This window comes from Trachemys scripta, chromosome 4, assembly GCF_013100865.1.
Source record: "Trachemys scripta elegans isolate TJP31775 chromosome 4, CAS_Tse_1.0, whole genome shotgun sequence".
Lineage (NCBI taxonomy): Eukaryota > Metazoa > Chordata > Testudines > Emydidae > Trachemys > Trachemys scripta.
Window position 1 is genome coordinate 119,877,661 of NC_048301.1, and position 69,563 is coordinate 119,947,223.

Here is a 69,563-nt window from a genome sequence, read left to right on the forward strand (position 1 = left end):
GTATGTCAAAGCACCACATACTATATGTTTCAAAAACACTTGGAAATGTCCCATCTTTACTTGTAAAACTAAAAATTGATAGGTAAAAGCAGTATTTGAAACAGCAAATCCTGCTGTTGCAAACACAGACAGAACCAACCACAGCTTCTTTAAAAAGTCCCTCTGACCTGTGCCTACTATTAGAAGTCTCCTGTGTTTTATTTGTGTGTAATTGCTTTTGGTTGAGTGAGAAATAGATGACATACAGGGTACATGAGACTTAATATCTATTGTTTGGGCTTTAATATGTATTTAAATGTTGAGGAATGTTAACAAGATATTTTTATAGCAGTCTGCAGAAATTTCATGGATTGATTTACTCAATAGCATTCTTAATGGATTTGATTTCCTGACCTGTGCTAGGTTTTCAATGACTGAAAATAAACAGTAAAAGGAGCTGGGCCAGTTCACAAAAGCAGAGGAAAAAGGTAAGGAAAGTCAAGATCAGTTGCTGGACCCTCGTGTTAAACTAATGACTTGCCGGTTAAAAACATAACTGAGCAGCTGCTAAGTCTCACTAAACTTAAAAAAAATCAGTTCTGACTTGAAGCTAGAAACTTTTGAAATAGACAACTACTCAGCGGTAGGCTTAAATGAACAGTTCTAAAATAAATAGATTTTAAAGCACATCTGAACTGCCCTCTGCTGCTTCACATTTTATGAATCCATCAGTTTGCTGTAGCATAAAGTGTACAAATCCTCAATATTGTAGAGTTTGACTGTGAAAATATTTGAGTTAGCCTATGTAGATATTAATCCTGTATTCTTTGTTGATAACCCTGTGGGATCCTCTTTAAGAGTTGTATGCACTTGTTCTAACCATTGAGAATAGTACCAAATTCAGAAATTTAATACTAAGATGAATTAGCACCATTTCAATGGTTAACTGTCAGCAAGTACACATCCATCCAAATGCTGTTTTCTGATTGTTAACATTGTGACCTGCTTTGGTGTCCTCTGTTTGAGTCTTTTCTAGAGAACTTGTACCTGTACTTACTGTATAAGATGACTTAGCAATGTGGCCTTGGAATGCTAAGCAACATATGGATGTAAATGTTTATATATTGTACAGCACCTTTATATATACACTTCTGAGGTTCTGACTAGAGACCTGTAAATCGCTCATTATTTTTTATATAGATATATTAAAAAGAAACTCCCATTCACAGCCTGTTCATTCTTGCACTGTAAAATGTTAGCTGTAGACTGATTTTACAATGATGCGGTTTGCATTAACTGTCTTTTAGCTAAATATACAGCCCAAGTTACCCATAAACATCCATATTTTCCAATGATCGACTGCATGTGTCATCTGAAAGTTACCTTGTCTCCCTTTTCAAGTAACATACCCAATCAAATATAATATAATACCAGCTGTTTGATGGAGTTTGCTTCCAAGGGTTTATTTGTATTTTAAATGTCACTTTATACATTTTTACTACTTTTCATTGTACAGAAAATAGCTTTGCATAAACAATTTACTACAAAAAATGACCTATGTCATCGTCCCTTTATGGCGTGAGATGGAACAGTGGAGTTAAAGGTATCCTTTTCTCTCAATATTAGTCCTATGACTGACTTACTATTTCTTAATTTATTGAAAAAGTCACCAGCCTAAGGAAAACACAAGCTGCACTTGCAGCAAAACAATTTCTCCTAGGGAGGTGGCTTTAGATTCTTTCCTCATACCAGTTGTAGACTTAGATCTCATGCTGAAGCAGAAGTTATCACATTCCTGCCTCTCACCTGGTTTTAACAATCAGTCCTTACCCCAGAGGGCCATTTACTTCTTTGTCCAAGGTGCTTTATCAGTAGTGTTGCATAAAAAGGCAGCTACTGTATACTTTTAGGAGGCTGTGCATTAGAACAGAGGAGTCTTCTTTTCTTCACTTTTACCACACCTCTGAATAATACTTACCTGTGTTAGAAAGGTAAGGCACTATAGAAGTAGAAAGCATTAATATTTTCCAGAATGCTTTAACAGTCCTATTGACCCACCTCCTCAAAACTCTAACCAAGTCATTACCAAAGATTAAGTGTTACATGTAAAAGTTAATTCTTCAGTTTTCTAGCTGCTACCAACATTGTGAAAAGTGTTTATACACTGATGGTGCTTTACAGATTGAGCGGTTGTAGAGAACAAGTGTTAGCATATTCCCTTGTGGAGAATGCTTTGCTTGTTCTATTAGGGCTTATCAGTCAAGAATAATGAGTTGTCTGAAGAACACTTAATTATATAAAAACTATCATCTCCCCTGGTGTGTGCAGCCGAGTCGCTTTAATGTTGCTATGCAACTGAAAGTTTAACCAAGTGCCTTTGGAGGCAATATTTACCTTGGGTGGACTGACTTTCATGAAAGGCTGCAGTAGCACAGAATAAAGGGGCAAGGTCCAAAGCAGACCTGGCCTCTCTAGCCTAAAGGCACTTAAATGAATGTTTCTTTACTTGAAGTCACTACACACATGCACCTGTCTATCAAATGGGGCACTAGAGGAAGATGCAGTTGATGGAAAGAGGAACAGGGATCTGCTCTAATATGTAAACTAAAAAGGCACAGATAGCAGAATTTTAAAGTTTACCCCCTAACTATCCAGCACCTGGAATGTTCTGCTCAGCTGTAATGCATTTAGCCTGGACAGTTATTAGGAAAGTGAGTCCTCTTGTCAAGGCCTTAACACCATATTTTAACAAATGAAGAGCTTATTTATCTCTTAAAGCAGTAATTGGGGGTCCTAGTACTGACTTACTGCAGCGGAATTAAAGGTCTCATGTTAACGAAGAGGAAATGGAGAAGCTGCCACAGCAAGTTAGTTGTGTAACAAAGAGCCAACCTGCTGCAGTAACTTATCTATCCATATACAAATAGGCTTTAACAGGGCCATGGCCACAAGCTGTTGTATACAGAATCCCATATTGTTTTCCTGCTGTTTTGAGGCCACTCCAAAATGTCTGGTTACTGCATACTTTGGCCCCTACTTAATAGGGAAATGCCCTTAACAGTGTCACACTGCTGATGGACAAATCAAGTTTTGTTTACTTAGTCTACAAGTCCTGGGCTGCCCTCACAAGTCTAGTTTATTCTGTAGGCTCCAAAACTAAGCAATGTGAGAAAACATCTTCGATACACAAAGAAATATGCCAAAATTTAGGACCACCTCTGCCTCAAGCCAATGTCTTGCTTCTATCCAGTGTTGTCCTGATGGTTTGATAATCCTCACAGCATTGAGGGCTGAGCCTTGGCCAGTTCATGGTTTGATTTTCCATAACTGAAAAGAGAGGTTAGGAATTGGTATTTATCTGAGAGACTTTAAATAAAAAAGCAAAACAAGAAATCTCTTGAATAAATTGCAGCTGCTAGTCTGACAGGCTGAGATAAAACGTATCCTGTTACATAATGGTTTAGGCATGCTAGACAGTCAATGCAGCTCTGCTTCTGCGGCAGCCAAAAACTTGTAGTTTATAGGATTGTCTACTACAGCCCAAAAAACTGCTTGTGTGCTTATCTGAACGTATCCACTCACCATTCCTCCTGTCCTAACACATGAGTGGGTTTGACCCAAAGCACAGATAAGAGGGTGAAACAGGTGAAGCAATTGTGCTAATGACAGCAAGTTAGTGGCAAAACCAGAATTAGACCCAGGTCTTCTGTAAGTCATTTGGGTCCCAGTCTCCTAGAACATGCTCCTTGCCATCTCAAATGGCAGCTGCACTTACTCTGATATTGAATCCAAGAAGATCACTTATAACGCCTGATATGGCAGACAGGATCACAACTCGTGTGATGTTGTAGATTAAAGGGTTCATAGTCAGGCCATAGAGTCTAAATGGTGTGTCTAATTCCTGTAATGAGAAAATGGAAGTTACACCTGGACCCAGTTGTAGTCACCACCATTTTCAATTACTCTGATAGCCTGCTATAGCCCAGACAGACTTCTGCCAACCAGATATTGCAAAATCCATTGGTACATTAGATAGGCATCTCTGCCTCCTCAGGGCTGAAGCATTTCACTGACCCTATCATAAAGGGTGAGAATCTTCCTTATGGCAACACTTAGATCAAGCCAGTGGACTGGTGAACAGTTTAGAATTTTAAAACTGGGAAGCATCTTGTAGGTGTCACACCAGGCTCATTCCCTAGTAATAAATGACTGGAATTCTAAAATTCTGCTGAGGGAGAATGAGGAAACAAGACAGTACGACTGGAATGACAAGCCAGTTCTCCACCTCCCCAGTCCCTATTCTTATCCATGTTACTACTGGTTTCACCCAGCACCTCGGTCATGGACAACCCCATTGTGCTAGGTACTGTACAAAGACAGCATCCCTTACCCCAGAGAGCTTAGACAAAGACAACATATTCAGATGAGAATACAGGGAAGCAATGAGAGGATATTGGTCAGCATGACAGGCACTGGTCTCAGCACATTAGTGACCTAACTCTTGTCTTTTTTGGTAGGCAACAGAGAGTTAAGAATAGGAACTCGCCTTCAGTAGCTTTGTAGACAGTTTTAAAACATTGTTTACTAGGGAGAGCTGTTCTTTCTTGTTTGGCTTCTTTTCCATCTTTAGGTATAAGTTGATCTGTGATGGAAACAGGTATTTTAGAGCAGATTTTACATTCAAGCACTTCACCCAAGTCACAGCTGTGTTTACAGCACAGGGACCGCAGACCTATGCAAAAGTCACTACCCTGCGCATGGTGCTTACTTGTGGTTTTCAAGTGCAGCAGTAATAGATTAACAAATATCCAATTTTTTTTCCCAGAGTGATAGGGTTCTTCTCACCCCCCAGCCATCAACAAAAAAATGAAAGATTTAGAATTTGGGCCTGGGTAACTGGCTTTCTTCCTTTAAGCCTGCTGTAGGAGCTACTCTTCTATTATGAACAAATAAAAATCAAAAGGGGTCTTAAAAAAAAAAAAGCACTAAGCTGAAATGAGGGAGGAGTTCATTTGAACTGCAAAGATCACTTTCATACTAGAAAACAGTAAGCCCATGGGAGGGTGAGCTGCAGCGGAGATACCTGTTCAGTGAGCAGGATTGAAATATTACTATATTTTTTGTTAGTTTCAGAGCCCAGTGATGCCAGGCGCAGTAGAAAAAGGAGGAGGGCTGTTTCCCAGATGAGGAACTCCCAGTTGTAAGCCGCATTCAGGAAGGTTTTGTGCCCTTTTAAAACCTGTATTAAACAAAACAATGAAATTGGCAAATAGACTGAAATGTTCCTCTTCACCTACCGTAGCCACTTTCATTCAACACATAGAAGCTGCTATGGCCTGTGTGACCACCATAACATCAGCCAAAGAATTCACCACTCCCAAATACATGAATAAAGGTAGGACAATAATTAAAGTGAAGTGAGACCAGTCTATATCAGCCTGATCAATACATTAATATTCACTCCCTTTATCCCTGCCATCTGATAGTTAGATACATTGGGCAGCACTCTTCAGAGAAAGTGCATTTTGATTGTTAAAGGAACTGGTTGGATGAGTCTTTCCCTCAGCACACATGAAACTGGATCCCAACATTACTAAATTCAATGCAAAGCCAAAGTTGAGATGGGCAGTTAACTAGCAAAAGCATAAGCATTCATCTGCAGCACAATGAAACCATTTTGCAAACTGTTGCTAACAACTATACTTATCTACAAAAGGGAAAAAAAGCCTCTCTGAAATCTATTTAAGGACTAAAATCCACCTGCAAAGCAGTTACCAGTTATATTTCGAAGAATATTTTCACTGTTTTTTTTATTGCTCACAGAACATAAAATGTGAGTCTCACCTGTGCACAGCATATGAAAGCAATTGATAGAGCCAATAAAAAGATTGAAGAGACAACTACATCCACAGATCGCTGGGGCCCTCTCCTCTGTGGAAACAAAAATGTTTAATCAGATCTGGGAAACCTTTTGCATTTCAGTAAAAGATAGCACAAATATAGCAATAGTTTTCAGCTACTCAGGAAAAAGTTGTAAGATCCTGAACTCCAGCTTCTGTAGCAGCTGGAGTCCACCTGCAACCTTCCACCAACTTCGTTTACACCATTTGCTTTAGTCTGTTAACATTTAAACATATACTTGCACTCTTTGGATCACGACTTGCCTTTAGATAGGAGCGCAGTGATAACCAAATTTTAATATTCTCCACCTTCTTGAGTCTGAAGTGGGGGATTTCATACTTCCTGGCTTTCCGGGCAGATGTTATGTGACTAAAAAGTTTGGCAAACAAAAACCGCTGCAAAGAAAAGTGTGTCAGTAAAGAAAATCCACATTGATATAGTCTAATGTTAGCATCCATATGGTGCTTAGTATAATATGTATGTTAGTTGCTAAACAAATTATTTGTGCTTGCCAGTGGTAGGAATAACATTCCTGTACAAGAGGAAACCATGACAGCTTTAGTATCTCTCTCACTTAAAGGATAACAATCATCCCAGTATACCACATCTACAACAACAGTAGCAAACTAGCAAACCTGTTAGCCACATTTCCTTGTGATAGATAAAAATACACATCCTTATAACCTGGGCCCATCAGAGGATTTGTCTTTAGGGCAATCAAGTCCAGCCAGGCAGCTGTAGTTTTTAACCTTGCTGTCACATTATTTCCTGGTGGACTCTTATTTCTCATTCTAAGACGAGTCTCATAACTGTAGGCTTCACAGTATGGTAGGGCTAATAACTTTTCCTAGATTGCTCCAATTTGCCCCAGACTTGTAAGATAGCAAGTACTTAAGGTTAATTTCCTTTCAGCAGTATGGAGAAAAAATAGCAAGCTTTAAAGACTAATTCATGGTGGAAGTTAGTCATTGCATCTCTCAGGGGAAGAGACCTGCCACAGCACCTCTGGTATAAAGATATCCCAGCATTCCCCACAGTGTCTTACTGCTCCCAAACATGCACCTCAGCAGCTGCTTTAAGAGGGGAAGCAATGACAGCAGCTTGAATGTTGCAACAGAAATGTGCATGTTCATGAAAAGTAACTCAGCACATTTAGACAAACCTGTTTGTATGTTCTCTCAGCAACACACATCATAAAGAAAAACATCCAAGTCAGGCAGAGACGCTCAAGGAAGTTAATCACAGCCAAGACAATGACAGGGGTGATGGTAGGAGCCCCACAAAAGATATTCAAAAGTTCCTCCACTGAAATGGATCGCAGCTGTTCAAGATTCTTTGTATGGAAGAGCCGGTAGAGGAAAGGAAGACATGCTAACCCAATGGTGACAACGTTTCCCAGCATCTGATAGCCTACTCCCTGCTGATAGGCATTAACCTGGAGAATAGGCAAATATCATTAGCACTACATGAGCTACAACTAATTTTTTAAATTACTGTAAGTACAATGTTAAAAAACCAATAGGGAAAATCCTCCAATTCTAAAACTCCATTAGGAAACCTGTATGTGTAAGTACATACATAACCTTCTGCTTCAAAGAAACAGTATTTGGTGTTGCTGTAAGATAAAGTTCAGCCATTACACACTTCATCTTTCCACTCACTGAACTCAGAACACAGCAAGGGTGCAAGAATAAACCAGGAAATATACTAGAAAAGTTACAGCGAAATAAAGTGTGGCATAAAATGATTCCATATTATGACATCACTTCCTCCCCCTTACAATGACCTATCCATCTCCCCCTCTCCATGGCCATCTCACTTCTGAGAAAGGTGCAAGACTGACCAAAATAGAGCAACAGCCATAAGCCACTAATTTTAATTGCACTAAAAACTTCCAACTCCCTGTGGCTCAGAACAGGGAATAATGTCAACATGAAGTAAGCATCTACTGATAAAAGGCTATGTATTATTTTACTGTCATTCTTAGACCAGGAGTCATACCCTCTGCTTCGAATTAATGTATTTTCTTAAATCCCTCTGCAACTACTAGTTAAGAGTATTTAGGACCATCTTTAATAAAAGGTACTTGGACTTGTACAGTTTGCAGATGCATCACAATTTAGGGCACATCTACATTATGATGTTGCTGATAAAGCAGCTTATGCCAACCAAATTATGTAAGCATATGCACTACAGCGCTCCTCCTGCTGCTGTAACTTGCCCACTACGTCGACCTAGTAAATCCACCTCGTGAGATGCTTTAGGCATAGGTTGATGTAGTTCAGACAACACACTCTCTGTATAGACATTTACTTGCATCACCTGTTGTCTGTCAGGGTGGCTGACAGCCAGATCCATGAAATTGACAATGTCAATTTCCCTGCTGATAGGGTTCCTGTTCTGCAATTGAGCAGGGGGGTGTTCCAGCTGTGAGCTCCAGCTGTCAGCACTGCTTTGCTGCCCAGCGCTGAGAGCCTAGATTGTGGGCACCCTGCAGAGCTCTCAGCTCCACACGGAGCTTGCTTCATGGGGAGTGCAGAGCTGAGAGCCTGGGTGGCAGCTGGGAGCTCAGCCTAGAGCTTAGGTCAGTGCAAGTGCTCCTGGTGAGAACACACATCGCTGACAGGAGGGTAGGGTGGACATGAAAATCTGCAGTAATTTATTGCTGTGGCTGTAAATCAATCTAACATACGTAGACTTAACTTTGTAGTGTAGACATGCCCTTAGAAGGGGCGGGGGTGGGGGGAGAGAGAAGAGGAATCAATCCTTACTCTGCTCATGATAATCCCGCTGATCTCCAGCACAGACATGTCCACCTTCTTGCACTCACTTCCCTCCCAGATCAGGGCACTTACTTTTGCAGATGCAGGGCTCGTATTCTGAAGCCAGAACAAATGCTTCTGGAGAAGAAAATGCAACACATACAACATACTGAAAACATTTCTCAACTATCTACAGGAAATGGTTTCGAAATAGGCAGCATTTTTATTGAAAATGTTTGTTTGAATATAGTTTTAAATTTCAACATGGAAACTATAAGTTATTAAAGGAAAAATTGTCTACATATACATCCAACAGCATCTAGTACAAGGCCCTGAGCCTGATTGCGACTCTGAACATAACGGCCACACTGGGTCAGACCAAAGATCTTCCGACAGTGGCCAATGCCAGATGCCCTAGAAGGAATGAACAGAACAGGTGATCCATTCTCTGTTGCCCATTCCCAGCTTCTGACAAACAGAGGGTAGGGACACCATCCCTGCCCAATAGCCATTGATGGACCTATCCTCTGAATTTATCAAGTTCTTTTTTGAACCCTGTTACAGTCCTGCCCTTCACAACATCCTCTGGTAAAGAGTGCCACAGGTTGACTATGCATTGTGTGAAAAAATATTTCCGTGTTTGTTTTAAACCCGCTGTCCATTAATTTCATTTGGTGACCCCAATGTGTTATGAGAAGGAGAAAACACCACTTTACTCCACACCAGTCATGATTTTATAGACCTCTATCATATCCCCCCACTTAGTTGTCTCTTTTCCAAGCTGAAAAGTCCCAATCTTATTAATTTCTACTCATATGGAAGCTGTTCCATGCTCCTAATCTTTTTTTGCCCTTTTCCAATTCCAATATACCTTTTTTGAGATGAGGCCACCAGAGTTGCATGCAGTATTCAAGATGTGGTCGTACCATGGATTTATAGAGAGGCAATATGGTATTTTCTGTCTTATCGATGCCTTTCTTAATGATTCCCAATGTTGTTTTTTGACTGCCACTGCACATTGAGTGGATGTTTTCAGAGAACTATCCACAATGATGCCAAGATCTTTCTCGAGTGGAAAGGGCTAATTTAGACCCCATCATTTTATATGTATAGTTGGGTTTATATTTTCTAATGTGCATTACTTTGCATTTATCAACAACATTCAATTTTTCTGCCATTTTGTTGCCCAGTCACCCAGTTTTGTGAGCTCCTTTTAACTCTTCAGTCTGCTTTGGACTTAACTATCTTGTAGTTTTGTACTATCTGCAAGTTTTGCCACCTCACTGTATACCATGTTAAATACTGGTCCCTGTACAGACCGCTGGGGGATACCACTATTTATACCTCTCCGTTCTGCGAACTGACCCTTTATTGCCACCCTTTGTTTCCTATCTTTTAACCAGTTAGGGATCCATGAGAGGATCTTCCCTCTTATCCCATGACAGCTTACTTCGCTTAAGACCCTTTAGTGAGGGACCTTGTCAAAGGATTTCTGAAAGTCAACATACACTATATCCACTGATCACTTCTGTCTACATGCTTGTTGATCCCCCTCAAAGAATTCTAGTAAATTGAGACATGATTTCCCTTTACAAAAACCATGTTGACTCTTCCCCCAAATCATATTCATCTGTGTGTCTTGTCTGATAATTCTGTTCTTTAGGATTGTTTGAAACAATTTGCCTAGTAATAAGGTTAGGCTTACTGGCCTGTAATTGCCAGGATCACCTTGGGAGCCAATTTTTAAAAATTGCCATTAGCTATTCTCTAATCATCCAGTACAGAAGCGGAGTTAAATGATAGGTTACAGACGACAATTAGTAGTTCTGCTATTTCACATTTGAGTTCCTTCAGAACTCTTGGGTGAACGCCATCTGGTCCTGGTGACTTATTACTGTTTATCAATTTGTTCGAAAACCTTCTCTAATGACACCACAATCTGGGACAGTCCCTCAGATTTGTCCCCTAAAAAGAGTGGCTCACATTTGGGAATCTCCCTCACATCCTCAGCCATGAAGACGGATGCAAAGAAAACATTGAATTCTTCTACACTGGCCTTCTAGCAGTGGTCACCAACCAGTCAATTGGAATTAACTGGTTGATCCTGGAGGATCTCCCAGTCAATCGCAATCTCCAGCTGCGCAGCAAGGCTGCTGCTAAGACTGGCTTCCTGCTTGCCCCAGCCCCACACCGCTCCTAGACGCAGATAGCGCGGCCTTGCAGCCTTCAGGGCAGCAGGGGGTCTCCCTCCACGCGCTGCTCTTGCCTGTAAGCACCGCCCCCACAGCTCCCATTGACTGGGAATAGGGGGCTGTGGCCAACAGGAACTGTGGGGGCAGTGCTTGCAGAGAGGGGCAGCACGCAGAGCCATATGTCACCTGCCTCCCTCCCCACCCCTGCAGGGGCACACTGGCATTTCCAGGAGTGGCGTTGGGGCCAAAGTAGGCAGGGAGCCTGCCTTAGTGGCAGCCACACTGCGCCACCAACCAGTAGCCACTGGAGGTAAGTGCTGCCCAGCGGGAGGCTGCACCCCAACCACCAGCCCCTTCCCAGAGCCTGCACCCCAAGCCCCAGCCCTGACCCCCCTCCCAGAGCCAAGACCCCCTGCACCCCAGCCCTGACCCCCCTCCCAGAGCCAGCACCTGCACACACCCTCCTGCACCCCAACACTCTGCCCCAGCCCTGAACCCCTTCCCAGAGCCACCACCCTGTACCTCCTCCTGCACCCCAGCCCAGAGCTCCCTCCTACACCCAAACTCCCTCCCAGAGCTTGCACCCCTGCCCCAGGCTGAGCCCAGAGCCCCCTCCCACACTGCAAACCCCTCAGCCCCAGCCCAGAGCCCACACCCCTTCCCAAATCCCTACCTCAGCCTGGTGAAAGTGAGTGAGGGTAGGGGAGAGTGAGAGAGAGGGGGAATGGAGTGAGTGGGTGGGGCTTTGGGGAAGGGGTGGGGCAGATCCTGGGTTGCCCTTAAATTAAAAAAAGGTTATCCTGGGCATAAAAAGGTTGGAGACCACTACCTTATAGTCTTTGATTACTACTTTAACATCTCAACCAGTGGGGCCACCGGATGATTGTTTAGCAGACTTCCTGCTTCTGAGGTACGTAATTTTTTGTTGTTGTTGCTACTTCAGTCTAGCTAGCTGTTCTTCAAATTCTTTTTTGACGTTCCTAATTATATTTTTATACTTCACTTGCTAGAGTTTATGCTCCCTTCTATTTTCCTCAGTAAGATTTACCTTCCATTTTTTTTTTTTGCCTTTTTGCCTCTATCTTTTACTTAGTTTTTTAGCCATGGTGGCACTTTTTTGGTCCTCTTATGTTTTTTAATTTGGGGTACACATTTAAATTGAGCCTCTATTACGGTGTCTTTAAAAACTTTCCATGCAGCTTGCAAGGATTTCACTTTTGGCGCTGTACCTTTTAATTTGTTTCACTTCCTCATTTTTGTGTAGTTCCCCTTCCTGAAATTAAATGCTACTGTGGTTTCCCCTACCCGGAATGTTAAATTTTATTTTATAGTCACTATTATCAAGTGGATCAGCTGTATTCACCTCTTCGACCAGATCCTGTGCTCCACTTAGGACTAAATCAAGAATTGCCTTTCCTCTTGTAGGTTCCAGGACTAGCTGCTCGAAGAAGCCGTCATTTAAGATGTCAAGAAACTATCTCTGCATCCCATCCTGAGGTAACATGTACCCAGTCAGTATGGGGGTACTTGAAAGCCCCCATTATTATTATTGGGTTTATTTGTATGGCCTCTATCCCCCTGAGCATTTCAGTCACTCTGGGTGCTATTACTAAAAAAGTGATAATATTACAGGCTTCCTACTGTAACACTGAAGACTGAAATGCTAGATCCAAAGAGTGAGAAGCTAGGATTACTGCATATGCACTCCCCTGAACTAGGAGAATATAAATAAAAAATAGTATCTTCCCACCCAAGTTTTAGAGGCTATTGTGATGCTTTCATAGCAAGAACTGTTGTGGCTGGGATCCTGAATTTCCACACTCTTTCCCTCAGGATACTTTTGCTAAATAGAATCAGGGTTCGAGTCTATGTGCCAGAGCATTCGTGCATCCTGTTCAATGCTTCCCTCAGTTATTTTTACGTTCATATTTCACTTTAAGACAGCCAACCACAGTCTAGGTACTGATGGTAACTTGTTTTATACATCCGAAGTAAGATAATATCTACGCTCATCATTGAATTTTACAGAAATGTCCATCTGCTAAATCATGTCCATCCTCAGAGGAAACAGATTAGGCCATGGCTTTTTTATTCATTTTGACCTGGCAAAGTCAACTTCTAGCAATGTGTTTGCACAAGTTACAACTACAGAATTTACTTCTTGTGTTATTTTAGAGGGTACAAGTTACATCAAAAAAAATATTTCATAGGCTTCTCATTTATTGCAAGTGGTTAAACAGACCTGTTGGAAAACATCGTCTTTCAGGTCCCGTTTACTTCCTTTTACATTCCCTTCCTCGCTGTCACTGGTGTAGGAAGAACGGCACTCTGGTCCATGAAGCAGGTCATCCCAGAGCATGTCCTCTGTCTCAGAGTCATGGCGGGTGCTTTCAGAGTCTCTCCGAGACACACTGCAGCTCTGGGACCCACCACTAAAACAAGACCTTGATTCCTTTAAAGAAAAAGGAAGTTTACAAAAGTAACTTCTCCATACTGAGCCTTCAACAACAAAAATAATTTTTTAATCTTCAAGTAATATGTTCACAACCACATGGTCAAGCCAAGCCAACCTGAAGCCACTCTGACAAGCTAGAACAGAAAGGACATTTCTACACAGGGATGCTTTTGCGACATGAACTCACAGCAACAAGCTATTAATGTTTTCCCACCTTCAGAATAACTTACACTAATTTCATGAAAACTCTGAAGGCCAGGAAAATGGAACCAGAACTTAGAATACATTTTAATAGCTTCGTCCTCATTGTGGGACAGAGTTTAGTGAGAATTTCTACAGCTGGAAAGGAGACTTACTTCTTGATTTCTATGAAAAATAGAATTTTTAGAATGCCTGATGTTTACTCCAATACAATGTTATCCTCCCAACAGCCAAGTTTCTAATGAAGAGTGATTAGAGGCCTCTGAGCGTGCTGCTGCTACCAATAGAATTTCATAAATTGAATGTTAAGTTCAAAATTCAAAGCACTGAAAAGGTACAAAAATTATGGAGTTTAAATGGTCAGTTACAAAGCTCTTAAAAAAAAAAAAAAAAAAAAAAAAAAAAATCAACTCTTACCTGGAGGAGACAATCTTCATCTAAATTCTTCCCTGCTTTACAACCTGGAAAGACTATAATCCCAAATACACAGTTGAGGGCCGTGGAGTCTGCCTGGTTTAACCTGTCTCCCTTGGTACTGCAACAACCACTATGCCTTTCAGACTATGCAGGCAGTAAACAATGGGGTCAAATGAAAGCACTTTGCATTGGAAACAAATCTCATACACTTCTCTTGTGCTGTATTCTATTATGATCCACAAGCAGGGAGTATCATGTCATATGAATGCTCACAGAATTTCATTTTTTGCAGATCTGACCGTAAGACAGGGCTGTATAAAAGTATCAACAGGGGAATGACCAGTGGGAAACCAAGACAGTATTGAGTGTGACAGCCCAGGATTCCAAGAAGACTGCTTAAAGCTCTGGAATGAAGACTGATCGATAGCTTCGCTCCTCTGGAAGTGTGAGCAATAAGAGTAAAGTCTGAGTGGAACAGAACCTTCTCAGAAGCTAGTCTGAGATTGTGAAACTAACTCCTCAAGGAGCTAAGGACCATCACAAACCTCACCACTTTCTGTTCCAAGTGCAACACACAGCAACAGGTATATTTAACAAAACAAACCCTGTCAAAATAAGACATCGCTGCACACACTTATCCCTCTTGGCAGAGGATGAGAGAACAAGTGACATATATGGGTAGTCACGTGCTCAATGCACTACTGCAAGGCATTCAGATACTACAGTGATGAGCATCGTTTAAAAACCTGAATAGAACAGATGTACCACTCTGCCCACCTTAAATGATGCAAAGGTCTCTGGTATTTTACAACCCCTACCTGACTAAAGGCTGTTGAGTCTAGTTCAGATTCTTCCACACTATCGGACTCTCTGGTACCTTTAATGGCTTGATTGACCTGCCATAAATAAAAAGGAAAAGTTAGTTGAGCGCCAATAACAGTAAACTTTATGGAATCTTAAGGTAAACCAACAGAACTACCTGTGAAACTGACTGGTTTGAAGTAGTAAGAGGTCTCCTATTCTTGTCTTCGTAGCTATTGTCACTGGAGGCCCCTTCTACACTTCTGCGTAACAAAATCCTCTGTGCCATGGCTTCAGCATCCTCCTCACTTGACAGCTCATCAGAAACGCCACCCATATGTGTGCCGCCATCCTGGAAGAAAAGCAACCATCTAAACAAACTAGAAGATGGGGCTAATAAAACTAAGCAGATCTGCATCAAGCAGAAGTATCTGGCCAGTATTACCATTGCAATGTTGTGGTTACCAACAGTGTGAATTCTAGACTAATACAGTAGCCAATAAAAGGGAAATTACTTCTACAAGTACAAGCAGAACGAGGAGTCAAAAAATCAAACAAGTTCTACAACTAATGGACCAGCCCTGTCATTGCAGCAGTGGAAAGAGGGGGAGAAACATCCAACCTCTCCAGCAGCTAAAACAGAAAAGGAGGTAATTCCACTCCTGTTCTCCCCTTTCATTTCCACAGCCTGATGCCTCAAAGGCCAGCAACATCCACAAGTCTTTGCGTGACCCTGGGCATGTCATGAAAGCTGTGGCCCGACAACCAAGTCTATTCCCTCCCTGAATGCCTTCTTCATGTATTAGAGACTTTGGGAGCAACGCTGTTTGCTTCACATATTCTTGTCTAAGTAACTCTCACCAATCCCAAAGTCTTCATTTTAGTGCTTGCACAGATAAAACTTTGGTTTTTAAGGTCACATAGAAAAATTCCATCAGGTGAACCTGAATTATCTTCCAACAGAAGGACACACTAATTGTTTGCAAGGCAGATGTTTTACATGGTAGAATTTTGAATTCTGTTTGTTTTTAAATCAACCAACCTTTGAATTGAAGACCATCCAAATAAACAAGCATTTCAGTATAAAGAGGCCTCCTTTATTCTTCCCACAGGTTTCCATGTTTAGCATATTTATGTTCTATTGTAAGTTAAAATGGAGTTTATATTTACATCTGACATTAAGGCACCAGCACCAAGTCAGTCATGACTGAAGAATTAATGCAGAAAGGAATTTTCCAATAATGACTCAATCTTACCCGATGACTCTTCTCCCCATCTGAAAGTCTGTCTCTCTCTTTGAAATGCAGCAGCCTATATTCGGATCTGGAAAGTCTGTGCTTAATGCCACTATACACAGAACTCACACCACTTTCTGTTTCAGTCCCTTTATCAGCTACCAATTTCACCCTCCTTAACCTGGGGAATCAAAATGCAACAGAACGGTTCTGACTTCAGAGCAAAGCTCTTGATAGGATAATGTCAATTTACTCTGTCACTTGCCTGCCTGGTGCAGAATTAAGCAATAGCTGAGAGGCTATAGAATTATCTCAATTTCAGGCACGTCACGACCCTTTCTTAGAGGGAACATAAACCTACTCAATTGTCAAATGCCAGCTCCCAAATGTCCTACAGATTCTAAATCCAGGGGGAAGGCAGGATTCAGGAGAAATTAAGTAAAAAAAGTAGTTAAAGGAGAAACTTTTTAGGTACCTTTTTAAATAGTAACAGAAGGTGGCTTAAATCAGAGGTTAACAATCAGGAGATTAAGTTTCCAGCTAAAAAACAAAACAAAACTCAGCTGGGAGAGGGGATAGAAGGGATGAACCCAAATAGTGTATCTTCCTTTTCCCTGGTTTTCATCATGTCTTAGAAAATACTTTAAAAAATGATCTGATCAGGTTAAACTAAGGGTAAACTGACTCTGAACTGAGCAAAGCAAGGTAACTAAATATGGGACTTAAGGGGGAGTTGAGTACATATGCTTAGGAGGGTCACTCAGAGACTAGAGAAAGCCTCTAACACTCTGCACAATTGTGTTTCTAAAATAGGCTACCAAAATTGTCCCATATCCAGAATGAGGACAAATATATGGACTCCTAATAAGACAGATTTCCTCCAATGGCAGTGCTTCTTGGATTTAGTTTAAGAACAGCTGTAACTTGTGCAGTTTGGGAATGTGAGGCTGATACTTAATGAGCATTCAGAAAACAAACAGAATGCTTATTAACTGTTCATACACTACAAACACTCACACCCTCCTGGTGCACCATACACACCTCCTGCGGAAGAGCATGCCAAACAAACTGTTGATAATGGATGTAGGTTCCAACTGCTTGTCTCCTTTATTGGCTTTGTCAGAGGAAAACCAGCTGCCAGCATCTCTGCTCCCATCACTACCCACAGGTTTGCGTAATTTTCTATTTAAAAAAAGAGTGGGGAGAGAATTTAATTTGCATCTTTACACCCTAAAAACCACGTACCAAATCCATACACCACTCTAGCTGCTTTGTCAAATGCGTCATGCAGATACTGGGGTCAATCCCCCTCAAATATGCACGGGTAATTTTTACTAGCATCAGCAGGAATTAGATTTCTGTCCCCAGGGGAGAATACACACTAGTACCACAAAGGATTTAAGTGGATAATTATACAAGATAAACATGGAAAAACAGTCTGTGTGGAAATGTTGTAAGGGTAGTAGTTACAGCCTCTCTCTCAGCAGGAAGACTGCACTGAGACTGACAGTGGGCAGTTTTAAATTAAAAAGAGTTGCAATGTCTCCCATGCAACAAAAAAAAGGCAAGAAACATCCCTCAGAGTCACATGTTATCCTTTGCCTCCTCTGAAGGTGTATGAGAAGCCTCTCAGTTAATGTAAGTGTAAAACATTAGTCAAGTTCCCAAAGCCATAAGTGTGATGTGGTTTGTGGAGCACACACTACTGGCCACAGAAAGAAACTGGACTACCAAGTTTCCATTAGAACAGTCCAACTGCAAAGTAGAGAATAAAGGGGACGTAACATGGCCAGACTTCCTGAGTGATACAGCACTTATGAAAGCTGTGAAAGGGGGAAGAAGGTGGGCTATCCATGATCAAGCATAGGGTACATATATCCCTGCATTTTACAGTCACATAATATATTTACTTAAAACAGCAGCAAATGAGACCTTTATCCAGTAACTTGACACTGTACCATATTACTCTGATTCCTACAAATAATTAGCACACAATTAGCGCCCTGTTTCATCTCACCTCCGCCTCCTGCTGCTGCTTCCATTGGTTCCCGGGGGTTTGTTGATCTGGGTGGACACGATCTGACAGTGAACAGTTCCCATCAGTAGCATAAGGCACATTGGTCCAATGATTTCACTTGCACTTGCAACAGGTATCATGAAATACAACACGACTGCTACAACTGAAAGAGAAATTGGATCAAATGCAAAAGCTACCCTGGGAATTCCCTACCTATGGGTGAAAGGGGCATGTCTCTGTTTTTATTATTGTCCCAATGATTTATTTTGTTCATTTTAAAAGCTTTTGCAGATACTAACTCTACCCTCATTTTTATGTGGCCCTGGTACTACTACTCTGAAATTCCTTCTTTCTTTGCAATGTGATTTGTAAGTATATTAAAACAATAGAAAACAGAACCACAAAAGGGATCAAAAGTGTGCATCAAAAAAATGACTTTCCTCTGCCAGAATGTGCTCTATGAAAGCCATTTACAATCTTCAGAGGACAGTTCCAGCTCACTTCAAGAAATGACAGTTACAGAAGCTGGACTGACAGAGGAGCTGCATGTCAGGATATACAGTACCTTCACTAAGTAGGTTCTTCGCCAAAGCAGGGTGGGATAGGCAATTTATCCACAGAACAGGTCTAGCATGTGCGGTGGCAAAGTAAGTTTCCCCCACCCTGCGGCCTCATTTCTAGCCTGGAAGATCACCTCAAAAGGAGGCGAGGGGAGTCCAATCCCAGCATGAAGGACCAGATATCAAATATTCCTGGAACTGCATGGAAAAATCCCTGGGGACCAGGACAACAGTAAAAGGCTGCTTAAATTCAGAGATTTTGAGGCCCAAAGGAATCATGATCTAATCTCCAGGGTGTAACAGGCTGGAGAATTTCACCCAGTGATTCCTGCATCAAACCCACACCTTCTGCTGGAGCTAGAACAGGAGTTCTCACGCTGGGGGATTGGGACCCCTCAGGGGGTCGCAAGGTTATTACATGGGGAGGTCATGAGCTGTTGGCCTCCCCCCCAAACCCAGCTTTGGGTCCAGAATTTATAATAGTGTTAAATATATTTGTGTTTTTTAATTTATAAGGACAGGATCACACTTAGAGGCTGGCTATCTGAAAAGGGTCACCAATACAAAAGTTTGAGAACTGCTGAGCTAGAACGTCTTAATATAAACTAATGAAGTTGCCTGAACTATGGTGCCCACAGCAGCTTCAACAGAATGTATTGGAAATGCTAATCCCATTTTACCTAGATGCTTATTCAATGCTGCCCTTCCTTCCTCTACCCCACACACAAGAGCACTTCCACATCTGTAAAATGGGGCTAAATTCATTAACATGTGTGAACTGAACCATAGATTAAACCAGTGGTTCTCAACCAGGGGTATGCGTACCCTGTGAGTTTGCAGAGGTCTTCCAGGCGGGTACATCAACTCATCTAGATATTTGCCTAGTTTTACAACAGGCTACATAAAAAGCACTAGGTAAGTCAGTACAAACTAAAATTTCATACAGATGACTTGTTTATCCTGCTCTATGTACCATATACAGAAATGTAAGTAAAGTATTTATATTCCAATTGATTTTTTTATAAGTATATGGTAAAAGTAAGCAAGCAATTTTTCAGTAATGTGCTGTAACATTTATGTATTTGTCTGATTTTGTAAATAGTTTAAGTGAGGTGAAACTTGGGATACATAAAACAAAGCCTCCTGAAAGGGGTACAGTAGTCTGGAAAGGTTGAGAGCCACTGGATTAAGTGACTTGTCCAAGGTTAAAAGGAAGTACTAGATAGGAATTTAACCCGGATCTCTCAATTATATGAGCCCTGGTCCACTGCTTCAACCATAAGACCATCTTTCCTCCCTTTTGCTGAATCAAATGTAAGTCATTTGAGCACTCTTAGGGTAGATTAGAAGGTGGAACCCAAGAAGCATGTGGCATGGAAAGCTGTGCAGTGTCTACAAGTAGTGAACAAACACTTCAAAGCTGCATCCTTACCATTGCAAATGGCATTAGCGAACAATAAGAATCTCATGTTTTTCATAACCACAAACAAAAGATGGCACAGCACCCTCCAATGCTTACCTTGCATGAGGTAAAGGACCAGAAGCCACATAAAAATACGCTGGGATGTAACCCGAATCCACCAACGGCTGAATAATGGAAAAAACACAACCCGCACAATCCCCTTTCTAGTTAATGACGTCCATGGGATTTCAGGCTTGGCTTTGGCAAATGTGGAGCCTTGAAAATACACAATGTATAGGTAGTTCAAATGGGAGTTCTAGCCAATGCTTTATTTGTAACTAAGACTAAGATTTTGTAACAGAGGTCATGGAAGTCACAGAATCCATGACTTCCAGAGACCTCCGTAACATTTTTCCTTCCTGAGGCAGCAGGGATGGGGCTCCCCTGCAACTCCCAGCTGCTACTGTGGGAGGATCCCACAGCTCCCAGCCACCAGGGGTAGACCCCACAACTCCAAGTTGCTGCCAGTCGCAGGGGAAGCCCTGCGCTCTCAGCCATCACTGGAGCCCCAGCAGCAGTGGGTGCTGGACCCACCTCCCTCCCCATTTTGTCAGTGATTTTTAATAATCAGGGACAGGTCACAGGCTTCCATGAATTTTTGGTTCTTGCCCATGACTTTCACTAAATATAACTGATAAAAATCTTAGCCTTACTTATAACTTCTTCCCTAGACAAGGCCAAACTCCCTCAAATACAGTATAATTTGAAATGGGAAAGGAAAGAACTCAAACTTCAGCCACTCACCAGTTCCATCAATCCAAAATCATATGAATCCCTTCTCCGCTCAGCCCACTTGCCCAGTCCCAACTACCTCTATCTTATGTAAGCTGTCATCCACAACACCAACCCATAATGACCACCCTCCTCCCCAAGGCATTATCTACAACCTCAGCCCTTAGCTGATCATGCTGTGGTTCCAGCAAGCCTCCAGTCCCTCTGCCAGGTGTCACGATCTGGGCAGTCTGTGTCCTCTAATGCTAATTTCTAGCACTGCTGACCCATGATCTAAATAGCTGTTCTTTCAGAAACCAGACAGTGGTATTAAATTACGTCAGACCTAGGTAAAAGGTAAGATATTCCTCTTCCCACCATTGTGTAAAGCAGAAGTGTATGTCACATTTAACCTGGGGGCATTTGATACAATCTCTATTATTCAAAGGATACCTACCTCTGATTAAGTCAACATCTATCAGGTCAGGCTGTATGTGGCCCTTTTTTTTTGGTTTGTTTTTGAAGCCCTGCAAATTTAAAAATAAAGGATTAATTTTTGAAGTGAATAGAAAAGACTGCCTGCATTTCTTTTACTCTGATCTCTCCAGAAACCACGATAATCTCCAGCACTAACATCAGGAACCTCATTCAATACTTCTAGTGATCTTCTTCTAGGCAAGTTTATTAGTCAAAGATCCTATTTATATTTATTTATTTAAGCTCTCATTTAATATTTATTTTAAAACAAGACTGCACCCTGCAGGAACCACAGTTAGAGCCACTACTTCCATTTCCTGGGGATAAAGAGGAAAGAGGCCACTGCACCTGTGACTGGTCAGCTGACTCCCAGTTAATCTTAAAAGAGGGCACCTGGGCCCTGGAAAGGAGATAGGACAGGCCAGATACAGGAAGCATGGGTAAGAGCTGCCTGAGACTCAGACAGGAGCACCAAGGAAGAGCTGGCAGAAGTTGCTTAATGGAGCTTCAGGAGACCCAGTGGAGAGACCTGAGCTCAGATGGGAGTGTAACAGGACTACTGGTAAGAAATTACCAAAGCTGGAAACCCTTAACAAGCAGAAGGCTTAGCCAGTGACCTCTTGGAAAAAGAGGAAGATCCAAACTCATAAGCAGGAGGGTAGATTGGCAGTAATAGGCAATGACATCACTTGTTAGTAAAGGATATAAAAAATAAATTCTTAGTATTCATTGCTAATACCTGCCTGACCAAGTTGGAGCTGACCAATATGGGTCTAAGCAGCCCTGGGTTTAGCCAGTTTGTAAGCATCTTCATCAAATGCTTATAAATGTTTTGTTACTGTTTGGATGTAGTAAATTGCTTATTTTTTAGGCAAATTTAGAGAAATGGGGTAAATTCTGTTCAGCTTTTGGATTTAATAAAGGAACTTATGGTTAAATTAGTTGTGGTAGTATCCTGCATAAATAACACCAATATTACCATTAGTCATTGAGTAATATCTGAAAATAGATTGTCAGTTCTTCAGGGCAGGGACTAGGTCTTTTCATTTGTTCTATAAAATACCTAGCACTTTTGGCAGTGTATAAAATAGTAAAGTTCAGATTGATTTTTTTTCTCTTAAAGACAAAATGTACTGTACAGTAAGTATATCTATGGCATGCAGTGCCTTTCATTGTGTGGGCTTCTGGGATTTGCATTAAGCAGAACTGGTGCAGCCACATAACAGGGGCCAATAAATAGCATGGGACAAACAACAAATTAAAAAAAAATTAAATGAAAAAATTACCTTCATCTCAGTCTGTTCTATAGACTTTTCCCATATCTGTTGGTCATAGGCTCCAATCTGAAAAAATAAATTCTTTACATGACAAAATCCTTCAATTTACAACAAACCAAAACAGGGTGGATAAAATTTGATTTAACAAAACCTGATTTTTTTTTTTTTTAATTTAATACAGGTAAATTTAAAATTAATTTTGAAATGACAACCTATGTTAAGACCTTAAATTACCATAATCTATTAGTGACTTAAATATAAAAATATTTAGTACATATTTCCTACCAATTTTTTAAAAGTCAAGCTACTGAACTGCTGAAAATCACTGGCTAATTTGTTAAAGTGCTAAACCAGCTTTTGACAGCAGTAGGCTCTTCTGCAGGCAAACAGATTTTCTTCATTTCGGTTTTAGTTCAGCTTAATGACTTGATTAATTCATTTGAAGTTAAGAAACCACCTGGGAGTTTGAAAAAGCAGGAAAGCTTGTTTCCCTCTTCCAATCTATAAATAAACCTAAGTGTGGGAGAATGAGATGCATTAGTTATAAAATCTTGAACTACATGGTGACCAGAAACAATCAGTTCAAATACTTTAACTCAGCTAGTTATAAATTCAAAATGTTTTGATTTTAAAAAATTAGTACCCAGAAAATGTAAGGTAGTTTTATTTAACTACAAGCAATTTAAATGTGTTTTGTGCATTTTTAACAATTTCTGATCAAATAGAGATAACACTAATCACAATTAAATCAGGTAAACAAAAAGCAAATGTAAGGTAAATTATAACAGCTTAAATGAACATGTATAGATGTATTGTTATGGATGTTAGTCTCAAAGGTGCCACAGGACCCTCTGTTGCTTTTTACAGATTCAGACTAACACGGCTACCCCTCTGATGTATAGATGTAGCCTATCCTCCTGGCTTGCAAAGAGAAGCACCATATGTAGCATATGTAATTTAATTCCTATATATTTAATGGTTATATTTAGTTGCAAATCAACCTCTTTAGGAAAATAACTCAATTGCAAAACAATTAAAATCAAGGTTTCCTTTTTTAATTAAATTGTGATTAAAATCATTCACTGGTTTAAAGCAAAGCAATTTCAAACACCCCTGCCAAAAAAACACTCAAGATGAGAGTTAAATGAGGGGTTTTCAAACTGCAGCTCAGGACCCCTCAGGCGGTCACGAGCTGTCAGCCTCCATCCCAAACCCTGCTTTAGCATTTATTATGGTGTTAAATATATTAATAAGTGTTTTTAATTTATAAGTGGGGTTGCACTCAGAGGTTTGCTAATGTGAAAGGGGTCACCAGTACAGAAGTCTGAACCACCGCACTGATGTATTGTTGCTTGCTGGGGATGTCTCAAAGATCACTTTAAAATAAATTAAAACAAAATGTCATCATTGTACATAGCTGAAAATGTAAAACAGTGCCGCAAGCTCAATTTTTTTTTTTTCAAGCTATCTGAGAGCTAGATGAGCTCGAGCAAAATCTGACCACGCTGCGTTGTGCTGTTATAAACGAACATTTAACAGTCACAACGGCCCCAGGGAGGCAGGTATCCCCCAGCCCCAGCTGACGGATGAAGACCATGAAGCGCAGGGCGGGTAAGTGATCTGCCCAAGCCCCTGCAGCGGCCGCGCGAGAAGGGGCTCGCGCCCCCGCCTAGCAGAGCCGGTGCAGGGAGGGAGGCTCTCGCCCAGCAGGGAGGAGAGTAACGGGGCGGGGGGGGGGGGTTGCAAAGTGCAGGGCTGCCAGAGCGGCAGCTCCTCGCCCTACGACTGACCTTCTTCTGGTACCAGGCGATGGCATCTCTGCCACGTGCGGCCATCGGGCTCCTCAGCCACCGCCGGACGAGTGACCTAGAAGGGAACAGGGCAGAGCGCTGCCCTCACACCGGCCGGGCCCGCGGGCTCCGACGCGCGGAGGGGACCAGGCCGGGAGGGCAGGGACCCGGCTGCACCTGGCGCCGGAGCGGGCAGAGCCCAGCCCCGAAACGGCCCGCGGCCACCGGCCTGCGTTTCCCGGGGTGGGAATGACCTTCCCACCCGCCCCCTTCCCAGCTCCTCGGCCCCCTCGCCAACCGCTCGCCCCCTCCCCCCCACAGCCCCTCCCCCAGTCCCCCGCCAACCGTTCGCCCCTCCCCCACCACGGCCCCTCGCCCCTCCCCGCCAACCGCTCGCCCCCTCCCCCAGTCCCCCGCTCCCCCACAGCCCCTCGCCACCCGCTCGCCCCCACCACAGCCCCCCGCCCCTCCCATCGCTTCCCAGCCCCGCCTCACGAGGGCAGGCCCGACTCCCGTCTAGCCCCCTCGCGGCCCCTCCTTACCCCCCAGCCCAGCTCCGGCCTCGCCCCACGCGCTCCCTCCGAGGCTGAACGTTACCATGGAGACAGGCGAGCGCCCGAGCCCGGATTGGAAAACGGCACTCGACTGCCTCTGCCTGGCTCTCCCACGGCCCCGCAGCTCCCCTCGAGCTGAGTCACCGAACGCGCTGGGCCGCAGAGGAGGGGGCGCAGACAGCACCAGCCGAACGCCGATCTAGGCTGTCTGCCCAGAACGCTGCCCGCCCCTGGCGAGCGGCCGCGCGGGCCCAACTCACCTTCGTGGTGGGCGGGGGCCCCGGCCGGGGCGGCCATAGACCCCAGCACCATCGCCCCAGGGCCGCAGTGACTTAGCCCCGCCCCCAACGCCCGGCGTGGCCAACCACCGGCCGGGGCGGAGCGCGAGGGGCCGGCGGCTGTTACTCCTTCAGGCCGGGCGGGGCTGTCAGCGGGTCCCCGCGGCGCTACTTAGGTTATGTCGCGGCGGAGCGCGCCCCGCCCCGACAGCACGTGCCAGGTGTGCGCGCCGCGCGCCCCCTCCCCCGCCGCAGCCGGGCCAGCGCCTGGGCTCGCGAGCTTCGCGCACGCGCCCGGGGCTGTAAGAGCAGCGCTGGCAACTCAGCCCTGTCCCCGCGCCTGGCACCGGCCGCACCTGTCTGAGAGCTCCCAGCTTCGCCCGTGCTCTGTCCGTCCAGTGCGCCCGGCCGGCCGGAGAGCTCCGCCCTGAGCCGGCCGGGGCTTTACTGCGAGCCGCAGCCTGGCCGAGAGCTGCAGGTTCTGCCAAAGCCCCGCTGCGGGTGCGCCCCACCATGCGGTCACTCAGGGCTCGAGTTCGGACAGCCTCAAACACGGAACAGAGGCAGACTGTGCATCGGCAACAGACGTGCACACTTACAAAACCGAGGATCAGCGGTGGATTAGGGGTTTGTGGGGCCCTGGGCCAGAGCAAGTGGGGGGGCCCTCCCCACCCCTTAAGCCTGCAGTCCCGTCCTCCCCCTGCTCCTGTCAGGGGGTCAGGGGCTTGCCCTGCCCTGTCTGCTGGGTGCGCCTGCGGGGGAGCGGGGCAGGGTAGGTGTGTTTGCTCCCTTCCACAGCAGAAGCACCCGTCAAGGTGCCCATTTTTCCAAGCGCCCCGCCCCCCCCCAATTGCATTGGCCCAGTGGTTAATCCGCCACTGGAGAGGATTATCCCAGAGCGTGAGCCTTAGTACAAAACCAGGTCTGCAGGCAGTAGGCACATGTACACAGAGGCAGGTACAGTGCAGTCTTTAAGAGCAGCAAACAAAAAAGCATGTCTCAACTAAGCTTTTTACTGTCAGCTAATGTCAATTTCTCACTTTCCCCAGGCACAGTATATTTGCAAAATACATTTTCACCATGTCAAAGGATCCACCAGTGGATTCCTCTCAGGAGGAAACTATTCTCTATTTAAAGTCAATAGAAGAATTTGGGATCCGCACATTGCCTGAGAAAAGTGATTCTGATCAATCAGTTAGCTTAATTAACATTGCACAATCATCAAAACTATTGCTGCTCTTCTTTCCGAAGGCATGCACATCTGAAGCTATGCTATCTCATGAATAGTTTACTGGTCCAGATGAAATTCGGTGGTGTGCCAACAACAGAAACAGTGCTCTGCTTTAGCATGAAAGTTAGAAAACTGTAATAAACCTAAGTTACACTATGCTGCTTTGCCACATACAAATAGCACCATGAGTGAAAAGCCACTATTTCACAGAACGTAGGGGAGACAGTCTTCTACAAGTTTTACCTGCTGTTGTAGAGTATCAGAGGGGTAGCCCTGTTAGTCTGAATCTGTAAAAAGCAGCAACAGAGGGTCCTGTGGCACCTTTAAGACTAACAGAAGTATTGGGAGCATAAGCTTTCGTGGGTAAGTACCTCACTTCTTCAGATGCAAGTCCCTAATTGCCTGATTTTTCAGCAACTTTGAAGAAGAAGTGAGGCTCTTACCCATGAAAGCTTATGCTCCCAATACTTCTGTTAGTCTTAAAGGTGCCACAGGACCCTCTGCTGCTGTTGTAGAGGCCATTCAGTTCCCTGTAGGCAGAGTATAGATCAGCAGCAGTCCTGCATGTGCAGATGCAGCAGAGAATTTCCTCCACTTTGAAATATTGACTCACCATCAGTTCAAATTTTTGCCATACATGTTTACTAAGGTTAAGTAAATATCCAAGGATGTACAGGGCTTCCTGTGGGGAGAGAAGTATTGTTATACAGTGTTCAAACTGGAGTAGAGTGTAGAGGGATTGGGATAAATCCATTGTAGGGCTGTTTGGGGTTTAACAAACTTTTAAAAACATGCCATTTGGTACAGTGTGGAGCATTCTAAAGCCAGAAATTGTCTCTAAAATACTTCGAAAGAGCAAGAGATCATCATCATCATCCCTGGCAGGGATGGTCTGTAGTAGCTGGAGACAGAATAGGGAATTGTAGCAGAGGCCTCATAACTTAAAAAACAAAACTTGCAGAGGTTTTAGTTCCATTAGAGCTGTTGGCCCACTTTCCCACACTGCCATTATATGCAACACATAGCAACCATAGTTTCTCTTTCTCCCCTCCTAGATAAAAGGTACAGTGATTGCAGGCTTTAGTTTTTTACCTCTTAATTAGGATATGAAATTAAACATTTTATAATAGTTGCTAACTCTGTCTGCTTTGAAGTAGCTTAAATTTTGTTTTTCTGGACTACTAAGAGATTGTAACAACCTCATTCTGAGAGTATGATGTTACACACACCCAGCATTTAGCAGACATTACTAGAAAGATCCCCCTAAATTTCTTTTATCCTTACATATTTTGTCTGATTAGGACATACATGTGATGGGGCCATTCTCACCATTCCCATCCAGAAGCCACCATATTTTCCTGCTTTTAAAAGCCAATTCTCAGGATTCTTAGTTTACCTGTACCTGCAGCATGCTTCAAAGTGATCCCAGTGCAACACTAGCTAACCCCTGGAGATAAAAAAGGAAGGTGAGAGGAGGCATAGGGATAAAATCAACCTCTGATACTGCCAGTGTTACTGATCTTTGAAGAAAGCGTTCAGCCGTATCTAGAGGAGAGGATAGTTTTATATTCTAAACATTTGCAGTTGCTCAGAAGACAGGAGTTACTGCTATTAATTTAAAGAAATTTAAATAACGAGAGACTGAAGTAAAGGACGAAATCAGGTTTATTAAAAAAATACTTTACAGGAAAAAAATCTATGCATTCCATTGTACTATTTTACAAAGAAATAGCTTAACAGTTTGACACGCTTGTACAGTCAGCTACTAAAAGAAATACACTGGTTAGAGGATTATTCACATAGAGGTTCTGTTTACACTACGCATTATAAAAACCTCTTTAAAACTTTTCTGTTAAATGTCAATAAATATACTAGGGTCGCACAAAGCAAACAATCTTCCAGGCAATTGTACATGTCCTCTGTATGCAAAGATACATTAAATCCCACAGAAAATATATTAGCTGCCAATCAAATTAAATCACAAAATCATATAAGAAATCTCTTTACATGTTGTACAAAGAAATTAGAAGTATACGTATTTCTTTAGGCAATTGAAGAGTGCTATAATAATATTAGCTCCTCAGCTACATGTGCTATTTGATCATAACATTTATATTACTGGAAGGTAATGTAAGGCCATAACATTGTTGGGAAATCTTCTTTTAGACCAACGTAAGTTAATTTACAGTAAAAGCCTTCAGGTGAAAAAAAGGTCCCTTTTCAGGAGCTGAAGATAATGTCCCTCCCACACCTCGTGCCCTTTTAAAACAACCAATATGGCTACATACACTTAGCATTTATAACAATAAATGTAAAGTGCTTATCACTCAGTAAAATTCAAGCATGTGAATGACAGAATGAGCAAAATGAAGGACTTGAACTCCCATCCATCCTGCAGCTCTGACAAAAAAGAATGTCAAGAGACTGGGACTCATGTAGGAAAACGGATGACAGATTAACAGTTTTTCTATATGGTAAAAGGTATAGATTAATAACTACTTTATTACATAGCCCCGGAGAACACTTCAGTGAGTGTTCCATCTTCTTGGAAGAAAACATGTCAACAATAGAGAATTGAACTACTGACTTCACAAAGTACTTTTAAAACAGGCCAAGGTTCTGCACAGAAAGAATTAGGACACCCAAGGAAGAGGAAAATGTGATGATATAATTTGATGTTTCTATTTGGCTAACTGATCTCTGGCACAACATGGCCCTTCACTTTTATCCCAGTTTACAGTTTTCCTTGGCTGCTAATAAAGGAATTGTAAGCTGTGCTTAAAACAGAAGCCAAGCCCAGGTTTCCATCTTAGGCTATGTCTACACTACCGCAGTAAGTCGATCTATGCTACGCAACTCCAGCTCCATGAATAATGTAGCTGGAGTCGACATACCTTAGGTTGAGTTACTGTGGGGTCTACACCGCGGGGGTGTGTGTGTGTGTGTGTGTGTGTGTGTGTCCAACGGGAGAAAATCTCCCGTCGACTTACCTTACTCTTCTAGTTGGGGGTAGAGTACAGGGGTAGACTGGAGAGCGATCTGCAGTCGATTTGGCGGGTCATTACTAGACCCGCTAAATTGACTGCCAGTGGTTCAATCTCAGAGTGTCAACCCCGGCTGCAGTGTAGACCTGCCCTTACAGCTAATTATGCTCTCTAGTATCATGTCCCTGGACTACTGCTGTTAAAAATCTGACTTGGTTTCAAGGCGAGAGAGTATTCCAAATTTCAGTTCCAGACTTCAACCAAACCCATAGGTTTCTAAAAGACAGGGCAGATCTTCAGTGGAGCTATGATGATTTACCCCCACCAAAGTTAATGGAATTATTCTAAACACCAGCTGACCTGATGTATCAATGAATACTAGAGGAATATAATCAAAATGTGACAAAGACTTCTGAAATTTATTCCATCTTTATGTATAGCCCTATTTCATCATATCTGTAAGTCCTCAGTCTACTGGCAGCTGTTGATATGATATATTCTTGCCAACTGAATTTGAGATATGCTTGCATAAAAAGTATAGGCATTAAATTATCACTGAATTTAATGAGCTATGTTCTGAAATCTTTGAGTGATAAGTCAATCAGAAATTGCCATTTTCCACCAATTACTTGCAAATATTTTACTCTTAAGACTAGCCAAAGATTTGACTTGCCCAATATTTTACTGAAAAAATTAACTTGTCCATCTGTCACTTGATTTCTCACAAAGCACAAGTATGACATCTGTATTCTTCATATTTATTATTCAGTAAGCCATTTGTAGTGCTGACCAGTTTAGAGTACTGCACATCTGAAGGTATTATTCCAACTGTAATTCACTGATTTCAGAACTATAGATACAATCTAATGGGCCCCAGATTTAGCCATTGATTTTATAAGCAATTCTTTCCATACCTATATTTAGAGATGAGCTGGAAGAATCAAGTTTGGAAGAAGTGTGGTAATTTTGGATTTTGCAAATGTTTCAAAAGTTGCATCAGTACAGTGTTTCTCAAACTGGGGCCGCCGCTTGTGTAAGGAAAGCCCCTGCCAGGCCGGGCCGGTTTGTTTACCTGCCCCGTCCTCGGGTTCAGCCGATCGCGGCTCCCACTGGCCGCGGTTCACTGCTCCAGGCCAATGGGGACTGCTGGAAGCAGCGCAGGCCAAAGAATGTACTGGCCACAGCTTCCAGCAGCCCCCATTGGCGTGGAGCGGCGAACCGCGGCCAGTGGGAGCCGCGATCTGCCGGACCTGCGGACGGGGCAGGTAAACAAACTGGCCCAGCCCACCAGGGGCTTTCCCTACACAAGCGGCGGCCCCAGTTTGAGAAACACTGCATTACTATTTCATTAAAGGATTAAAATTTGTACAGGCAAAATTAAGAACAAAGTTATAAAATTGAAAGCTTCATGAAATTTTATCTGAAACAAACATCTATTAATCTCTACCTCAGGCTTACAACATCAAAATAATAGCAACATCATCCAAATCATTCGATGACTAATTTATAATGAAGAGGAGGACATCAACTTGACTTTACGTTTTGAACTAGTAAACTAAGTGAGTAAAAGGAAAGTATGGTACAGTGGTTAAAGGCATTCAGTCCACAGAAGTAAAAGAGTGAGAAGCTTTTTCTTGATACTTTAGAAAGAATAGATTATTTCACACAAGTAGGATACTGTTTTGAAAACAGTGTGAAGCACTCTGCTGGTCTACTGTATGCATTCGTTTAAAAGCATGCTATTTAATATAGTTTACAGAGAGAGATTCTAATACACATTTCCAAATTATATGTCTCTCTTTTCATTTTATTTCAAGCTCTAAAGGAATACAAATAAAAAATAATGGTGCATAGTGCGTCTTAAATTGTGAACCTTTGTAGCCTAAGTATGTTTAATTTTTGCATTTTAAGATATACGGGGAGAATTGGTTTTATAAAGGGATGAATAGCTTTTCCTTCAATTGTAAGGTCTTTGAAGATATGTCAGTTCCTGAGTGATTATACACAGTGCTGACTGTCAAGGGACAATCACCTTATTAGTTAGCAATGACTTAGAGATGATGATACCATCTTTGACATGGCCAATGAATACCACCTGGGAGAAGGGAAATGAGCACTTGGAAGACAAGCAGAGTGAGTTAAAAAAGAAATGGAAAATAACACTAACATGATATTAACCAGCGTGAACATGAAAGAGGCACTGAAACCAATATTGCCTGTGAAGAATTTTACTTTGCACAACCCATTAAAGCTCTATAAAATTCTTCTCAACAAAAAAGTGGGAAAAATGCCAGAGAACAGAGGGTCTGTTTCTGAACCAGCTTTGATCATCTAGAATTTTTGCTAAAATTAAATTATACCCCTGCATGAATCATATTACTTTTCATAAAAGCTTTCCATTCTAACACCTTATTTACACAGATTACTAAACAAGTCACCACCACTTCAATCTGTAAATTAGTCTGAAATATTTTCTAATTGGTCTTCATTTTTGTACTGAAGACAATACGTACATATACATATATAAGGAGTAATACAGATTCTAACTAATCACTGCAGTATTTTCTGATGATTATTTTGCTATCAGTTTAAAATTGTGACCTCTATACTGAGGTGCTAAGATGCATATAAGTCTACACAAAACAATATTGCACAAAGTAATATTTATAATAACAGATTAACATATTTCAGAACCTTTTTAAAGAGAAGATTCATAATTGATATTTAAAAGATGCACCCAGAACTAATAACACAGCATCTTTTCTTTTCCTTATTCTAATATAGTGTTAGAAATCTCTCTCCTACCCCAGTGAGAATTAGAACAATGAAGTTGTCTGGGGACAACTTCAGTGGCACCAAAATCAAGTTTGTATCCTAGGTGTGGGGGGAACTCTTCTTTCTGATGACTAGAAAAGACAGTTGTTATATAAGTGGTGAGTGAAAGTCAAATACAGATCACACAAACATCCAGAAATATCATAAGACTATAAAAAGAACTATGTCAGCAGATGACACTCAACATATTAGCTTGTGTCACTGATTTTGCAAACACAGCACCAGGGTACCCAAGAGCTACAAGTGGAAACAGCAACCCAATGCCATAATATTTTATTTTGAAATAGCAATACAGAACTTCAGAGAATAAGGACAACCAATATAAATCGGTTATCACTGACCCAACTCTATTAGATTAAGTGCATCAGTACCAGGGAGAGGATGTTTTCCATCAGATGCTTATTGTGAATTTATCAAAACAAGCTGCCAAGATTGTTAGTATTTTAATGCTTTAAAGTGCTCAGACAAGAATGCAGTTACCTCCATGAGACTGCCTTTTAAAAAAAAAAAATTAACACTAGAATTAGTCGTGTTCAGGAAAGATGTATTTAGGAAGCAAAATCCTCACATCAAACATTACAAGCAGTACTATGGAAAGTGTTGTGTCTAAGTGATTACATTTCAATGGGATAAGATGTCACACTTCACCTTTTTATGAACTGTTTAACAATTAAAAATTAAAAGATCTATACATCTAGTAATTTGAGTATCCACCACGAATTTAAGAACAGACAGACCAAAACATCACTGATCATCAAAAGTGCTGTGCTTTCTCTTTGATTTTAGCAATTAAAATCAGATGGGAGAGTCTTCTACAGAAGTCGTCCTTTTATGGTGAAGGCTAAATTAAAAATTAAGTAGGGGGATTAGATTTACCAAGATAGTTCTGTGATTTTTAGCGCCTGGAGGAATTCCATTCTGATGAGGAGATATTGAATTATTACCTCATTAAACAGAAAGAAGTGGTAGACCACTATTACATGCTGTACTATGGGAGTAAAATACAACTTGATCTTTTGCATAATCTGTGTAAAAAAGATATGCTTGACATTTTGGAATGTCATCTTTCTTTATAGAATTATAGGCAAGATTTCTCCAATAAAACATAAGCAAGTTATAAAACTATAACTTCACATCAAAATTTTAAAAAGTTGTTAAAAAATGTTTGACTATGTACATATCACACAGAAGAGTCTGTGTGATCCTGTGGATTATGTTGCTGATCAGATTCTAGTTTAAGAACTGGAAGAGGCTGGGCCACCTGATCTGGTTGCAGAACGAGTCCCGATATTGATGAAATTAAGGAGGAGGAGGAGGATGGTGCCCCTGTTGTAAGCTGCATTTCTACACCTGGTTCCTCAGACTCTGTTTTTACACTCACACATTGGGGTTCACCTTCTGACTCTGTCTTTTCAGGGATATTACTGTTCATGTTTGAATTGCTTTCTGCATTTTGAGAAGACTGCCCCACAGGATGGTACTGTTTGAGCCTTATATGCCAGGCTAAACTGCAGACCGCTGACACTGTTTTGAACTGATGAATGACATTTCTAGGGATGAAGTAGATGTCATTGTCACACAGCTGGATTCTAGCATAGCGAATGCCTTCCCGTCTCATTTGGTTTAGCTTGGCTTCATCCACCCATTGAACACACTGAGGGGAAGAGAGGGGAAAGTTACTGCTAAGCTGTATGCAGGGCCCACAGCTGGGCATCCACTTAGATAGAAGAGTACACTTTCAGTCCAGAGACCCATTTGATTGTGACTACTCTTTAAAGAATACAACTTCAGTTAAGAAGCAACTTGCAGCAAGAATAAATCTTTAATGTTTCATTATGAAGTGCTGTGCGCACCTATGAGGTAACAAATAATGACCCATTGCCACAGCATTATGGTGTCACAGGCAGGTCTTAAAACTAGAATTAGAGCTTCAGTAAGAAGCTTTTGACCTGGCATTACCAGACAGAGCTGGGTGTGGTTGGTCTGGTACTAGGAGACCAAAACTCCAACTCTTTAGCAACAAATTGGGGGGAAGGGGGGAAGAGAAGGGGGAAGAGTTAGAGGCATGTGTGCACAGTAAATCCTTACCCAGTTTAGAATTATTTCTGTAGCACACACCATAGCTTAGACATTTCACAATATTACTGTTTTGCAGGAGCCCAGCTACTCAAGAGGCTCCAATGCTTTGTGGTGCCAGACAGACCTGGTTTATGCCAGAAGGAGTCTGAAGCAAGTGGGGGGGGGGGGGAAATGGAAACCGAAATTATGTGAAATTCCTGTAACCCATACTCAAGCCTTCTTGATTCTTTGTCTCATGAAGAAAGGAGCTTTGTGACACTTGGTCATGCTAGGATCAAAACCCATGACCCTCGTGGTGAGCCTACCACCACTAAAACAAGAACTAGAGATAAATAGCTCTAGTCACAAGCCTAGAACCACGTCTGAGACATCCACTATTTCTACCTTTATTTCAAACATTTGACTAACACTAATTTTTAAAAAATTCATAAATATGCTGCTTTTGAAGCTATTCCCAAAATGCTGGAAATAAGTTGCAACTAGGGAACACAGTACCTGTGACACTGGAGGTTCATGCAAGTCTAACTGAAGTCTCTGTACCACATCAGTGAAGTCTTCAGCATGGAAACAAACCACATCTTTGGTTATTCGAGGTTGGACACTCCTAGAGATGAAGATTGTCAAGACTGAGTTTTAAAGAATTTGTGGTTACAGCTCTGGAAAGCAAGAGTTACCATAAAGAAAATACCTATTATATAGTTTTCTACTGGGTAATAAGTCTCTCAGCATCACAACTAGTACAATAATATTAGTGTATGCATATTCTTTAGACTCCACAGATCCTACCTCATTTCCTGAATTGCTTCATTTTATCTTTGACTTGAACTTTACATAGCAAAAGAGACTGCATTAGGACTCCAGGGGGCTAGGTTCAATTCCAAACTCTGCCACAGACTTCCTGTGTGACTTCTGAAAAGTCACTCTGCCTCAATTCTCCTATTTTATAATTGGGCTAATATCTATATTTTAAAGGAATATTGGAAAGAAAAATTTGTAAGACACTCAGATACAATGGTGATGGGGACCATATAAGTAGATATTGCTTGTTCAATGGATTTGAAATATAGGGCAAGGGAAACATTGGCACTGCTTATTTATCTGAATCTTGGCCAATATTGTTGCTGATGACACTGTTCCTGCTGTCCAATTTCTACTGTAATTGCTACAGACAACATTACCAACTCAAAGCTTGTGATTTCTTCCCAGGACTTAGTTACCAGCAATGCCCTGGATCCAGGAGGTGGAAAAATATTGTCGGTACCATCACAAAAGAACAATTGACCTGACAATATTCTGTTTATGGAATTGAACTTACATTATAATCCGTTAGGAGATGAAGGAAAAGACATGCAGGACGCACCAGATACAGTGGCCTACACTGCATATCACGCAAGCTCTCTGCAAACTACTCCATGTTAACATAGTTTTTGCGCTGGACTCAGGAGGGAGAAGGAAGTAGGGGTAAAAGTTGCCAGAGATGTGTATTTACTAGATTATGTTTTACAGACTTTACACAGCATTTGAATAGTCACAAGTCATTTGGTTTTAAACAATTTATACAACTAGGCTGCTATTCAACCGACACTTCACATTTTCTTCCTTTTATAAAGGGAAGTCAGTCTCAAATCCAACTGGAGTGGTTACAAAATTCAGTCACACTTACCATTCACCAAACTGTACAGCTTTCAGCACTCCTACAGCAGCTGTACTCTGCCAATCAAACCCCTGACCTACATGATCAGCATGGGCTCTTGTTCGGTCTTCAAAGAGAACTTCACGGGGCTCACTGGTCCGAGGTAGGTATTGGAGGTTTTTTATTTCGTTCATTGATCTATAAAGTGGGGTGAAGAGAGGAGGGAAAAGGATGTTCCAGACTACTCAGAGACGAGATGAATGGTACAGCTTTCTTATCTGTAAATGTACTAAGGTAATTTTGAAGAAATAGTGCTAGTGTCCTGTAGCATTCAAAATCCAAGAACAAAAATGCTCCCTTTGCTTTTGCTATATGTATTACGTATCAAATTGGTATTCAAAGATTTAAGTATAGTTAGTGCTGCAGCTCTGTCATGGCATTTTTTTAAATCAAAAAGTCACAGAGCAGTCATGGTAAATTTAGTAAGAGTCATGGATTTAGTGACTGCTCTGAGATTTTTGATAAAAGATACCCTGACAAATGAAGGGGCCCCAACCACCTCCAGCAGCACCCTCCAACCAAGAACTGCAGCCCTCATCCCAGCCTGGTGCGGAGGGGAGGACTGGGGTGGGGAGATGGGACTGGAGAGTGAGCCACCCTGTACTCATCCCAAGCAGCAGCAACTCCTGTATCTCTGAGGGCTGGGCCCCAGGATTGAGAGGGAGCCTGCCCCACACTCACCTCATGCCTGGGCTTTGGTGGCTCCTGTGCTGGGTAGGGCTGAGCCTGGCTCCCCGCTCTGGGCATTGCGAGTTGGTATGCCAGGTCGCAGTGCCACTCAGGTTTTACCCATCTCCCATCCCTACCACGACGGAGGGATGGCTGGACCCAACCTGAGCGGTTCTATGACCCCGTGCAGCCGATTGCAACGTCTGGAGCTGGGAGCCACGGCCAGCCCTGCAGGATATGAGCTGCTGGTATGGAGTGAATCACAGACATAAACAAACAAAAAAAAAACAACAACAAATGGGAAAATCATGCTATACGTGACTTGTGTCCTGCTGTTACAATTCTATACCTCTAACGAGTCTAGATAGATTTAATCTAGATTGAGGAAAAGACAACAATTAAAAAGTACATTAGGTATACTATATATTTGGAAAAATGTGAACTCTTTAGTCAACCTCTGAACAGTCATATTGGGATGTTTTATTATCCTTTGAACTACAAGAATTGTGCCATACTTAAAAATTTCAATTTAAAAGATAGACCCTTAAAAATATTAAGTTATCTAGAGAGAACATATTGGGTTTTCTGCTTAAAGCTGTGATGAAAACATGATTCCAATTATTTCTCTCCCCAAGATTGGTTGCACAAAACACTCCCAAGGAAAACTGAAGGTAAATTTGCCTCTTGGATTTCAAGCAGATTGTGGGAGGTAGATGTTAATGGTTTTATTCAGAATTTGAAAGATTACAGTTTTAGAGATTAAAATAAAAAGCAATTTAAACAAAATTAACACTACTAACAATTCATTTATAACTGCAGAGTTAGATTGTCCAGTTGGAGTTTCCTTGGACTCTAGAGGATGGAAGGCTTTGTCAAAGCAATTTAACTACAGCTGTGTGGTTTATCAAAGTGTTAGACAAAAAAAAAGTCATTGGCAAGAGCAATTTTAAAGATTCACAATCAAAGCTTTTTTTTATTTTTATTTTTTTAAGAGGACGAGAATATTTCTCTAAAAAATTCTCTTTGGCAAAAAAATTATAGCCTTCGTTTCCCCACACAATTACAAATAACGACATAATTTTGTGCTTCTGGCTTCAGCACAGTGCTGAAAATGTTTGTCATTTGCTACTGTAAAACAGTAAAGGGAAGTAACCAGTTATAGTGAGATGGTACCCTCAAATAGTAACCTTTTAAAAAAATTATTGGAATAATGGATTTAGTTTTGTGTTTTAGATATAGTGGAAAACAAAGCCAGAGAATAGACCTTACCAATGCAACATTTCAATGAGGGCAGCTGAGGAGATTTAAGTAGTTAAGAGAACATTCCTCTGGAATACAGCATTTCTTGAGAAGGCAACCCATACCAAGACTACTTAAATAACCAGCATTAGGGCCAGCCTTTAATGCAGTGTAGGGACTTCTGCACTGTGTTGGAGAAGTACACCAAATATTAGCTTTTTCACAGACAGAAGTAGGAAGCAGACAACAGGGGATGGATCACTTAATGATTGCCTGTTCTGTTCATTCCCTCTGAAGCACCTGGCATTGACCACTGTTGGAAAACAGAATACTGGTCTAGATGGACCACTGATCTGACCCAGTATGGCCATTCTTATGTTCAGGAACCCAAGAGATCTGTCAAACAGGCAATACATAATGCTGTCAACCTCAAGGAAACCTTAAACTCAAGTGCACTTATCTGGAACACAGACATTATGTTAGTTTGACTTAAATAACTGGACTGCTTGCTTCTAAAGCAAAAGGAATGAAGTCACATAGGAAATTTAAGAAAGCCGTAAAGTTTACCTTTGAAAGACTAATTTCACACGTAATAAGGACAAACGTTAAGACCTTAGGATAGTACTTTATCTAGCTGTGATTTTCTTTTCTATTAAAGGAAAATAATGTTACCGGCGCCGTTTGAATGGTGATTTTGGCATATCTGCTGTCGGGATCATCTGTTCTCCTGGTCTCACCCACATTATGGGGCCATCATCACTTTGTGACCTGCACTGAAGCTGGAGGCTAGAAAGAGTGCCCCAGGGCAAAGTCATCTAAAAGCAGGAACACAAAAAGCTATGTCAAATGGATAACAGTTAAAATTTTGATAAGCACTGGCTCAAGTTCATTACCAAGAGAACTATATAGAAACCAAACCTTATTCTTAGAGATGAAACAACGTATTCCACCAGCGATATAGTTAATTTATTCAGCTTTTAGAGAGTGAAACAGAGCCATTGTGAAACAGACATGCAACAAGAGCCCAATAATTTCTTCAGTTAAATAACTGATTGCTGTATCCTCTAAATTAATCTCCTTTCAGGTTTCAGAGTAGCAGCCGTGTTAGTCTGTATCCGCAAAAAGAACAGGAGTACTTGTGGCACCTTAGAGACTAACAAATTTATTAGAGCATAAGCTTTCGTGGACTACAGCCCACTTCTTCGGATGCATATAATCTCCTTTCAGTATTTACTTCTTTGAACAGAGGGTAGATTTTATCAGCATCCTCAGTAAGGTAGTTCATCACCATCTGAATGGAGAAGCTGTACCTAAATTCTCTCATTATTTAGCAACTTGAAGTTGTAAATTCAAAGTGTTAAGACATTTATGCTTGATAATAATTTAAACAAAACACTACAACAGTATAATACTCACTCTCAGAAATGGAGATTCCTCCAACATATCAAGAAATTCTGGGAAGTAGTCACCAACTTCTTCATCTACTGCTCCAACAAGACTTATCTGCCGCATCGGACCTGCTCTGTAGGTTCCACAGCAGTATGTTCTATTAACCTGAGCGTGGTCAGAAACAGAAAAGACACAATGAGACACATTATTCCATGACAGGAATTAAAGTTTATTAAATCAGTGTTTCAGACTGCAATGTAGTTTACATTCAAAACCAGGACTTCTTTACATACGTGAGAGCAGTTAGTATCTTTAGAGTACATGAAGAAGCTGTTCAATGCAATACACACTGAGCATGAGCACTTCAAGGGGCAAGAGGAAAAAAAGAATTTGACTCCAAAAGGAATAGTGCTAGGTAGCATACCGATAAACATTATGTTGTTTTCTTAGCTGAACAGCACCAAGTCATTAATTTAAAACAGATTAAAAAAGCCACTGTAGCCAGCACAAAGAATGCTGTATTTCATAAAAATGCCTTGTCATATTTTCTATCACTAAAAATTGCTCACAAACATAAATAATTGCTTTGAGATTAGGTTAGTTACTGCCTTCAACTGTATTTGTATACACCAGAATACATCTTTGAAGTTATCAATAAAGCGTTAAATGAAGTTCAGAGGATTTAAGAGCAGTATATTCTACATTGCTAGTAAGAAGCTTTGTTTTCTTTCTCCACAAATGAAAATACGTGACTAAAATGTAATGTCATTAAAAAAAAAACACATTCTGCAATACCAGAATTAAAAGCAGATAATGAGCAAGCAGATTCACTCATGTTCTTGCATTTTGCTCATGCAAAGCAAACACTCAAACAGGATGCTAATGGGGAGCATGGACTCAGCGGTTACACCCAAAATATTCCTCTCTTCTTGGGGTAGATGAATTCGATTTCAAAACTGGTGTTGGCCAAAAGAAGAGCTGCATTCCCATTAATTGAGTGGCTGTGAAGCAGGAACTGGACATGTGCCTAATACTGCCAAACATTCATGCTGTCAGTAGATGTGAGACCACTTCAGCTTTCAGTGGCATGGGAAAAGATGGCTGAACACAGCAGCTGAGCACCCAGAGAAGTGGGTGGAGAAGGCGTTTAAAGCTCTTCTCGCCACACACACCCCACAGGAGTGCAGAAGAAAGGGAGCTCCACAGTGCCTCTCACACACTCATTTAGCCACCCCCAACACCCAGTGTCAGGGCTCTGTCATACATCGAGACTGCTTGTTCTCAATTCCCCACCCGGGGTTTTGAGGGTGAGGCTGTGGGCTGCACTGATGGCGTCTATTCTGCACTCCCCACCCTGATCTCAGTGCTTGTGGCATTCACAACACATGCCCACTCTCAGCTCTCAGGGACTTAGCGATGTGTCTGTGGTATGAACCGAACAACCCCTCTTCTTTCGTCTCAGGGCTAGTCACCTGAGTCATGCCCATTCTCAGCTCCCATACAGTCTTAGTGATGGTTGCCGGTAATATGGGCCCAGACCCGGTCTCAGCTCCCCTCTGGCTCAGCACTTAGGTATGGCAATACTCAGTGTTACCAGAACCTCACTCATTGGAAGAACAATGGGATCCCCTAAACCTGAGGTAGGTGCTTAGGCTCCCTCATCAATGAATGAGGAGAGACATGCGCCTAAGAATGGGATCCACAAAAGCCAGCATGCGAGGCAGGGAGCCACCTACGCTAGCCACTGGGGGAGGCTACCAAGGGGGCAGTTAAGCCCGGCCTTTCACAGAGTTTGAGCCCTATCGCTGCATGCGATCCACATGAGCTTGTCAAGTTCCTGCCCAAAGCCATACAAAACCAGTGGGGGGGGGAAGAGGCAGCAACCTGCTCTCTGCTCCTTATCCCACTGATTAGGGTCCTCAGCTGGGATGTGGGAGACCCTATGTCACTTCCCCCATCTGCTTGATGAGAAGGTAATTAAAAAGGGGGCTCTGGCGTCTCTCAAGTGAGTGCCTTAATTGCGAAGCTAAAGGGTAGTCTGGTGTGGGCTGCTCTTAGTGACAACGTTCCACTTCAATTAAACATTAATTGGGCCACAGAAGCTGTAAGACTCAGCCTGTAGGCCACTGGTTTGGGGCTTCTCCCAGACTATTGCAGAGTCTGGTTCAATTCCCCTTCTGCTTGATGAAAAGAGGTTTGAGTAGTGATCTCCTACCTCACCAGTGAATGGCCTAACTGCTGGAGTATAAATTATTCTGCTGTGTGGCTTCCTCAGTCTTTTCTCTTGAAGCTGGTCCACTTTATTAACTATGAATTGGGCCAAAACAAGGCTCAGGATTAATCTTTAATTCCTGGAGACTACAGGCCAATCCTGAAGGGTTGGCAACCATATCCTCTTGCTGTGGGGAAGGACTGTGCACAGCAAGCTTCTTTACTCTTGAAGCTGTTTCACTTTAACTCTTACTTAGGCCAAAGCAGTGTTGCTCTGTAAGATGCCTTCTTAGAGCCCCATGGTTAGTATACTCTAGTATTGGAGATGCTGGTTCAATTCCCCCCTTGGACTGAGAAGAGATGTGAGCAGAAATTGCCTCTCCTCTTGACACTTGTCCACTTTAATTAACTATTAAATGCTCAAATCAAAACTCCCTACTATGAAGCCCTGAATAGCCTGGTTTGGGCCCTACCTAAGGTGTTGGAGAGTATGGTTCAAATCCTACTCCTGCTTTCTGAGAAGAGGGGGTTTCAGCTCTTGCCCCTTGAAGCTGGTCCATTTTAATTAACTAGGCATCAGGCCACTGTCTGAGCTAGGGTCACTCTATAGTCCAGTGGTTTTGCTGCTTGTCTCAGCAATTGGAGATGCTGGTTCAAATCCTTCCTTTAACTGATTCAAAAGGATTTGGAGAAGGCTGTCCTGCCTCCCAGGAGGGAAGTGGGAGGTTCCTGTTTAGGTCCCGTTTCGCTTGCAGGAGGCCCTTGTCTTTCTGGAAACAGAAGGGGTTTGAACAGAGATCGCTCACTTCATAGGTGTGGTGGGAGTGGGTCTGGGGGAGAAAGGGGTGGTGGCTGGGGGTGTCAGGTGGGGGGGTGGGGCTGGGAGGCAGGAGGTGGGAGAGCCTTGGTCCAACCCCTTGCAGAGGAGGGGTTGGACCCAGGGTCTCCCACCACCCAGGTGGGTAGCCTAGCCACGGGGGACAAAAGAGGGATTTGTTTTTTAATGTAGCTCAAGGAATATTTAAATAAAACAGCCCCACAGGCAGCTGATATGTGTTATAAATCTCTTACCCTCAGCCAGGATTGAACCAGGGTCTCTAACATCCCCTGCAACAGCCCCAACCACTACACCACAGAAGGAAGCTCTTCTGGGAGCTGTCCTTTGGCCCAATTCATAGTTAATTAAAGTGGAAGCATTTCAAGAGAAAAGGGTATTTCTCACAAGGCAGAGGGAGGAATTGAACCAAAATCCCCCACCCCCCCAAGTGGAGTACTCTAACCACTGTACCACAGGGGTGTCTCAAACTAGGCTTGGCCCAGTTAATAGTTAATTAAAACAATTTCAAGAGGGAAAAAGCTCATCCAACTCCCTGCCCCAGAGCAGGAGGAATTGACCCACAGCCTCAGGTAGTACCCAAATCCCCCTATCATTGAGGACTTCTTACACTTGACTTCTGCTTTGGCTGTTAATAGTTAATTAAAGTGGAACGGCTTCAAGAGGCAAGACCAAGACAGCCCCATCTTAGAATAACTCATAGCCCTGTCGTTAGGGCACCTACTTGAGAGGTATGCAATCACTGCTCAAATCCCTTCTCATCAAACAGAATCATAGGACTGGAAGTCTAAGTAACTTTTAACTTGTTCTTTTCCTATTTTAGCCTGTGATCCTACCTCATTTTCACTGGAATTCACTATGTTATATGTCCAATCACCACTAACCTTCTTGGTGAAAACCAAAACAAAGGTCATTAAGCCCCTCTGCCATTTCCACATTTTCTGTTATTATTCCCCCCCATTGAGTAATGGTCCTACCCCATCCTTGGTCTTCCTCTTGCTTCTAATGCACTTGTAGAATATATTAGAAAGGGGATTGAACCAGACTGGCCCCCAACCTAGCTGAGTACCGCACCCACTACACTGTAGAAGGATGCTCCTTGTGGCCCAATTAAGATTTAATTATTTATTTAAAGTCAAACAGCTTTAATAGGAGATGAAGAACAACTCACATCAGGGTAAAAGGAATGCTTGATTCACTGTACAACCCCAAAATTGTACCTCAGACGCTATTCTAGGTCTTCACCTGGCATACCAGTTCTCAAGCCAATCTGGCTCTGCATTGGCACTTTAGAGCCCTTTGAACTTAACACAGGTCACTGCTGGGAGGGGAAGAAAGCTGTAGCTCAGGAGCCCTTTGATCATGATCCCAAACTGGCACCCCAACTGGTACCCAAGGCCTTCTCCTAGCATACAAATTTCCAAGCCAATCTGACTCTATCTATGAACTTTAGAGCACGTTGAAAGTTTGTTTTAAAGAGAAATACTACTGGTAGCCTGTGTGTCTCTGTGCCTCTTGCCATTCATTCCATGGCATGGTCCCAACCCCACCACTTTGTAAAATCAAACAGGAACATCTAACACTACTGGGATTATTGGGTTTTGGAGCTGGGTATTGGTCACATCCAGGGAAAGCTAGTGATATGCCCACACCGGGTGAACAGTGCTCATCTCCCCTTCCCCCCCAGCTTTGGGGAAAGAAAAGTGATTTTTTCCCCATCCCATAACCCAGAATGAAATATCAGCTGTGGTGTATCAGTAACCTAACTGCAGGCTGTCATTTTAAGCCTGCTCCCATTAGCTACCATGTGAGCAGTTTGGAAGGCAAGGAGCAGAAACTCTCAGACATGATCACATATCAAAGATGATCTGATAGTCTAGGAGGTAGCCCCATCTCTACCCGTTGACAGCTTTATAAATTAGGACCATTACTTTTAATTCAGGGTATGGACAGACCGGACCCAACCAAAACCAAAGAGTTAATAAAGAACCAAGCCCTGGGTGAATCAAGAAGTCCTTGCTCAGTGTGACTATCAACATCTGAACTACAGCTTTTCTGGAGTCAGCAGCCTAGGGCTCAGAGGTATCTTTATTTTACTGTGTGGTAACAAGCAAGCAGATCTGGCTAATATGCACTGCAAGTTGTTTGCTAAGAACCACCAAACATGTGAGAATTTGCCACCAACATAGACCTCTTTGAGCCAGCACCTGAAAGATGCAACTTATCAGTCACTCATGGGGAATCACGCAACAGTTCAGTATCTCCAAGTGTCCTCTGCCAATAACAGATGGGCATAGATGTCCCATGCTATCTTGTTCCTAACATGATGGTCCTGCACCTGCTCCAGCCACGTAGCTGTAAGGGTACCTGTGCAACAAGGAGATGCAAATACTGCAAGGAAGACTTCAGGTACTCCAATACATGGAACTGGGGTGGCAATGAGCATAGCAACAGAGTATCAATGTTGATAAATGCAAAGTAATGCACATTGGAAAACATAATCCCAAATATAAATATAAAATGAGGGGGTCTAAATTAGCTGCTATCACTCAAGAAAGATCTTGGAGTCATTGTGGATAGTTCTCTGAAAACATCCACTCAATGAGCAGCTGCAGTCAAAAAAAGCAAACAGAATGTTGGGAATCATTAAGAAAGGGATAAATAGTAAAACAGAAAATATCATATTGCCTCTATAAATCCATGGTACGCCCACATCTACAATACAGCATGCAGATGTGGTTGCCCCATCTCAAAGATATATTGGAAAAGGTTCAGAAAAAGGCAACAAAAATTATTAGGGGTATGGAACCACTTCCATATGAAGAGCAATTAATAACTCTGGGACATAACTAAAGGGGGATACGATTGAGGTCTATAAAATCATGCTGGTGTGTGAAAGTAAATAAGGAAGTGTTATTGACTCCTTCTCATAACACAAGAACTAGGGGTCACCCAATTAAAAACAAAAGAAGTATTTTTTCACACAATGCACAGTCAGTCTGTGGAACTCTTTGCCAGAGCATGTTGTGAAGGCCAAGACTATAAAAGGGTTAAAAAAAAAAAAAAAAAAAAAAACTAGATATGTTCATGGATAGGTCCATCAATGGCTATTAGCCAGGATGGGCAGGAATGGTGGCCCTAGCCTCTGTTTGCCAGAAGCTGGAAATAGGCAATAGGGAATGGATCACTTGATGATTCCCTCTTCTGTTCATTGTCTCTGGAGCACCTAGCACTGGCCCCTGTTGGATACTGGGCTAGATGGACCTTAGGTCTGATGCAGTAAGGCTGTTCTTATTGAACACAGAGACAGATTCTGAGGGGGAAGTAGAAATGTTTCAACTATCTGCAAATTGTGACTATTTCTGTGAGTAAATATACCTTGAAGGGGTGTTGCATGAGAAATTCAGTAGCTCATAATTATAGGCAGGGTCCCAAAAGAGCACATGCTTATACTTTGTTATTCACATGATCTATTCATACCAGACACTCTACAGCCCTTCTACTAAGACTCATTACTGTTATACATGTTTCAGAGTAGCAGCCGTGTTAGTCTGTATCAGCAGAAAGAACAGGAGTACGTAGGGCACCTTAGGCCTGGTCTATACTACCCGCCTGAATCGGCGGGTAGAAATCGACCTCTCGGGGATCGATTTATCGCGTCCCATCGGGACGCGACAATCGATCCCCGAATCGGCGCTCTAACTCCACCAGCGGAGGTGGTAGTAAGCGCCGCCGACAAAAAGCGGCAGAAGTCGATTTTGCCGCCGTCCTCACAACGGGGTAAGTCGGCTGTAATACGTCGAATTCAGCTACGCTATTCACGTAGCTGAATTTGCGTATCTTAAATCGACTCCCCGCTGTAGTGTAGATGTACCCTTAGATGCTTGGACTAGAGTTTTAGGCACCCTTTTAAAGTGGGACAGAAGGTACCAATAATCTCACACTTACTACAGCACTTTTAAGAGTAATAAATGTTGCTTAAACACCAAAAATGTATTCACTCCATACTGGTAATGTTGAGTAAAGAGAGTTTAGAGTTCTACCTTGGATCAGCTACTGACTTATAATAGTAAAATTTCATTCTTTACTCTCCCTTCAATGTTGGTGGCAGTGTGATGGTGAGGTTAATAAGAAATGTAGAACTAGTTATACAGAACTATCACAGTGTTTGTCTTATGGAATAGCTGCATTATTGTCATCCTTCCTTTATGACCCCCACTTTTCCCATGTTAGACAATTTTAGATATTCTCTGGCTTAGTAGGGATTAGGTCTTTACTTGTTTCTGAAATACATTTTAGGGGTACTCAAGAATGATGCACCTAAGTCCCACTAGTTGGGGGGGGGGGGGAAATATCAGTAATTTACCTAGTTGTAAAGTAGGGGAGGCTTAGAGTATTGGTGTTTGTAAAACCTTAAGCCATTTGAAAGGAAGGCACAATAAAAGTGAAACATATGCATGTTTTAGGAAAAAACATGGCTTTTAAACTGTATATTAAGTAGTAGGGTAAGAGTTTAGACCTCTTCCCCTCCCCCCTCAGCTCAGACAGAATAAGTAGCACACTTCCTCCTCGTATGTGCACTCCAACATCTAAGTAAATCTAGAGCCTGAGATTATGTCTCTTGAAGTTAACTGTTAATTGGCCAAGGAACTCTAACATGCTCTTGTGACACTTGAATGAAAAATGGCAATTTAAGATACACAATAATGCAGTTGATTTGACATTTTGGAATCCAGCCATTCAAGTACTTGGGCAGGAAGCTGAAAGCAAGAACACAAGCAAGCTTACTACTCAAAAGCTAAAGTGGAAACAAGGAACAAAAGAAAGATGGTTAAGCCATTCCAGTAGGTGTTTTGTTTCACTTGGTGAATGACAATCATTTAGAATTAGAGTAGTGTAGACATTAAACAGTCTTGCTAGCTTTTAAAAGAGTGATAAGCCTAATTAAGTTTCACATAGAAGCCTAACACCATATATTTTTTGTAAGAAGTTTAAATTGCCCAATAGACAATTAACACATTGTGTATACAGAACAAGCTTTTGTTTAACTGTCCTCTTACTTTCTTAGTCTTAAACATTTCAGGAGGCAGTCAAATCAGATATGGAGAAGGTAGTTTTACAACACTTGTGTTAACATCTGATGTGTTGATATTTTAAGAGAAAAAGGGAGGTAAGAAAAATTGTAATCTCATCTCTTTATATTGTTTGTTTCAAAAATGCATAGAACTGTCCTATTTCTCTACACTCTATAGTGATAACTAATTGAGCCTTTGAGAGTTTCCTTAAGACAAAACACTTCAAGCTATTAACAATTAACTCATAGCGGAGGATATTCAGCAGCTACTGGAATTAAAGCATCATTGTTATATCTAATACAGCATCCCCTGACAGTTTAGAGAAATTGGTGAAAGGAAGCAAAAATAAAAGATGAGGAACTTTCAGGCTTTACATGAGCAAAAATATTGTGTTTCAGATACAGGTCTTATACTGCAAAGAAAATAACCATCTCTACCAAAAGGGGAAGAGAGAAAAAAAACTTAACCCTCTTTCCTTTTAGGGAGTGAAAAAGATATAGGCTTTCAGAGTGCCTTACAAGGCAGGCACATTCAATCATTGCTAGCACAAGTCTTCTCTCTTCACACAGAACTGGTTTCAAAGTTGGATTTGAAAACATTTAGTAAAATAGTCAGACACAGACCAGTTAAAAACCCAACACAATTTAACCCATGTTAAGATACCTTGTTCCCACTTCCCCAAGAGAGGCAGGCAAGAAGCATTTGCTCTTAGTGAGAGCTGCTTGTTTTAAATACCCAAATCAAAACTAGTTCTCGGTAGAAGGCATCTTCCCATTTCATGGGTCAGCTAGCTTTGAGACAGGGATGCTCACTTACTAAAATAAATTATTCACACCCCAGGTCAAATACAGCTCTGGAAAAACTTGGAGTTGATGTGAGCCAGAACAAAAACAGAATTGCTAACTAGATTCAGGTTATAGAATCTTTGTTGATCAACATGCCAGAAATAACAGTAAGATTATCAGATTCTAGGACCGGTCAAGACTACGGTGCTGGAAGAAAGTGTATTGCATATTGGAAGAGCTGAGTTAACAAGTAACTCCAGCTACCCTCTGCCCCACAAAAAATGATGTTTTCATGGAGACTTGGTTCAGGCTGACACTTTCTGAAGAGTACAAGCCTCTTCAAAGGGCCCAAATATAAGCAGTTTTTTAGATCAGTGGAATTTTGCAGTTGAAAACTCCAGAGAACTGCATTGTCAAGATGTTCAACTAAGCCGATTACATAGGAATATATTACCATATGTTTAAGTTCTGCAGAGACATGAATTTTAAGAACATCCTGTAAATAAATTCTGTACATAGCCTACTTTCTACTAGAGCAATGGCCACAGTACACAAACTACCAATCTGGGCAATTTTATTGCCAAATGAGTAAAGAGACGATGAATGTGCTTTTAGGAAGCTTCTTAACCCTAGAGCAACAGAGGGTTCTGTGGCACCTTTAAGGCTAACAGAAGTATTGGGAGCTTAAGCTTTCGTGGGTAAGAACCTCACTTCTTCAGATGCAAGTAATGGAAATTTCCAGAGGCAGGTATAAGTCAGTATGAAAGCTTTTGCTCCCAATACTTCTGTTAGTCTTAAAGGTGCCACAGGACCCTCTGTTGCTTTTTACAGATTTAGACTAACACGGCTACCCCTCTGATACTTAACTCTAGAGGTGGTCCCTCCACATCAAGAGGTAGATATTCACAGGACTGTGTTGCAGAACTTATGCCACCGTGCTCTCTTCTGTAGACACAGAACTTCAGTCCTCTCTAGCACCTTTCAAGAGCAGCAATTTTTAAAAGAAGAGAGTTTAACTGCTTTCTATAATTTAGAAACAGTTAGGGCTTACCTACAGGACCCTATGGTAATCAGACTACAGGCGGTGTAAACTGCACCATGCATTAGCATACTGTGCTGCAACTCTCCCTTACGGACCTGATCTAGAGGTACAAACTAAAAAGGCTCCTACTTTGCATTAATGGATTCCTGTTTAAGGAGGACTTTTAGTTCACATCAGCAGCATCCACACAGGACAGTTACAGTGTAGCACAGTAGCCTATGCTTCAATTTACAACTCTGTAATTCTAACTGCTGGGCTATGCAGATGGAGCCTTTGATCAAACGGTCATGAGAATGTAGAGTTGTATATATGACTAAATGTGACAAAGATAAGTGCGTACTTTAAGGATTTACAGGTTGTACATTATGTGTCTGGGATTGTGTGTCTACAATTTTTCTTCAGGGCTTGTCTGGTTTCTATGGCATTCCATGTGCTGGGTATAATCCACTTAGGATGAGCAGATGTCCTAATTTTATAGGTACAGTCCCAATTTTTGGGTCTCTTATATAGGCTCCTATTACACCCCCACCCCCCTCCCCCCAATCCCGATTTTTCGCACTTGCTGTCTGGTCATCCTAAATCCACTCCTTCCTTCTCTTCTGCCTGTAGCCCAGACAGGCTTCACTGCTCTGTTTATAAATAGCTGTTATTCGTCCCACTTCTTGTTGATCTCATCTGCATTCCCCCTCCTCTTCATCAAGGTCTGCAAGTGCTTGAAATCTGTTCTTTAACTGCAGAACGAAGGCTTTCTGTATTTCAAGGGACTTCATCTTGTCAATGTCATAACATTGATGTCCCTTGTTTGGTGGACCCACACTTCAGTTTTAGCTTGAAGGCGGTCACAAAGTGATGGTCACTGCCAACATCTCCACCTCTTCTCACTTTCACATCTGTCAGTGAGTGTCGCCATTTGCCATTGATCGTAATATGTTCAATCTGGTTCTTATTGCTGCCATTTGGAGAACACCATGTCAGCCTGTGAATTTCACAATGTCGAAATAGGGTTCTGCCAGTGACTAGGTCATTTATATTACAGAAATCAACAAGCCCGTCTCCATTTTCATTCATGATGCCACACCCTTGTCTTCCCATTGCTCTGTCATTTGTGTTGTCCTTACTAAGCCTGGCATTCAGGTCTCCTATGACGATAGTTAAGAGTACCATGCCATGACCTAACTCCGCCTGTAGTGCAAGGTAGAATTTGTCCTTTACTTCTTCATAACTCATTTGTCAGAGCATATCACTGGATCAGGGTGATATGTTTCCCTTTCAGTCTGGCTCTCATAAGTCTGCTGATGAATTTCCATTCAAGCAGGGAATGCTCCACTCCCTTCTTCAAAAAGGATGGCAACACCCTCATGGTGTTGTCCATCATCACAAGCAGAAAACAGCAAAGTTTCTCCCAAGGCTGCTGTTAATATTCCTGATCCCATCCATCTGCTCTCACTGACACCCAGGATGTGTAAGCTGTAGTGTCTCATATTTGCTGTGACCTGAGCTAGCTTCCCTGTTTTGTACATTGTCCGTACATTCCAAAAAAAAAGTTTGGTTTTTGTCTTGGTGTTGAGCATTTCAGTCTTCATGCCAGTGGCTTCCTTTTGGCTTTCACCACTGGCAGGACAAATACCACGAGCAGTATAGCAAGGCACACCGGGAGGTCAAACACCTTGTGAGAGTGGACAAATGGCATTATGTTGATAATCTGACAACACAAGCAGAGGATGCAGCTGCTCGTGATGAACAAGGAACCATCTACAAAATGACACGGCTCATCAGTGGTAAATGGCAGACACCAAACACACACACAGGAACAGACAAGGACACCTACTGATAACTGAAAATGAACAAGAAATGTGCTGGACAGAGCATTTCAAAGAATTGCTGAACAGGGAGACACCTAAAAAGGAAGCAAACATCCAGGAGGCAGAGGAAGATCTTGATATCAACACAGACACTCCAACTAAGGAAGAGATCATTCAAGCCATCAAATCATTTATATAAAAAAAAAAAAAAAAAAAAGGGGGAAGCTCTGGCAAGGATAACTGGAATACAGAATTGTTCAAGGTAAATCCTAAATTAGCAGCATCTATAGAATCATAGAAGATTAGGGTTGGAAGAGACCTCAGGAGGTCATCTAGTCCAATACCCCTGCTCAAAGCAGGACCAATCCCAACTAAATCATCCCAGCCAGGACTTTGTCAAGCCAGGCCTTAAAAACCTCCAAGGATGGAGATTCCACCACCTCCTAGGTAACCCATTCCAGTGCTTCACCACCCTCCTAGTGAAAGAGGGTTTCTGAATATCCAACCTAGACCACTGCAACTTGAGACCATTGCTCCTTGGTCTGTCATCTGCTACCACTGAGAACAGCCAAGCTCCATCCTCTTTGGAACCCCCTTTCGGGTAGCTGAAGACTGCTATCAAATCCCCCCTCACTTCTCTTCTGTAGACTAAACAGTCCCAGTTCCCTCAGCCTTGCCTCATAAGTCATGTGCCCCAACCCCCTGATCATTTTTGTTGCCCTCTGCTGGACTCTCTCCAATTTGTCCTCATCCTTTCTGTAGTGGGGGGCCCGAAACTGGACACAATACTCCAGATGTGGCCTCAGTGCCGAAGAGGGGAATAATCACTTCCCGCGATCTGCTGGCAATGCTCCTACTAATGCAACCCAATATGCCGTTAGCCTTCTTGGCAACAAGGGCACACAGCTGACTTATATCCAGCTTCTCATCCACTGTAATCCCCAGGTCCTTTTCTGCAAAACTGCTGCTTAGCCAGTTGGTCCCCAGCCTATAGCTGTGCATGGGATTCATCCATCTTAAGTGCAGGACTCTGCACTTGTCCTTGTTGAACCTCAGATTTCTTTTGGCCCAGTCCTCCAATTTGTCTAGGTCACTCTGGACCCTATCCCTACCCTCCAGTGTCTCTCTCTCTCTCCCCCCAGCTTAGTGTTATCCGTGAACTTGCTGAGGGTGCAATCATCCAGATCATTAATAAAGATATTGAACAAAACTGCCCCAAGGACCAACCCCTGGGGCACTCCGCTTGATACTGGTTACCAACTAGACACAGCCATTGATCACTACCCATTGATCCCAACAATCTAGCCTGCTTTCTATCCACCTTATAGTCCATTCATCCAGCCCATACTTTAAACTTGCTATCTATCCTGGCCCCTCTACTTACATCAGTCTGGGAAAGGGAAAACGTGCCAGATGAGTGGACCAATGGTGTTATAGCGAAGATACCAAAGAAAGGAACTCTCAGTAATTGTAATTACTGGCATGGTATCACACTTTTATCTGTGCCAAGCAAAGTATTGTGTAAGATCATAGTCCAGCATATATCAGAGGCAGTTGATAGTGTTCTCAGAAAAGAGCAAACTGGTTTTCAGAAAGGGTGTAGATACACAGACCAGATCTTCACTCTACAAAACATAATAGAATAGTGCTTAGAATGGCAATAGCAACTCTACATAAATTTCATAGATTGAGAAGGCTTTTGATAGCATTCACAGGACCAGCCTATGGTGCATTCTGTGTAATCAATACCAAAAGCTTCTATTTCAGCTTTACATGCAGTGTTGATCACAGTGAGCTCATTTTTGAAGTCAAAACAGGAGTATGTTGGGGTGTGTCACGTCTGCAATCCTCTTCAACATTGCCACTGACTGGGTAATGCGGCATACAACAGAAGACATGCCAACAGGTATTAAATGGACACTTCTCATCCCTTGAAGACCTGGACTTTGCAGATGATGTCGCTCTGCTATCACATACCCAACACCATATACAAGAACAAACAACTCGACTCAACGCATTCAGACAGCAAATTGGACTGAAAATCAACTGCAATAAGAGATATCCTGACCTTTAATATTTCCTCACCATCACAGATAGAGGATTATGTTCTCACCATTGTAGAAACACTCACACTCAGGCAGCACCATCAGCCAGGACGGCAGAACAAAACAAACAAACAAACAAACAAACAAACAAAATCAATAAAACCAGGAACACCTTCAGGAGCTTAAATACAGTCTGGAAATCATCAAAACACCACCAACACCAAACGCAAGATTTATCAGAGCTGCGTACTTTCAACGCTACTTTATAGCGCAAAATGCTGGGGAATGAGAAAGTAGGACATGTCTAAACTGTCTTCATTCCATATAACTTGCCTCAGAAAAATCCTCTATCTCAAACCAAGATCTATTGACACAGTGCAGGCTAACAGGATCTGAGCACCATCATTGCCAGGAAGCGTTGGAGATGGATTGGTCACGTGCTTCGGATGGAAACTGATTCCATCACCAGAGTAGCAATAAGATGGACACCTGAAGGCAAGCGAAAACGAGGCTGCCTGAAAACACGGCGAAGAGCTGTGGAAGCCAAGCTGAAAAACCTGGGAACCACTGATAGACTTGCCAGAAACAGACAGGAGTGGAGGAGCATCATCACTGCCCTAAACACCAGAGATGTAATAGGAACATCATAATGACAACAATGACATTATGCTTCAGGCGATCTCTATATCAGTACCAGGTGTTCAACTTACTGAAAGCCATGCATAAGTACAGATTCAGTTCTGTGCTGAACTAGACTAACATTATTTGGCAGAGAAGATGGTACCATATCACATTAGAACCTAGTTTGTCAAGCAGTTTAGCGCAATTAAGAGGCCTAGGGCAGGTCTACACTTTAAATGCTGCATCAGTGCAGCTGCACCATTATAATGTTTAAGTGAAAGCTCTCCCATTGGCATAGTTAATACACCTCACCAAGAAGCAGTAGCTATGTCGCTAGGAGAAGCTTTCCTGTTGACACAGTGCCGTCTACACAAGGGGCTAAGTCAGTATAACTAGTTGTACTGATACAGATCTGTAGCATAGACCAGACACTAGGGCAGAACATGATTCAACTACACCCAAGTTTTAAGTGCTGTCTAAACAACTAAGTTGACAAACCCTAGAAAAGACAGGGTCTAAACCCAGTGACGTATTCATTGCAATACACTCCATGAATCCATGAGGTTTGCTAGCACACTGTTGTGATGGCCATAGGCCCAAGTTGTTTTGAGTCAGGCCAACAACCATAGACTGACTCTAGAAGCACCCCAATGCCAGTTCGTAAAGGGCTCCCTGGTACATAACAGTAAGACTCAGATGGCCTGACCAGGTTAAACACCTCACACATGTAATTTATTTAAAATGTGTCGTGTAATTATAATTGGAAAACTAACAACTCACCGATCTTCATTATTGCATGGTGTATGTACTGTTATCTATACCTTTTTTTGTAGGTTGTGCTGGAAATGTGTAACTAAAATGTGTTTAAACCAAGCCTGTCAAGAGAAGTCAATTTTAACTTTTTTTTTTTTTTTTTTTTTGGGGGGGGGGGGGAGAGAGAGAAGAGGTGTGTCATCTGGAAAAAACTAAGGGGCCAACATCCCAAGCCAGGTGTTGGCAAGGACAGTGGGCTATTCGTTTGTATTGAAGATTGCAGGAAGATTAATTGCATTGTAAAAAAAAAAAAAAAAAAAAAATCAAAGGTGGGGGAAAGCCATCATGGCATCTACACCACACAGCATGGTACCTACACTGAGCAAGGAAAGGAACTTTACCTGGGAATACATTTCAGATTAATAAAATTTCAAAGGTTTGATGACTAAAGAGATGGGAGAGAATTTATTTTATTCATTATCTGAGGAAGGAAGGAAACTAAAGTCTGAGCTCAGTGTGTTGAGCCCTGGCTAAAGAATGAGCTGGCTAGCCATGCTGGAAGAATGACTATGGTGAGGAAAAAGGAATAAACTCATTTGTTAAGTAAGTTTTAGTCTTAGAACCATTTTAATCCTTTCCTTATACTTGGTATCACTTAAAAATGTGCATCCTTTTGTTAAGGAACTTGTTTTAACTTTTACCATAAGCCAACTCAGTTGTTTGATGGAAGTAGGTGGTTTAATCATCTCACTAAGTTAATAAGCTGCTGTGTGCTCTCTTTAAAGCAGCAAACTTGATAATGTTCTGTGGGTGCCACAGTCAGAAGGACTCAGCAGAGAAAGATGTTTTTGGGGAGAACTCAGGATTGGGAGGGTGTTAATATCAACCCTGCAAGGAATAACCAGTCTGGTGGAAGCCAAGGTGAGGTTGTTGTGCTGCAAGCATGCGGATGTCAGAGTTCTGAACCAAAAATGCACAACACAGAAGCACCCAGGATTACAGGGCAGGTTGTGACAAAACTCCTTACTGGTCTGGGTTGAACTGTTGTGACCATCACAACTTATCCAACTTTTGGATGCAGTGGCCCTATTCAGTTTATGCATTCATCTAGCTGGCAATTTTGATCATCAAGGGTTATTATAGGCACTAAAATCAAGCAAGCAATTTTGTTGCTAGAGGGTACAATAGGAAAAAAAATGAAGTATTAAGAGACTCTCCTATAAATCTGATTTCTGTAGGTTAAATAGTTTTCTGACAGCAAAGCATAGGTTACAGATGTCAATATTATTACAGATATTTAAGTTCTTGCTGCTGAGTAGCCATGTGTGTTCTATCAGTTCCAGACCAATTAGAGTTCACTATGTGCATGGAGTGTTGTAAACCCTCTTTAGAGCTGCCAACACTCGAAAACACTTATCCCTTGAAGTGCACACATTTGTGCTAGCTCTCATTAAGCCAGCCCAAGTATACCAGCATAGCCACAGTACCATGGGTAGCAGCAGCGGAGGCACGGCTTAGCCATGGGAGTATATACTCCGTTTCAGGCAGGTTTGTACTTGACCCAGCTAAGCCATGCCTCTGCTGACACTACCTGTGCTACTGCAGCTACTCTGGTATTTACACCCATGCTAGCTTAATAAGAACTAGCACAAATAGCTGTATGCAAGCAGGTGGGGGGGGGGGGGGGAGAAAACACACCTACCCTGTAGTATAGACATAGCCAAAAAGTCATAATGGTAGCAAGGAATGCACAGATCTGGCAACACCAACTGAAAATTCTGTTAACACCTGCTGGAAGACTGGTTCACAGCTAAAATATGCTTTGGCATAAGTGGATAATAAATATTGTTTCATTATGTAAACCTCATCTCCATTTAAAATATGTTTAATGAAGAAGACACAATTAGTATTTTATTTGTTCACATGAATAGTTTTTAGTCTCAAATGGGACTTAATATAGATTTGGCCAATACTTCTACCACAGAGTCGTCCTGTTTTGTCAACATTCTCTTTCTACTGTGGTATTGCCTCTTCCCCATCCCAAGTACATTGGGCTGACTTCTCAATCTTTAGATAAAAAAAACTGTAACTAAATTTCCAAGTCATTTGTTACAACATGGCAAATGTATGCATCCTCTGCAATGCATTTCTTAGATGGCTTCAAGAGACCTGGCTTATTTTGCAAGTTAGGTAACATTCTGTTGTGCTCCTGCCTCTTATAAAATCCTATTTAACCTGACAAGGATTTAAAAAAAAAAAAAAAAACCACTTAATAAAAGACTATGAAAGTCATCACTTTGGTACCTTATTGGGGTAACAATGTCAAAATCCAAGATGCTTTTTGTTTTGCATGTTCCTCAACCAGGTTGTGCCATCTTGTGACCTCTCTCTATCAGCCTTGCCTGCTCTCTGCTGTAGAGAGAACTTTAAATTTTAGAGTATCTCTAATTATAATTCTGCTTTGGATACTTATTGTAGGTGGAAATAGGAGATGTTGAGAAGCTGGAGTTAAAACAGCACATGGACAAATCCAGTAACTGACTAGTAAAATATGAGCTATGCAGACAGCCACATCACGCTTTTGTTCAAAGGAATAAGGCCTCGGAACATCAACTGGAGAAATATAGAGAAACAGGTTAGGTCATTAGTAGTATATACATTTGTGACTCCCCAGTGAATGGGTAACTTTATGACAAAGGACCTGTTGAGAACTTAACTCACAGAACCAAATATTTAGCTGAAAAATGATCCAACATAGTTACAGCTTTTGAAATCTGAGACTGGGGCAAGATCCTAATTTTGTTTTTGAATAACTGGTTCCTAGTTTTGAAAATAGCTCATTCAACTTGAGGCTCAGGGAAAGGCAAGCTTCTTTTCCATCTTTATGTGCTTTACCAGCACGATTTAAACAATGGGCCTTGCTTGAAAGTCTTTTCAGAGCAAATTAGATGCAACTGATTTCCCCAAGCAAGACTCCTAAATCAAAGTTAATCCAAACTAATCCTGTATTCTTCATCTATCCAAGACTCCTGAATAAAAACAATGAATTCTAGGTACAAGAATTAAGACTGGGCCCATAGAGGGATAATGGAAGTCTTCTCAGACAGAACACCAGCCAAAATTTTATGATCCCCCCCCCCCCCCCCCAAAAAAAAAAAAAAAAAAAAAAGACAGGGATTTGGGGGTAAGTGGACAACAACCAAAGATTAATAAGCAAGCAAGGTGGTGTGTTTGAATGTCACTGGAGAACCTCCTCACTTTGAGAGTGATTTTATGAATTAGCCAGCACCATCTAGTATGGCCAACGTTTGTTTTACAATAGGAATTTTAAGTAGTTTCCAGTTTGTTTTAAATGCCAAGTTTTTCCTACAACTAATGTTACTAGAGCATATGGAAGTCAGTTATGTTTGCAGGCATTATTACAATCTTGTAAATTTTACTTTCCTATTACAAGTAAAATACTGATGTTTACTGATATGAAGACAGGCTAACAAGCAGCCAGAATAGCAAGTTCTCATGACACTATTACCAGGTTACATTTTAGATCAGGACTGAAGCAGATTTTCCTGGGAAAACTAGAGTTTGAAGTTATTGTATGAACAGTCACACTAAGTTATATGGAATTTATCAGAGCTGGAAAATATCTACGCAAGTGATTAGAAAACTACTGCTTGCAAGTAGAGGGCCTAAACCAGGGGTGAGCAAACTTTCTGGCTCTTGGGCCAAATCTGGGTATGGAAGTTGTATGGCGGGCCATGAATGCTCACAAAATTGGGGTTAGTGCAGGAGGGGGTGTGGGCTCTGGGGTGGGGCCAGAGATGAGGTCAGGGTGTGGGAGGGGGTTCAGGCTGGTGGTGCAGGCTCTGGGGTGCAGGAGGGTGCTCCGGGCTGGGATTGAGCAGTTCAGAGGGTGGGAGGGGGAAAATCAGAGCTAGGGTTGGGGCGCAGGAGGGACTCAGGGGCGCAGGCTCTGGTGGCACTTATCTCAAGCAGCTCCCGGAAGCAGCAGCACATCCCCCTCTCCAGCTCCTACGTGCAGGCGCGGCCAGGCAGTTCTGTGCCCTGACCCATTCACAGGTGCTGCCCCTGCAGCTTTCATTGGCCGCAGTTCCTGGCCAATGGGAGCTGCAAGGGTGGTGCTTGGAGTGGAGGCAGTGTGCGGAGCCCCATGGCTGCCCCTAACCATAGGAGACAGAGGGGAGACATGTTGCTTCTTCTTGGACCTGCAGCATGCACACAGCCCCTGACCCTGCTCCCCAGCAGGAGCTCAAGGGCCAGATTAAATTGGCTGGCGGGCCAGATGTGGCCCGCAGGCTGTAGTTTGCCCACCCTGGCCTAAACAATCCATCTCTGGAGTTTTTAAAAAGAGTTTCCATCCCTTATGGATATGTGACTTTGCTACTGTTCTTATTTTTCACAAGCAGCTGCTTAAAGCTGACAAGACTGGTTAATTTTAGTGCCACTATATGTTGCCCAGGGGAGGCTTCTGAAGTCTCATTTTTAGTTGCTGCTGCTTGTGAAAACCAGGAACAATTGCAAAGGCAGGCACTGGACTTCTTAACAGAGAGAAGGATCCACTAAATGGAAGGCTGGGGAAGGAATAGCTTAGTACAGTGTTTCTCAAACTGGGGTCCCTGAGGGAACTTCAGGGGCCACAGGCCCTGCTGATCAACTCAAGTCTTCCCCCTCCCTCCCAGAGGCTACTGAAGCCAAACCAGGAGATTTTAGGAACTCAAAGTCCAGTGGTGTAGTGAGGCTAAGGCAAGCTCCCTGCCACATACCACTCATGGAAGCTGCCAGCACATCCCTGTTCTGCACAGAGACCCCCTGGTCTTCCCTTCTCTCTGGCAGTGCCCCCAAGATGTGCTGGTTGCTTTTGGGAGCCTCCTGAGGTAAGCACCATTGGGCTGGAGCCTGCACCCCCCCCCCCACCCCCACCCCCCACACACACCCCCAATCCCAGCCCAGAACCTGCACCCCCTCCCGCACCCAAACTTTCTCCCCCCAGTGCCCACACCCCAACCCTCTGTCCCAGCCGGATGACAGTGAGTGAGGGTGGGGGAGAGCAAGCAAGGGGCAGGGCCGGGGACTTGGGGGAAGGGATGGAATGGGGCAGGGCCTGGGGCTGCACCAGGGGCTTGGAAGTCCCCAAAAAGTTTTAAATCAAAATGGGGGTCCTCGGATTGCTAAAGTTTGAGAACCGCTGGTTTAGTACAGAGACCTCTGTACTTGTCAGTAGGCTCTGGAATAGGGATTAAGGTTTTAGAAATGTCCTAAAATCAGACATGAATGCAAAAGATGGAGCTCCCCCAAGTACGGTCCAGGGACAACAAATACCATCATCTTCCCCAGTGGGTGGGGAGAGGAGACTTCAAGACACACAGGTCCATGGATTATCACTCTGCTCACCTCTTGTCCATCAGTATAAATCCAGAGACTACATTAAAATTGTTGAATCTTCATATGTTTAGGAAGATCTACATTACCTGAGTGTGAAAATTTGAAATAGTCGTCGTTTCTATGTCCTTCTTGCCCAGAATTTCCATTTTCACTGGAGTGTTGGGGAAATTAAAAGCAAAATAATCCAGGAAGTCTGGCAAATAGGCAGCTGCGCCATGTACTATGGCTAAAGCATAGTAGGCTGCATTTTTCTCATTTTCACTGAATGACAAAGCAAGAAATTCTTCTGCAAATCTCTCCATCTCCACTGGAGACAAAAATGAGAGTTCATCCATGTAGGCATGAAGGACCAAAGCACCACCATTAGACTGATGTTCTTCATGAATAAAGTTACTAAATTTAGTGCCCGTTTTCAAGAAACTGCTGCGAACAGAGTGCTCTTGATGAGTCATAAATGGTGTCTGAACTCCCTGGGGTACCCGATATTCCTGCATTCCCAAATTCAATCGACACAGCTGCTCATCCTTCAGATACCTGAAGGATTCCTTGGTCACTTCCGAGTTATCACTCTGTACTTGAGTCAGAATCTCTTTGTTGATGCGAGTAAGTCCGGCACAAACTGTTTGTACTTCTTTGTTGTACATTTTAAGGCGTTTCCCTCTCATATCCTCCCGGTGTTTCTTTTTCTTCTTTTTCTTTATCTTCTTCATAATAAGACTGTCAACTCGCTGGGTTTTGCCATTTTCATCTGGAGCTTCTGGCAACAAACAAAAACGGGAAGATTAGAGCTCTACAGTTATAGCAGATTTATCCAAAAAGGAATTAAGAAAAATGCTACACTTCCTAAAGCCATCTTCTTCTGAAAACTATTAGCAGGTTTCACATTGGTTTAATTTTACATTAGCATATTTGCTTTTGGATTGGCATATATGTAACAAAGCCACATTTGAGTACATAAAACACTAAAAAAACCAACATCTAGTTACTATACAAAAATCTTGAATTAAGAAAGTCTGGCAGAATCAGAAACGGGAACATTTATTTAAAGAATCCAAGACAAAAAGAGGAACTAAGAAATTTGGATTAAACTAATAAATTAATTTTTTAAACTAGCTATTTATTTAAAAATCAGAGGCTTCCTAAGTGCCTCTTACAATTAACACAATAAATCATCGCAATCCATAAAAGACTAGTGGCTCCACAAAATATAAACCAAATAAGTGAAAGAAGCTAGTGTGGGTAAGAGTTAAACATTTAGGTCCCACTCTTGCAGGTTGTGTGCAAGCAGGAATACTGTGAAAGCAGGCATACTGTGCAGAGCAACTTGCAGATTTGGGGCCAGGACTGAAGTATGATGAGGGGAAGAGAGGAGAACCACCACCACTCTAATGTGGTAAAAAGGAATTAGTACAGCAGTTTGCAGTAATATTTAAAAAGACAAAGGTTTAGAGCAAAAATTAGTCCGTTTAGTAATTTTTTCCTTTATTCAAAGTTAAGTCTTCAAAGCCAAAAAAGCTTGTGGAAACATCTGGCAGGAAGGTAGAGAAACTGCAAATGAGCCCAAGTTACACAAGGACAATAATCTCATGCTTTTTTTAAAAAAAGCTTTATATACACTTCAGTAATCTACTTTCAATATGAGAAAGGTTATTACATTTCAAATGTGCCTGAGTCCAAAATACAACAAACGTTTCTCTGAACGCAGCAGCAACCTAGTTGGGGATTTCATAATATTTTGCCAGCAAGTTATCCATACAATGGGAATATTAACATCAAAACGTAATAAGTTCCATGTTGTGTGTAGGGGCTGGAGGGGAGCAGAAGCTAGGAACTGAAGTACCCCTGCTACCCCACGGTCCTTGGCCTCACTGCTGAACGCCAGTTAGTTCAAAAACAGGGTGGTAAGTGATATAGGACTGAAACTGAGACCCAAGTTTATTTCATATAGGGGTCAAAGCCAATTAGACAGGATTTTTTTTTTTTTTAACCCCTACTAAACTTGCTGGATTCAGACGGATGAAAGGCTGTGCAGCTTACTGGCAATGCCCTAAAGCATCCAGGATGCCAATAAATATCGGATCCAAAGTCAATGGAAGGACTCCCATTAAGGGCATGATTCAGAGCTGCTGAGATTAAGTGCTGACCTACGAGTGGCTCCTACAGTGCCTAGATTTAATTTATAATTTTAATGTTGGGTGTGAAGTCAACACCACATAAGTAGGGAATGCAAGAATTAATGCTACTTGTGCAGCTTCAATTCACCCTTCACTTGTGCATAAACAATATATAGTCTTTAGTTACATGATCACATACTGTTTCCCACATGGGTTATCAGGATCTAACCTTAGGATCTTCACACATGCTCCTCACACTGGAGCTAAAAGAGTAACTGGTACTGGAGGGAGTGTGCCTGGTATACCCCACGAAGGCTGTAATAGGTAGACAGTAGCAACCTGGGGCTCAGGATGTGGGGAACTGCAGAAGCAGCCACCTCCATCCCTTTTCTGCCAATGCTCCCTATCCCTCTTCAGACGCCATCACATTCTCTACCTAATCTCAGCCCCATCCCTGACCACCCATCCACCCCCCATTTTCTCCTCCAGGTCAGGTGCCATAGCTGCCTATTGTGGCTAGCAGGAGAAATTGCAGTTGTTGCCCACAGCCACACTGGATGCCTGAGAATCTCAGAGATAAGGGCTGTAAAAAAAAAAAAATGCATGGGTGTCACAAGAGGCATAATACTTGGCAAGATCTTTGAATTCTTAGGTTTTCAGATTCAATTTTGAGGAGGACATGTCAGATTACACAAAACAGTCAGAAGCTTCCAGATATATTTGCCTGTTTATTACAGTTAAACACAAGAAGTTTGATGTAGCTAAACCAGGGCAGAGACTGATGATTAAGGCTACTATTTTGTCATGGAGGTCACAGAAGTCACATAATCCATTACTTCTAAAGACTGCCATGACTTCAGCCCCAGTGGCTGGGAGCTGCAGGGTCCCCCCCCCCCCCCACAGCGAGCTGTGAAGTACCCTGCCACTTGAGGCAGCAGGCCCCCAAACTCCCAGCTCCCCAGGGATGGGGGAGGGGGACCGACTTTGGAGGTCTGAGCCCGCACAGGTGGTGGGGGCCCCCAGAGCTCCCAGCAACTGCTCAGTCCCTTCCCATTTTATCATGGATATTTTTATCCAAAGTCAGGGACAGGTCAGGGGCTTCTGTAAATTTCTCTCTATTACCCATGACCTGTCTGACTTTTACTAAAAATGTCTGACAAAATTTTAGTCTTACTTATGATCTATTCATGGGACTGCTTGTAGACAGCTGGCTCCTTTTTCTCCTGCCCATTTTATGATCTGCATTGGTGGTGGTGGTTTTTTGGTGCACAAATTAAAAATTAGCAATTATTCAAGTCCTGTATGATTGCACCAAAGTAGTTCAAACATCACCATTGCTATTTGCTCCATCTTGATGTATAGCAGCAATTCTCCAACTTTTGTATTGGTGACCTCTTTCACACAGCAAGCCTCTGAGTGCTACCTCCCTTATAAATTAAAAACTCTTTTTTGGCATTTAACACTACTAGAAATGCTGGAGGCAAAATGGGGTTTGGGGTTGGAGGCTGACAGCCTATGACCACCCCCCACCCCCCATGTAATAATCTTGCAACCTCCTGAGGGATCACAACCCCCAGTTTGAGAACCCCTGATGTATATAGTTTGTATAATGGAGGGAGAGATCAGAGCAGTTCTGACTTTTATAAAGCTTGGGGAATTCACAAAACAGATCATTTATTATACTGTCTGAAATCAGAGTGACTTGTGTTATTTCACATCAACGATGGACATAACAGCAATTACCACTTAACCAAGATGGCTGCTTAAATGTATCGTAACAATTTTAGCAGCAGGCTAAGGTTATCTGACTGGAAGATCACATGAAAAATATGTTAGCCATGGTAACAGCATAGGGCTTTGTATTCTTAACACAGCAAAACTTATGGGCTTCACTGAAACTCATTTGTATTCCCACTCAATTCACTTGCAGTACTGAAAGTTACAGAACAAAACAAACAGTGCCCCTAAACAAAATTTACTGTTATTACTATGATCTGCAAGAAGGAAAACCATGGCTATAAATTCATATAAACTAAGTTTAAAGCTGTAACAGTCCTGCCTTAGTGACTTTAGAAAAGTTTACAATACACAAAATATTTAACAATTACTGTAGAACCTTATGAAGCCTACATTCTCTAGCATTTTAGAGCTTTTCTTAATTAGATTGCTAGAAACTGATGTTTTAAACCTGCATTATAGTCCTTTAAAACCAAGAGAACAATACCAATTTAATGAGTAAAACCAGGCAAAGCAAATAATTTTTTAATATTAAATTTATATAACTTTTTGAATCCTTAAAGTATCAGTCTTTTGTGATGCTGCTGGTTATACTTACCTTTTACATGGTATCTTACAAATAGCAAGTACATTTGTTTCAATATTATAGATGGGGAAAACAGATTGACTCATATTGGATAACACTGAAAATGACACAAACTTGTTAGAATCAAGGGTGTGTGTGTGTGTGTGTGTGTGTGTGTGTTTTAAACTCCCAATCCACTACTATAGCCAAGTCTATGATTTAGTCATGGGTATTTTTTAAGTAAAAGTCATGGACAGGTCACGGACAATAAATAAAAATTCATGGCCCGTGACCTCTCCATGACTTATAGTATAAAATACCCATGACTAAATTGGGGCGGGGGGGAAGGGAGGAGACTCTGCTGCTGTGGGGGCTTGCTGCTCCAGACACCCGCAGGGCTGGCTGCCCTGGTCCCCTGGGGCCGCCCAAGCTGACTGTGGAGCTACTCAAGAAGCAGCTGGTGTGGCTGTCCCCAGGGCCACCTGAGCAGCTGGCCCTGGAGCCAACTGCTTGGGAAGCCTTGGAGCCAGCCACACTGACCACCACAGAAGGCGCAGAAAGTCACAAAATCCATGACTTCCGTAACCTCTGAGATAAACCACAGAGCTGTAACTATAACCACTGGATCACACTGCCAACTACTCTGTAGGCCTTCAAGTATATAATTCAATAAAGATTTGTTCTAAAAATCCATGAAAAAACTGAACAGCTACCGTTGAGGTCTTTTTGTAGATGGAACGGTCATGAAAGTGTGTTTACATAATTACTAAACTATGAAGTGTAGATTGTGTTTTATCAGATTAGCTAGTGCAATTCACTATTCAGGATTTAGAGGATGATTTTGTAGCTAAAGCACAGGACCCTGAGTCAGGAGATCTAGTTCTCTTTCTGGATCTGCTACACACCACTTTTTGTGAACGCTGTTTTTCAGTATGCCCATTAATGAAATGGTGATAATACCTGAGAGGTCATAAGATTAGACACATTTTATCCAGATCTGGATGGAAGGTGCTAGAGTCAAATACTCTGCATTTCTCTAATTTCAGAGAAGAGAAACTTTTGTGATGAAATGGAGAATCCATCTATGTATGCTATATGAATTCCAGTTTGTAGTTTTGTTAAAAACACATACATGGAGTTCATAATCTCTAACTCCACATTGAATGTGGGGCTTGTCTGCCTTCTCAGTCTTTTTAACTCCATGCTGGACTGAGATTCCAAGCGGTAGTGGCACCGGGAAATGGAGTATAATTAAACCTTGATGTCACATGGAAAAAAACTCCCTTGGACAAATAACTGGCTACCTTTCTAAAGCATCAGTCTACCCAGGCAGTCTTGTAACTAAGCAACAGATCACCTGATGAGGCTGATGGGGTTGTGACTGGAGATTACAAAAATGGGTCTCTCACCGGCCATTTTAGAAAGAGGGAGAAGAAAGTAGAAGCAAAAAGCTGGCAGCAGGAGTTAGAGGGGACTCCACATTCCAGATAAGTCACGAGTAGGAGGGAAGGATCCTGGACTCCTTTAAAGACTGTCTCAAGCTCAAAGAATGTGCAACAGTTGAGAGTACTTTTACAAAGCCTCTGTGTTATGTGCTTCAACTAGCACACGTCCCTGGAGAGGTAAACAGTAAGCCAGAGAGATCAAGACTGGAGATCTCTGGGAAATGGAGTGCCTACACAACTGGGACACCCTGGGAGTCAGCACTGGTCCTGGGGGCCTAGGGCAACTGGACCACAGGGCCCCACTTCTATGAAGGGGTAAGAGTTCATGCTTGGGAAGAAGCATGCCAGAGAAAGAGGGTGCTGGAGCCTATCCAGTTCAAGGGATGCTTAAAAGCACATGGGTCCAGCATATCAGACCCAAACTACAACCTGGAGCGTGTCCAGCAGAGGAGCTTTCCAGGCCTGAAACGCCCTTGTCTTCCAAGACCAGGGAGAAAGAATCTTTGCTCCTAGAGGGACTAGATATTTAAAAATCCAAAATGAGCCAATGTAAATTGTAAGATAATTTCAAGCTAACAAATGTGCTGCATCAATGAGGAAGATCTAAGTCTATTTATTAGTCACCTAGAAGTAAACACCTACATTCTCCTGAAATCACATTTTATAGCATTTAATTAAAAAAAAAAAAAAACCCACACACACCCCCCCACACACACACACCCCCACACTATTGAATATTTAGGGGTTTTACTATTGCCTGAATGTAAAATGCTCTCCTAAGGGGGATTTACTTCATACAACAAAGTATAAGCTATATACCTTTGCTTAGTGTTCTGTTTCACATTTAAGAATTTCCATTGACTATTGCATCAACTCTTTTCAGTCTTTATCAACATCAGATACCGTAAATTAATCTTATTTTAACTGCTGCACTTAAACTTAACCTTTGCTCAGTATGGTAAAGAGTTTCACTATTATATTGACAATGCATTTGGTATTCGACAAGGCCTGCCTGTTGGCAATACTTGACAGTCATGTAGAATGTCTAGTTTGAAATGAAGAGTTTAAGCGAACACTGCCCATTCATCTAATAGTGGGAGAGAATTCTTTGCACACTTCAGTGAATCCAGGGGCAGTTAAGTAGTGGATTAAGGTTTTGGTACTGTGCTCCTGACGTCAAGAGGAAATAAAACACTGCTGGTGATTCTTTAACTAGTTCAATACATCTCTACCCCGATATAACAACCCAATACAACACTAATCTGGATATAACGCAGTAAAGCAGTGCTCCGGGGGGGGGGCCTGCGCACTCTGGCATATCAAAGCAAGTTCGATATAACGTGGTTTCACCTAAGGTTTGGTCTTTCCCGAACCTTTTACGGTAAGGTTTTTTTGGCTCCCGAGGACAGCGTTATATTGGAGTAGAGGTGTATATGGTAATGTTATTAACATGTCAACTTGTAGTTGGGTACACTAAGGTACCTAGACATCACTTCAAGATGCATTGGCTTCAGGGAGATGTGTTAACAGATAGCTTGGATGGTCAATCAACTCAGCCTAAAGTGAAGGGAACTTTTAGAACAGCTGAAAGGAGGAAACAGGAAGTTGAACCAGACCAGACCAAATCACACAAATAAATTTATGATGGAAGGTAAACTATTTTATCAGTACACTAGAACAGGGAATATAAAATCCTCACTCCCAAAGCAGGGGGAAAAAAAAAAAAAAAAAAAAACACCTCTTGCCAGGATGTACTAAGTCCAATTTCTGCAGTATTTCAACTTTCATATAAGAAAAGGCAAGTTTCTAGCCTTATGATTCCCCGTGAGAATGGATGCAGTGTGGTTATCCTGATTCTGCAAAAAGACTGCTCTCTGCTGCTCCTCTGAGCTTTGCCAAGCCACAGCTTGAAATTCAGATTCTGGTCAGTTTCACAGCCACAATTCACCAGAGATTTCTGCAGTATTAACAGAAGTAGTAAAGAAAATCCTGTGTATCTAAGTCAAGTCTTTAATGACCAGGTTGAAAGGAAATAGATCTGCTGAAGATACATTTTGATGCCATCTCTTTACAGACCAAAACTGAACACCTGCTACTGCTTTACAATGGTGTAAAAGCCTCCCTTGTTTCTCTTTCTGGTATTATAAATTGCTTTATACTTACTGCTGAAATATCACTCAAATATCTCACAGGAGAAATTTATAAGGTATCCCATCCCTGTATCCTGGTATTAAACAATCAGCACACATGAAAAGCACACTCAGCCAAGTTGTTTTAAAACTAAACATTCCCACATCATAATTTTAATTAATAAGCCTCATATAGTTGGATACTATTCATAATTATTCCATCTCCAAAATAAAATTATGGGAAAGAATTAAATTCTCTAGAAGTGCTTCAAGAAGAGTTCATACACCATTCTGTGTAAATTCAGATATCTAAGGCACACTTCTATACACGCTCAACTCTGCGGTCTATAGAATTAAGTATCTAAACTGAGCAGAAGTCTTTTACTAATTTGCATTATAGAGTATTGCAGCCTAACATCTTGATAGCTTCAGCTCCACTGCTGGAACTCAGACCCACAATATGGAATTTATTACATTAGCTTTCAGAGATAAAAAGCAAGATGTTGTTTTTACTATCATAAAACTTGATAATTTCACTACTCAAGTATCCATTTAATAATGTCCAAAATACTTTATCAAGTAAAAGCTTTTATTACATGCATGATCTAAAATGGACCACTAGAGTATGGTCCAAGAACATTATTGTAAAAGCTGTAATAGTTTCATTTGCAGTTGCCCAGCTTTCAAAATCTTTGCTTTGAAGAACAGGAATATTCTAGTAAGGCTTCTTAAGCAATGAATGCTTACCGCAGTGCATCGCTATCGTGATGTTATTTGCCTGGGAAATCTTTACTTATTTTGGTCAAGCTTGTCATGGAGAAACAGTGATAGCTCTGCTAAATGGAAATATTTATTCTCCACTAAATAAGCAAGTAACCCTAAATGATGGATCTATTAGTCATTGCTGCTTACTTTCTAGAACTCCAGAATTAGAATAGTCCAACAAAGAGCTTGTGTAATTTAAGGTTCAAAGATGTGCAGGAAGTAACTTCAGAATAATCCTGTAGGTTTTCCCACAAGCCACTCAGGGTACACTGCAGCTGGGCAGGGTGATTCCCACAAGCTCTGCTCAAGCTAGAACACTACAAATAGCAGTGTGGACGTTGCAGTACTGGGTGGCTAGTCCAAACCATCACCAAGTCACCCAAGTTTGCCAGCCACTGCCCACCCAATGTCCACTATTTTTAGTACATCAGCTGGACCTGAGCTAGTGCACGTATGTCTGTCTACCCACACTGGGAATTACACCTACCAGCTGCGGTGTAGACTTACGTGAACAAGTACCTTTTGGGGGCATTACAGATTAATAAAACTTAGACCAAGTCATTATTAAGTGTATCTAAGAGTGCTGAAAATATAAATTTCATTTTTCCAAATTCAAATCTCATGTGCCTTGGAGTTAATAAAAGATATTACCTCAACAACCTTGTCTCTCTAATATCCTGGAACCAATATGGCTACAACACTACTGCAAACAACTGTTTGGAAAGTATTCTTTTTTGTTTGATAAACAAAATAATGAACATAACCTAAGAACATAAGAATGGTCGTACTGGGTCAGATCAAAGGTCCAGCCAGCCCAGTATCCAGTCTACCAACAGTGGCAAATGCCAGGTGCCCCAGAGGGAGTGAACTTAACAGGTAATGATCAAGTGATCTCTCTCCTGACATCCATCTCCTCCCTGTGACAAACAGAGGTTAGGGACACCATTCCTTACCCATCTTGGCTAATAGATATTCATGGACTTAACCTCCATGAATTTATCTAGTTCTCTTTTAAACCCTGTTATAGTCCTAGCCTTCACAACCTCCTCAG

The 69,563-nt window shown here is 42.1% G+C and overlaps 3 protein-coding genes across 8 annotated transcripts in view; 1 reads left to right on the forward strand and 2 right to left on the reverse strand.

Annotated features, from left to right (window-relative positions):
• MAGI3 (membrane associated guanylate kinase, WW and PDZ domain containing 3) overlaps positions 1–14,631 on the forward strand; it is a 233,974-nt gene extending 219,343 nt beyond the window's left edge. The window contains exons 22-24 of one of the 3 annotated variants that reach the window (XR_004645719.1): positions 403–467; positions 12,260–12,331; positions 14,200–14,631. The gene's annotated coding sequence lies outside the window, so the exon portion shown is untranslated. Of the gene's footprint in view, positions 1,206–12,259; positions 12,332–14,199 lie in introns of those variants that run through there. The other 2 variants (XR_004645718.1, XM_034770612.1) reach the window with 2 other exon arrangements.
• On the reverse strand, positions 1,422–25,199 carry PHTF1 (putative homeodomain transcription factor 1). Of its 4 annotated transcripts, none has more exons than XM_034770615.1 (19): positions 25,052–25,199; positions 24,238–24,313; positions 22,457–22,513; positions 21,151–21,220; positions 20,040–20,198; positions 17,961–18,123; positions 16,985–17,125; positions 15,965–16,124; positions 14,887–15,060; positions 14,726–14,803; positions 13,077–13,286; positions 8,652–8,780; positions 7,043–7,315; positions 6,144–6,275; positions 5,824–5,910; positions 5,063–5,218; positions 4,526–4,621; positions 3,755–3,880; positions 1,422–3,306 (listed from the first exon to the last, which is right to left on the reverse strand). In XM_034770615.1, the coding sequence occupies exons 2-19, from the start codon at positions 24,280–24,282 to the stop codon at positions 3,286–3,288; spliced, it is 2,277 nt and encodes a 758-aa protein (XP_034626506.1). In that variant the 5' UTR covers positions 24,283–24,313; positions 25,052–25,199; the 3' UTR covers positions 1,422–3,285. The 4 variants fall into 4 exon arrangements, with proteins under 4 accessions (XP_034626506.1, XP_034626508.1, XP_034626507.1 ...); XM_034770617.1 differs by lacking the exon at positions 25,052–25,199 and adding an exon at positions 24,835–24,975; XM_034770616.1 differs by lacking the exon at positions 25,052–25,199 and adding an exon at positions 24,780–24,939.
• Positions 25,200–30,566: 5,367 nt separating this feature from the next.
• Positions 30,567–60,514, reverse strand: RSBN1 (round spermatid basic protein 1; the record flags this gene model as incomplete). Its single annotated transcript, XM_034770619.1, is given in 6 exon segments — positions 30,567–33,773; positions 34,694–34,802; positions 35,862–36,029; positions 38,472–38,614; positions 39,216–39,353; positions 59,844–60,514. Coding segments are annotated over 6 exon segments (1,703 nt in total), but the record flags the coding sequence as incomplete, so codon positions are not given.
• Between the last annotated feature and the right edge of the window lie 9,049 nt (positions 60,515–69,563).

Coding starts and splice junctions, on each gene's coding strand:
- PHTF1 (XM_034770615.1), bottom strand. CDS start 24,282: ATGGCCGCACGTGGCAGAGATGCCATCGCCTGGTACCAGAAGAAG. Junction 7,316..8,651: donor GCGGGATTATCATGAGCAGA/GTAAGGATTGAT, acceptor CCTATTCTCCAG/GTTAATGCCTATCAGCAGGG. Junction 4,622..5,062: donor CAATCCTGCTCACTGAACAG/GTATCTCCGCTG, acceptor TTTCCATCACAG/ATCAACTTATACCTAAAGAT.